This window comes from Nycticebus coucang, chromosome 2 (assembly GCF_027406575.1).
Source record: "Nycticebus coucang isolate mNycCou1 chromosome 2, mNycCou1.pri, whole genome shotgun sequence".
Taxonomy (NCBI): domain Eukaryota; kingdom Metazoa; phylum Chordata; class Mammalia; order Primates; family Lorisidae; genus Nycticebus; species Nycticebus coucang.
In genome coordinates, this window is record NC_069781.1 from 89,789,585 (window position 1) to 89,861,323 (window position 71,739).

Consider the following 71,739-nt stretch of genomic DNA (forward strand, 5'->3'; position numbering starts at 1 on the left):
CCTCACGCTACCCCAAACTCCGGTGCCACCTGTGAGACATAGAAGTAGTAGAGCTGGTCAATTGAGGCAGCAATGTAAACCTAGGCAATGGAAACAATTCAGCCACATTTTCTGGGACAGAGGACCAAACAGATGTGTGGACCCTTCTCCCAACCCATTCCATGAATCTGTATAAATCCCTGGGGTTAGAACTCTGGGAAGAATGAAAGGGAATTCCCTTACTTCACCATACAGCAGCTGCTAGGGGTCTAAACTGAGTTATTATATAAAGTTGGTAGATATGTGACACTTTTTTCATGCCCAAGTTTATGGGCTGAGTCATACTCTGTAGTCAATTTCATAATTTTCTTTCTTTTGTGGGGGCAGAGTCTCACTCTGTTGCCCTGGGTAGAGTGCAGTGGCATAACTCACAGCAATCTCAAACACTTGGGCTTAAGCAACTCTCTTACCTCAGCTTCTGAAGTAGCTCAGACTATAGGCACCCACCCCAAGGCCTGGCTAGTTTTTCTGTTTTCAGTAGAGACTGGTCTTGCTCTTGCTTAGGCTGGTCTCAAACTCCTGAGCTCTAGTGATCCACCTGCCTCCCCTCCCAGAGGACTAGGATTAACAGGCATGAGCCACTGCACCCGGCCCCAATTTTACAATTTTCTTAAGGACAGTGCTGAAGAAGGCAGTGACCTTGTTCATTTTGGCTTTTTCTATAAACTTTGCCCTCCAACTACCAAACCCAAAGCTGGACCTCTGCTCCCAGCCCCATGCGCCCACATACTCAAGACCAAAAGCAAACAAAAGCCAAAACCCTGTGAGATTACAAGCTTGCTCAAACTGGGGTAGTGCACCGTGAATATTCAATTTTACTCAAAGACATGAAAAAATATTTTATTATTAAAAGAAACTAGGTCAAATTATAGAGTAGAATGCAAAATTTACATTTAAAAGACATGATGAAATTCCAGAGTTGAAGAAAACTTTCTTGCAGAGAAAGGGGCCTCCCTATTTCAGAATCCATGTGGGTCTCCACCGGAGTTCTTTTGAGAACAACTGTGTGGAAAAGTTTGAGCAGCTCTGGCATTGCGCCGGGCTTGGCTGCAAGCCACCTTCTTCTGGCGTAGGCTGCAGGTAGCTATGGTACCGCGTTTCTGTTAGTATCTCCTCACGTTTCTAAACGCACAGCTTGTCAGTGTGGGCGCAACCTGAGAGCTGCAGCTAGGTTCCAGCTCACTTGTTTCACAAAGGAGGAAATGGAGAACCAGCGACTTTAGAGGACTTGCTGAGGGGGCATTCAGGCCCCCCAGGCCAGTGCTCCTCCTTGCGTCCTTGGCCACCTCTATTCTTTCATCCTGTGCAAGTGCAGAGAACCTTATCTACCCCTCACCCTCAAGTCCATGCTTCACCCCGGGCTTCCATTCGGGAAAAGTTTGGAGAATTAATGTCTGCTGGTTCGGGAACAAATGCATCGGGGCTGTAGAGGAGAGGTGGGTGGATGGCTCCGTTCGGCCAAGAGAGGTAAAGGTTCAGTATCTGAGGGCCGGAACCTGCCTGATGGAGGGCTCAAAAGCGCGAACTTAAGTTGGCCGAGGCAGGCTCTTCCCGCGGCCCAAGATGCCCAGGAGGGCGCCTAGCCGAGCAGGCAGGATGTTGCAATCTCCGCACGCCTTGCATTGATCGAAAAGGGGGCTGGAACAGTAAACGCAAGGAGGAGTAACTGCTGCCCGACTCAGCTCCAGAGCGCGACCAATGAGGATACGAGCTCCTTCACTCCACCCAATCAGCGCAGGGCCTGCGACGGCACGGGCCAATGGGACGTCGCCTCGGCTCTGGAACAAGGCAGGGGTCGCTACAGACTCGCACTGCAGTGGCCCAGAAACACTCGCAGTTACCGGGTTCACTACTGCTTGCCTCACTCGGCGCCTCTGCAGCTGCACCATGGCCGCCCCGAGTCACGTTGTCAACTTCGGGCCGGGGCCCGCCAAGCTGCCGCGCTCGGTAAGTCCCCGCGAGCGCGCGCGGGCAGTGCAGTCCGGGGGTAGCACGCGCGCGCGTGGGTTCGCATCTCCGCCCACCCTCCGGGCACTGGATCTCCACTTCCCGCCGCGGGGCTCCCGCACGCTTTGCCGTAGTGAGCGCGCCGCGTAAGTAGCTCTCGCGAGGGGGCATGTGGAAGAATGCAGCTGGTGAAGGAAGCTGGGCGAGGCGTACCTGTGCAGCTGCCCTAGCCCCGACTGCCGGTGCTAGGCGTGCACGTCTCGGCCCGCCGGAGCTGCGCACCTGTAGACCCCGGGCTGTGCCTTGTCCACCGCGGGGCTGGGCCGCGGACGGAGGCGCGGCGGAAAAGAACGCTCGCATCTGTGCGTTCGCGTTGCGCAGCCGGGCTGTGAGGATTGGACAAGGTGCGATTGATGACTGGAAATGAATGGATGGTAGCTGTTGCATACCGCAGTGGATCATGTTAACTGAGGGGGTTGCAAGCTGAAGGCCCGCGTGCCGCCTCCCCCGCTCCCCGCCTCAACCCCCCCCATGTTTAGTTTACTCAGCACTTACAACCCTGAGTAAAAACGTAAATTTGAAAGCCTTTCTTTAGCCTTTCTTCCTTGTCCCCCAGTGAACTTACTTTTCTTTTAATCCTCCCTCCCCCCACCCTTTTTTAAACCTGCTTATCTCCTAAAGGCATTCAAGTATTCACACTGTGGTAGGCGTTGGGCTGCTTAACTCGGTTCTGTCCACTTTTTTCTGCAGCAAAGGAATGGTTGTATTCTCCCCGGAATACGATAAGACTTTGCAAGCGCAAGGGCAACTCACTCCTGGCCTTCCCAGCCCCCTACCGGGCCCAGGCTCCTCCCCTTCACCCCCCAACACCCACCCTTCCGAGCCTCACCCGCTGGGGAGAAAGCGAGGTCTCTTAAGTGCCTTGACAGGCTGCTGCCGCCCCTGGTAGTTTTATTTTTCTAACCAGGATGAAGCTGATAAGTTGTAACAGCATGGGGCAAAGCCAAGTATTTTACAATTATCAATTGTTGAACAGGGCAGAAATTTCCCTGGGATAGAATTTCCTTTGTATTGTGGTAAGAACAGACAATCTTACATTTTAGAGGGAAAGGCTAACTTGCCTGTCTAGGGGCAAGCACTCACAGTAGCTGAGAAAAAACAGGGATTATTTTTTCTCAGTTTTTACAGTTCATATTAGGTGAGATTTTTTGCTCCAATTGTGGAAACGTTTCCTGTAGCCACCTTCTCCCCTCCCCACCATGTTTTGGAGTCTTCCAAATATTTGTTCCCTGTGTATTTTGTTACTAATTTGTAACAATTGTCATCATTAGTACAATTATTTCTTTTTCTTTTCCTGGGAGGATTTTTGCCCTCAGATGCTCTGTAATAGGTGGTGGTAGTGGGGTAGGGGGAGACAGGTAGATGTTGCTTCTTACATGTCTTCTTGATTTAGTTGAATTGTAAAAATTAGAGAAGTTTTGAAACTTTTTTGACACTATAATGTAGCCTATTACTTGTGACATACACTATTTTGTATTCTCTTCTCTAGTTTTTCTATTTCATTATAAAAATTGTGATCCATGAAAGTGATTGCATTCTGTAGTTTGGAAAAAAATCCCACTGGATTTGGGGGGGGGGGCGATGTGTTTTTTAAAGAAGTCTCTAAAACTCCTTGTAATGATTTTGATTATAAACTTCTGTACATTTCCAGGAATACTGTCCATAGGAAAAATACAGTCTTAGGACAAGTTCAAAGATGATTCCCTCACAGATGTTACTGTTTCCTGAAGGATTCACCAAGTTTTATTTAATTAGCCAGTAATAATAAGCATCCAGTATTTTGAAAAAGAATGACATCAGATATAATAATTAAATACAAGAACTATCCTAGAAAAAGTGCTGTATACCTCATTGCTGGATATCACCATGGTCACCTTTGAAGTACTCCTCTTGGGAAGCTATGCACTGATGCCAGTGCCTAGTCTACCCTTCAAAACAATTTTGGAACTCTTTCGGAAGTGACCATCAGATCTGTCATCATGCGGCTCATAAAAACATGAACAACAATAATGAACACCACTCAGTAAGACACCACCACATGTCCAGGCGAACACAGCTTTGAGACTGATATACCTAGGTTATGAAACCTTACTGATTTGTTTGTACAGTGCTGCCAAAGTAAGCAAGTTTGTGAATTTTAATCATCAGACCTGATACAATGACGGCTCTGATGGTCATTCCAGAAAATGAGTTCCAAAATTGCTTTGAAGAGTGGACTGGGTGCTGCACAGGTGCATAGCTTCCCAAGGGGAGGACTGTGAAGGTGACTGTAGTGATATTCAGCAATGAGAGGTATGTAGCAATTTTTCTAGGATGACTTTATGAACTTAATTGTTAGCTTGTACATTTGTGAACCAAATTGTCTAGATCCTTTTTTTTTTTTTTTTCCAGACAAGTTGCAATCCGGTTTAGCTTATTCCTATGTTTTAGCGATATCCTCCTTAGATGGCATCTTTTAAAACAACGATCTCATGTTTGTAGACCTCATCTGGGGGTCTGCTTTTACTGAGGGTCTTTTTTGCACTTACTTTGTGTTCATTTTCGAAGCTTTTCTTTTCCTCATTTTTTATTATGGAAAATTTCACATATACAAAGAGAATATAGTGAACCTCCAAGGACTCATCTCTATCAACGTTTTGCCAAACCTGTTGTAGCACACTGGCACAGATCTTAAGTTACAGTGAGCTCTTCTTCCTATCTACCCTGCCTGTCTCAGTCTAGCATTTTAGACCAAAAGAGATAGGAAAATTGAATTATCTGTGTAATTTGGTATAACTTCTTTTGTTGTTGTTCCCAGAACCCAGAACTTTATGCACTTTGTACTTGATTTAGCTTTAGGAGAGTGGTGGATGAAATTTGTGAAGGGACATTTTCTATTTTTATGCTCAATTTGTATGTAAGTTGCATCATCACAGGCTTTGTGGGAAAAGGGGGAGGAAGGGGACTGGCTGTGGACAGGGACAGATGGGGACCTTACTGATTTGTGAGTAACCTCCCCTCCGGTTTGTATGTACAGAGGGAAAGCTGTCACAGAATATTGAAATCAGCTTTTTAAATTTTTTTCCTAGGTGTTGTTAGAGATACAAAAAGAGTTATTGGACTACAAAGGAGTTGGCATTAGTGTTCTTGGTAAGATTTATTTTTGAATTCCGTGATTGTCCAGTTTTCAAAGGGAACTAACTTAAATGCATCAAGCTTAGAATTTTTACAGGGCCTTCCTGTAGTCCTTTGTAGATAAATTTTTAACCTTTGAAAACTTGAGTTGCATGTTTGATAGACATAGTTTTGAAAACAGTGTAAGACACCTCTGCCTACCCTGTCATAACTAGTTTTTGCTAACCATAGGATCTGTGATCAGAAGGTGTATATTTGCATAACAGTGCTCCCAGACTTTGACAATATTGCTTTACTTTCAATTTATGTTTTTAACAAATTTAAATATAACCCTATTGGGCTCGGCACCGGTAGCTCAGCGAGTAGGGTGCCAGCCACATACACCGAGGCTGGCGGGTTTGAGCCCTACCCAGGCCTGCTAAAGAATAACGACAAATGCAACTAAAAAAAAAACAAAAAAACCAAACAAACAGCCAGGCTTTGTGGTGGGTGCCTGTAGTCCCGGCTACTTGGGAGGCTGAGGCAAGAGAATCGCTTAAGCCCAAGAGTTGGAGGTTGTTATGAGCTGTGACTCCACGGCACTCTGCCAAGGGTGACATAGTGAAACTCTGTCTCAAAAAAAAAAAAAAATCCCTATTAAAGTTTAAAAAGTACAGAAGCCTTGGGTGGCACCTGTGGCTCAAAGGAGTAGGATGCTGGCCCCATATGCTGGAGGTGGCGGGTTCAAATCCAGCCCTGGCCAAAACTGCAAAAAAAAAAAGTATAGAAGCCTTTTCTGAAGAGCTTGCACATTAATAATTTCATTATTAAGCATCTTTCCCCAATATTATAGAGGAAGAGGACCTTTGTGTTCTAAAATATACTTTCTTTTATTTAGGATTTTTTTTTTTGGGGGGGGTAGTTCCAAATTCTGCATGGTATTAAGAAACCATAGGATGAATTGTATTGCTTATTTCTGTTAAATTTTGTTCCTGTGGATTTGGGACATATACTTTGATTTCTGTGATGTAACATCACAGCATGGAATTTTGTGCTCTTGTCGTAGAGGGTAACCATTGCACATGGATTCCTTTTGGTGAGAGAGGGATGGTAAGAAGAGTTACAGAGAACATCAAAGAACAATGAGTTAATAAACAGCTTGTTTAGTTAGGTGCCCCTGGAAAAGTCAGTCATGCCATGACTATAAGGCTTGAATGTTTGCAGTAGAAAATCAATCTAGATTATTCCCTAAACTAGTACCTTGGCCCCCAATTTGCAGAATAACTACAATTGGCCTCTATGATTTACTTGTAAATTTTATAATTATTTTCATCCATTTGGTTTTGAACTGAAACTTTAATTGTTGTTGTTTATCTCTCCTACCACAGAAATGAGCCACAGATCTTCCGATTTCGCCAAGATCATTAACAACACAGAGAATCTTGTGCGGGAATTGTTGTAAGTTTACAAAAGACAAAATTATGTTACTTTTGTTTGATAGTCCCTAAACCTAGGAGTCTGTTACATTATTTTCTATTCCAATTCTTTCAAGATTTTCCCAAATTCCCTGTTAGTACATAGTGCTTTCTATTTGTTTCTTGCCTTGTGGTATTGTTTTTGTTTTTATTTTATTTCTAAAGATTTGAAACCATTGTATCTAGGAAAGACTTTTCAGCACTGTGGAAGTTAGACTGGCTGGAAAGGATTTAAATGAGAAAAAAATAGTCATCTTTTTCAGCAGAATTGAATGTGAACTAGTTCAGAGGTCCTTAAAGTATGGGTCTCAGAACACCTGTCAGAGGCGCCTGTGGGGGGCATATTTAAAAATTCCAGTGCTGGGTTCTACCCAGACCTGCTGAATCAGAATCTCTGGAGAAAGTTTATTGTTAACAGGCTCTTTGGGTAATTTTATGTCTTCTAAGCTTCAGTACCTGCTGCATAGTTAAAACGAAGCTTCATAAGTTACCTGCACTGCCTTTCCTACCCAGAGGCCACCTTATTCTTAAATTGATTGCTATTTAAAGGAGAGGTTTTATATAGTATATAAATGTACTCACCTATACCCATGAACATAGTAAGCTTGAAAACAAACCACTTTCTTGCTGCTCTCAAAAATGCACATTCATGTTAGAAAGTTTAGGAAAAAACTGACACTCACAAACTGCAATTATCTATAGCTCCACCAGTCAGGGATAATCATTAACATGTTAGTGTCCATTCTTGCATTATTTTGTTAGCAAAGTTTGAATTGTACTGACTTTTATGTAACTTTCCTTTTCAAATTGCCTTGATAACGTGATTTGGAGGGGGCAGGCTCAGTGATAATTCTGTGGAGAGGAGAAGCCTGCTGCATTGTGAATGTTCGGAACTGGGAGTCACCTGCTTGGCTTCCCATGCCTCCCTTCCAGGGAGGAGTGATTTGGAACCTCAGCCTGGGAGAGGTGGAATTTGACACATGCCTGTGAGCCTTTTCTGATTGGAGTGCTACTTCAATTTATGAGCCTGTCCTTTCCCAGCCTTGTTCCTACCTTGTACCCAGGCCTCTGTTTAGTTTCCTTCCATTCACTTCTTGTCCTTGTTAACTGCCCTGCATCTAAGTACCATAAATCTGGAATTCTGCCTCAAAGTACTAGTCTCCCCAGCTGCTAAGAGCCTCATGATTAGAATCCCCGAGACCTGCCTGGCTGCTTCACTATCCTATTGAGCAGAGAATGTAGACCAGGCATCTTTCAGATAAGATATTTAGGTACCTACCACATGTTCCCCAAGATCCTTCCATTGCCCTCCTCTTTATTGTTTTACCTTTGTGTCTGGGAGCTCTGTTCTCCTGGTCAGGTGGTCTGCCTTGTGCATCCCTGTTCCCAAAGTCTGACCTCACCCAAAGAATCAGGTCTAGTTTCTGTGGCCTGTCCGTCTACCCCCTGTGGCCATTCTAATCATCATCTTAATTTTCCATCCTAGAGTCAAAGAATTTTGCTCTTTATCTTGATGTGTGTTGGTATGTGATTTCATGACTAGGCCTAAAACATTACCAAAAATCCCTGCCCAATGGCCATTTGTCAATAGCATGGAGCTTAACGCATAAATACTCCCAGGATTTTTGGTTTCAAGGGACAGGATTCCAACTCTTGGGCTTGACGGGAGTGTATTATCTTACCTAACAGAAAAGTTCTAGAGGAATTAGGAGATCAGATGATACCAGGAATGTCTTTTTTCCCCTATTTCCTGGCTTTGCTTTCTTCTGTGTTTGTTTCACGAGAAGGTCACCAGTGGTTGCAGGATTAGCTTCTAAATGTTTTCTTTCCCTCAGTAGAAACAGCTCTTTTTGCCCAGATGTTTGGGCAAAGGTCTCAGCATCAAATCCCATTCGCCAGCTTGGGGCAGGTGCTCACCCCCTTGAGCTGGGCTTGGCCACAATTGAACCACCGAGAAGGGCAGAGGGGTGATGTCCTATGAGAACATCAGGGGGTTGTCACTAGGCAAAAGAGGGACAGCTGGTCAAACAGTAACAGGCTTCTAACATAGTCCCTAGTGAATAGTTGTCCAAGGAATGAATAGATAAATGATTGAATTAGAGAAGCCAAAGTAGTAGTGGAACTTTATTGTATTTCTTGTCATAAATCCACCCTGGATAAAGCACTTGGCAGAGCATTGCTCCTTCGCAGTCTTTGACAATGTGTATTTACTGTCACCTGTGCTTCTGCTTAGAGCTGTCGCAGGCAACTACAAGGTGATTTTTGTACAAGGAGGTGGGTCCGGCCAGTTCAGTGCGGTTCCATTAAACCTGATTGGTCTGAAGGCAGGAAGGTGTGCTGACTATGTGGTGACAGGAGCTTGGTCAGCCAAGGCTGCAGAAGAAGCCAAGAAGTTTGGGACTGTGAATATCGTCCACCCTAAACTTGGGAGTTATACCAGTAAGTTCTGGGAGCTGAGCTGGAGAGGGAAATGTTGGCTGGTGGGTTATCCCTGCTCAGGGCAGTCAGTAGTTTTCAATTAACTTCCCTTGTCAATTGTTAATCCATTCCATTTAGATTTGGTAGCTGTACTAGTTAAGACTCCCCTGTTTCCCAGAAAATAAGACAGTGTCTTATTTTAAGGTGTGCTCCCAAAGATGCGCTAGGTCTTATTTTCAGGGGACGTCTTATCTTTCCTGTAAGTAGGTCTTATTTTCGGAGGATGTCTTATTTTCGGGGAATCAGGGTACTAACCAGATTCCGCAAAAAGAGTTATCTGTAGGTTCACTTAGCTGCAAAGCCCAGGGCTGGTTTGGCTTTAGGTGTTTAATCAGGGGTGTCTCCTTGTCTCTCCCATGGTGGCTCTACAGTCAGGGAAGCTGCTCCCCCTCTTTCTTGGAAGGTGGGTGCAGCTGCTCCCAACCTTATATCCTCCCAAGTTGCATTGCCTTTGCGGAGCATTCCCCAGAACAGTCTCCTGTCTCCTGTGCCATAATCTGAATCAGTCACTTTGGCCGTGTGTGAGTCATCTGCTGCCTCTGGGCTGTGGGTTTAATTGGCTTCACAGGAACCACATGAGCTGAGATGGGTGAGGACGGGGGTCCCAAGAAGAAAGGACTAACCCAGCTGTTCTCAACCTGTGGGTCACACCCACAGGAACTGTATTAAAGGGCTGTGGCATTAGGAAGGTTGAGAACCACTGGACTAACCCATCAGTGCATGCGGGACAGAGCGATGCTGAAAACCCCCAAACATCCCTCATGCTTTTAAAAAAAATTATTTTATTTTGAGACAAGGTTTCACTGTTGCCCAGGCTGGAGTGCAGTGGTTATTTACAGGCATAATCATAGTGCACTACAGCCTCCAAGTCTTGGGTTCAAGCGATCCTCCTGCCTCAGCCTACTCAGTAGTGGGGACTTACCAATGTGTGCCACCACACCCAGCTTCCCATGTCATTTTTGAAGATTATTTGCACCTGGTAACAGTCAAAGGGTGGGGTTGATCATCCTTTCACAATGTTGGTGGTGGTGATGGTGAGGATTAGTAGGGTGGGTGCTTTTACTCTTAAAGTGCTTTGGAGTCTTTTCACTGCTGGGGGAGGTGTCAGTCTCCTGGCCAACTGTCATCTACATAAAAAAGAGAAGTGTAAAATTGTGAAGCCTCAAACTTGTCTTCTTTGGTAGAAATTCCAGATCCAAACACCTGGAACCTCAACCCAGATGCCTCCTATGTCTATTATTGTGCAAATGAGACGGTGCATGGGGTAGAATTTGACTTTATACCTGACGTCAAGGGAGCAGTGCTGGTTTGCGACATGTCCTCAAATTTCCTGTCCAAGCCAGTGGATGTTTCCAAGGTAGAGTATGAAAGAGGGTGAGTAGGGGGGACCCAGTGATTCTGTTTCTTTAGAGGTGTATTTATTCAAGAACAGGAAGGACCATGAGTGTCTTGGGCCGGCAGAGCCCTGAGCCAGAGCAGCTGTGGGTGAGCAGGCTGAGGAAATGCTTTTAAGTCCCAGTATTCCCAGCCTCAGAATAATGACTACTTCCCAGAGTCACACTCAAGTCCTGGGGAAACTACCCGCCTTTGAGAGTGGCACATAGAAACATTTTTGGCCAACACATTGAGAGTGACATGTTCTCTTCAAGGGCAACGACAGGTTATCCAAACTTGAGGGACCTACACGGAGCCCCTTTATGTCGTAAACACCTTAATTCCAAAAGTGTCAGCAGGGCCCACAGAGTTACGAGTGGCTCACCAAGGTGGGATTCTGGGGCCAGTGCAACCAGGTGCATATATTGGGGCAGGAATGTCTGTGAAGAATTTATAAACAGTAGTTGAACCATCTCATTAGTCTGCCTTTTCATTTTTTATTTTTGAGACAGTGTTAAGCGGTTGCCCTGGGTAGAGTGCTATGGCATCATAGCTCACAGCAACCTCCAACTCTTGGGCTAAAGCCATCCTCTTGCGTCATTTTTTTTTCTATTTTTAGTAGAGATGGGGTCTTGTTTTTGCTCTGGCTGGTCTGGAACTCGTGAGCTCAAGCAATCTACGCCCCTTGGCCTCCTAGAGTGCTAGGATTATAAACGTGAGCCACCACACCCAGCCTAGTCTGCCTTTTTAATTGTGGTAAAAAATGCTTAACATGAAGTTTACCAATTTAAACCTTTTTTTGTCTTTTTTTTTTTTTTTAATTTGAGACAGGGTCTTGCTCTGTTACCCTGGGCTGAAGTGCAGTGGTGTTATCACCGCTCACTGCAGCCTCAAGCTCCTAGCTTCAAGTGATCCTCCTGCCTCAGCCTCCCGGGTAGCTGTGACTACAGGCATCAGCCACCATGCCTAGCTAACTTTCCTATTTTTTTTGTAGAGATATGGTCTGTCTGTGTTGCTCAGGTTGAACTACTGGCTTCAAGCTATCCTCCCACCTCAGCCTCCCAAAGTGCTCGGATTAAAGGTGCAAGCCAGTTTGCCTGGCCCATGTTGAACCATTTTTATGGGCACAGGTCAGTGGCATCACCACCATCCATACCCAGACGTTTTTCATTTTCACAAACTGAAATCCATTAAACGATAACTCCTTATGCTTGTACTTCCCTTGGCCCCTTGCAACCACAGTTCTCCTTCCTACCTCTATGAATTTGGCTACTCTAGGTACCCATGTAAGTGGAACTATACAATGTTTGTTGTTTTGGGACTGGTTTGTTTCACTTAGTGTAATGTCTTCAAGGTTCATCTATGCCGGTGGTTCTCAACCTTCCTAATGCCGTGGCCCTTTAATATAATTCTCATGGGTCACGACCCACAGGTTGAGAACTGCTAATCTATGCTGTCCTGTGTGTCAGAATTTCCTTTTGAAGGCTGGATAATATTTCATTGTTTGGATATACCACGTTTTGCTTCTAGTCTGCTTTTTATTATCAGCCAGGCATTACAAGTCTCAGTGATGTCCTTTGTGAAATGCTTACCTCCCTCCACCCCCGCCAGTGCCACCATTGCTTTTCCTAAAGGTTTCATAGAGAGCCATGGGAGAGGGTTTTATATCTTGCCCAACAAAATTTTCTGGAGTACCTCTAAACATCTGTTATTTGCTAAAATTTCTTCTCCCTCAGGTAGCTTGTCTCCTCTCTTCTCTTTGTCACAGAAGTCTTTTTCTCAGCACCTTCTGTCCCTTCTGTCTAAATTTGTTTCATTTATTGGTTGTCAAGGAGAGTCAGGCCCCATTGGAAAGACTGGTTTGGGTGTAGAAAGGAGGCACAGAGAGTGAGTGTGAGTATGTGTAAGGCCTTGGCCGTGATGAGCTTGGGCTGGCTCCTCCCAGCTCAGGGTCAGGCAGAGATTGTCTTGAGACCTTGGACCTCTGAGTATGGATTTGCTATCCCAGGTAATGATTCCGTTACAGCATGGATTGCTCCCTAAACAGAAGTAGGGTCAGTTGCTTGTAAAAATTGTGCTTTGGATAGAGGTTGGGAAGTTTGCATATGTTTATGAAAAAATGACCAAATGCTTCTAAAACAGCACATCTTTCTCTTTTTAAGTTTGGTGTGATTTTTGCTGGTGCCCAGAAGAATGTTGGCTCTGCTGGGGTCACCGTGGTGATCGTCCGTGATGACCTGCTGGGGTGTGCCCTCAGAGAGTGCCCCTCAGTCCTGGAGTACAAGACGCAGGCCGCAAACAACTCCTTGTACAATACACCTTCCTGTTTCAGGTAACTCTGGGACACAGCATTGAGGGGGTTTACTATTGCCCATCAAAGCAGAGGTGGCATTTTTTTTTTTTTTTAGAGACAGAGTCTCACTTTGTCACCCTTAGTAGAGTGCCGTGGCATCACAGTTCACAGCAATCTCCAACTCCTGGGCTTAGGTGAGTCTCTTGCCTCAGCCTCCTGAGTAGCTGGGACTACAAGCGTCCACCACAACGCCTGCCTATTTTTTTGTTGCAGTTTGGCCGGGACCAGGTTTGAACCCGCCACCCTCAGTATATGGGGTCGGTGCCCTACTCACTGAGCCACAGGCGCCTGGCATTTTAGAGTAGAGCGTGCTTCCATGATGCCTGACCCAACAGCCCCAGATGTCCTATTGGGATTCTCTGTCCTGCTTGTCTCTCTCTCTTGACCCTCTGTCCAATGCCTGATCAGTTTTTCTTCCTGCCCTTGTGAGGGGGTGGCGGTGGCGTTTTTTGTTTGATCTTGGTAATCCAGGCCTTGGTGGTTCACCATTAACCCAAAAGCCCTGTGTAAATGAGCTGTGGCCTCCATCTCAAACTGCTGAGGTAGCTTTGGAGAAGAGCTTTTGATGGTCTGGCCTCTTTCCTTTCTTTCCCTGCTGGGCCTGTATGAAGCTGGCCAGCTGGCTGCTTGACAACCTGCTTACTGGCTGGGAAACGCCTGTCTGTTTTTTAACCCAGTCTGCAGAGGTCCTGTCAGCCTGGTGTTCTCTTAGATGAGATAGGGGCTGCATTGCAGCGGGTCAGGGAGAGCAAGGTGGCCCTGCCACACAGTGTGACCAGGAACAATAATAGGACCCTCTTCACTGAGTTGCTGTGGAACTTAAATGAGTTGATTAATAGGCAGATAAAGACACACATTTCTTATTTTTGTGCTTTTAAAAAATTTTAATTTTTTAATCAATTTTTGTTATTGTTTTAAGAAACAGGCTATAGTGCAGAGGCATAATCATAGCTCAGTGCAACATCAAACTCCTGGGCTCAAGCAATCCTGCTTCCACCTCCTGAGTAGCTGGAACTACAGATATGTGCCTTCATGCCTGGCTAATTTTTCTGTTTTTTATTTTCAATTTTTATAGAGGTGGGGTCTTACCGTGTTTCCTAGGCTGGTCTTGAACTTTGGCCTTAGTTGATCCTCCTGCCTTAGCCACACAAAGCTGGGATTGTAGGAGTCAGCCACCATGCCCAGCCTATTTTTGCACTTGGTACCTGGCATTTGGTGATTTGTACATGTTAGTTGCTACATTATTATTATGGTGGGTTGTTAGTTCCTGCAGCAGGAATGGACACGAGGGAAGAACCGGAGTTTATGGATTTATCTTTCCAGGGCAGATAAGATGTAAAACTGTGGTACTTCATGTATGTAACCTTTTAAGCCTCCCAGTCACCCGAGGAGTAGGTACTGTTAATTATTTCAGGAAGGGGCATAGTGGGATGTGAACCCAGGCAGCCTGACTATAGATCCCGGACATGTGCGCCCTGCATTGGACACAAGCAAAAGGGTAAGCGTGGATCTGCATGAGTGAAGGGTTCTGCATTAGGATAGACGCAGTTGCAGTCCAGCTCGTCCACTCAACGGGATTCTTCTGTGATGGGTGGTATTTCTCTTAAGGAAGTGCATAAAAGGAGGGGGCGAGTGCAGGAGGTGGTTCCATCTGGGCAGGACCTTGTCAGTGCCACTCCCCTGTGTGGTCACGTGATATAGAGCAGCTTCTCACTTTGAGTTCCCTGCTTTCCTTGGGGAATAGATCAGACATTCCAGGATGAGCTCTTCTGGTCACCTTTGAACCCCACTCTCTTTCACCCAGATTTAAAGAGTTTCTGAAATGCGTGTTGGGGTGGGGCTAAATCTTGTCTCCAACTTGTCTGTCCTACCTCTGGAGTTCTGGGCAATGAGTAAACACCAGTGGTCACTCTCCAGTCATAAGAAACGGCAGGCTAAATGGTGAGCATCTGGGTGGGGACCTCAAGTGCCAGGCTCCTAGAGAAGGGCCATGGCTCCACGATGGCAGGAGGAGGGAGAAGCAGCCCTCCTTACCTGTTAGAGGGTGGGGCCAGGGCCTGCCCAGCAGTGAGGTGGGTGTTTCAGGGATGCTGAAGCTGCCACTGGCTTCAGCAGTGAGGAGGTGGGAGGAGATGGAGAAAGAGTGCTGTCTCGGAAGAACTGTCCCATGGCCTGTAGGCCTGTAAGCTGTGGTCAGGGCCCAGCCCGGCAGAGCCTGTGTCACACCCTCTAAGCGTTACCTTTAAGAAATGTAATGAACTGGCTCGGCACCAGTGGAGAGGGCGCCAGCCACATACATTGGGGCTGGTGGGTTTGAACCTGGCCAGGGCCTGCTAAACAACAATGACAACAACAACAACAAAAAATAGCCAGGCGTTAATGGTGGGTGCCTGTAGTCCCAGCTACTTAGGAGGCTGAGGCAAGAGAATTGCTTAAGCCCAAGAATTTGAGGTTGCTGTGAACTGTGACGCCACAGCACTCTACCAAGAGTGACATACTTTCTGTCTCAAAAAAAAGAGAAAGAAATGTAATGAACACCTTAACACTCTGCTTGTTAATATTGGGGTAAAAACCCCTTAGTGGTGACAGTGAGAAAGCAGGCCAGTTGGTCTAATGGGAGATGAAAATGTCTGGAGACACAAAGAAAGTTATCTCCTAGAAGAGTGACCTTCTTTTTTATTTATTTATTTATTTATTTTTTATTGTTGGGGATTCATTGAGGGTACAATAAGCCAGGTTACACTGATTGCAATTGTTAGGTAAGGTCCCTCTTGCAATCATGTCTTGCCCCCATAAAGTGCGGCCTTGGTGTGTGTCACACTTTATAGAAGAGTGACCTTCTTATACAGGCCCTTCCTTACCAGCCCCTGGGTGGGCCTTGGCCTGGCCTTGACCATTGGCTCAGCTGGTCCACTGGGAGTGTGGGCACGGGATAGGAAAAGGGCAGGAACTTTTTTTTCAGACCATTCCTGGCTGAGCCAGAAACAGCACAGAAGAGGGGCAAAGTTTCTTTCCCAGAAAAATAAAAATAGCAATAATTAAGACCAGCTCAGGGCCATTCAGGACTGATAATATTCTTAGAATCGTGTAAGTGGAGAAGATGAAGGATACTGGATTAAGTGCATTCTCACCAAGATACCCCTTGCAAGTTGCTTTGCTTTCTTTTACCTCAAAAGAACAGGGGGGAAAAAGTTTGGTATAATTCTGTATGATTAAGAAATAACCTTAAATCTGTGATGTTAAAGTTAGAAAATCACAGCCCGCCCAGTGAGAATAATCTCTAAATGGAGACAAAGATTTGTGCAAAATAACCTCCCAGTCCTTGAACGTTAAGGCTCACAAGACCCCCAGAACACTCCAGAACTTGGTAGTGTATAGTTAAGTCTTTGAAAAGGTCCCAAGTTTGAAAAGATACTGTTTTTTTTTTTTTTTTTTTTTTCAGAACCTAATGACCACAGTCCTGGGAACTTTGGTTTAACTGAGCTGGATAAAATAGCCTTCAAATAGCTTCTCTGCAGCCCTGAGCAATGCTCTGGGCTGGAATAAAGGGCCCACTGTCTTTCTCTTTAACCCTTCAGGAGAACATACTAACCTCAGTTAGTGGATAAAGAAAGAGAGGCTTACATTTTTCTTCTGACCCCACAAAAGGGTTTTTACATACCATGACTAACTCACCCACAAGCACACATTTGTTTTAGCAACAGTATGAGGTTATAGAACTAACGTAAATACAAAACATTAACTCAGGCCACCTTTGTTGAGAATGGGAGCAGCAGACTAAGGCCATGGGCCTGTTCCCAAGGATTCTCTGGCCTAGACTACTTCCCCCTGGATGGGATGGGGGAAGCCTGGGGTCCTGGAATCGTGTGTGCATGTGGGCACGTGTGTAGTGGACTCAACTTTGGGAGCTTGGTGGTTACTTGTATTTCTGAGAGAGTGGTGCCATAACATCGCCTGTGGTAGCTCATCTGCGGAGCCAGGATCTTTAGAATAGCCAGAAAATTTTCTGGGGCACTTTCTAGAGTGCTTTTATAAGGGCACACAGGGAATATTTTGTATTGCTTTAAAAATTTTTATAAAAGTGACATATTCTCTTAGTGAAGAATTCCAAGTGAGCAGAGTCCCTGGGGTAACCACTGCTAACTGTTTGCTGTGCATCCTGACAACCCGTAACTGGGCTTGTGCCAGTAGACAGAGCTGTGTGTGTAGTATTCCCGAGGTGATGGACTCTGCATAGTAAGTGACTGCACTGGAATTGGGAGCCTGTATCCTAACCCCAGAGCCACACTGCCTCTGCCACGGGGAGGCTCTGAGCTGGGGCTGTGGGTAGAAAAGGCTTCCAGCCTTCCAAAACTATAGAGTCAAAACAGGCACACAGCAGTCTAATGTAAAGGAGGTGAGTGGTAAGGTCTGTGTAGGTAGTGGGCACGAGGGGCTCTGGGAGCTCAGGAGGTGAAGTGCTCACTCTGGTGCCCTGTGGTGGGGAGAGGGAAGTGCGTCCCGGGTGGCATGAAGAGTTTGGCTGGAAAAGTAACATCTGGTGAGAACTGTAACTAAGCCTCTTTTCCTGAGCAGTCCTCGGGGATCTAGAATTGGGTTGAGCCTAGTTCTTCCTGATAATGCTCTTGTTCACATGTACCCTGCTTTCATCTTGTCTATTCTAATGATGTCTTTAAGTCTTTTTTTTTTTTAAAGAGACAGAGTCTTTTTTTTTTTTGCAGTTTTTGGCCAGGGTCAGGTTTGAACCCGCCACCTCCAATATATGGGGCCTGTGTCCTACTTCTTGAGCCACGGGTGCTGCCCAAGAGACAGAGTCTTACTCTGTCACCCTGGGTAGAGTGCCATGTCATCATAGCTCATAGCAACCTCAAACTCTTGAGCTTAAATGATCCTCCTGCCTCAGCCTCCCAAGTAGCTGGGACTATAGGTATATGCCAAGATGCCTGGCTAGTTAATCTGTTTCTGGCAGAGATGGGTCTGGCCCTTACTCAGACTGATCTCAAACTCCTGAGCTCAAGCAATCCATCTACCTTGGCCTCTCAGAGTGCTAGAATTATAGGCGTGAGCCACTGTGCTGGGCAAGTCTGTTTTAATACAACCTAAACAATTTGCTTGAATATCTTTGGACCTTTACAAAGCTGAACTAAATGGATTTTTTTTTTTTTTTAATCTTCATTTTAGCATCTATGTCATGGGTGTGGTCCTGGAGTGGATTAAGAATAATGGAGGTGCCTCAGCCATGGAGAAGCTTAGTTCCATCAAATCTCAAATGATCTATGAGATTATTGATAATTCTCAAGGATTCTATGTGTAAGTTGATGGATTTTGTTTCACATTTAGTATCTTGTGAGTTTAAAACTGTACTGTGTATTTTTTAAAAATGGACACATCATTTTTCTTTGACCTTGAAGTTCTGGCATGCCTGGGTGGTCCTTAGCCCCATGAGCAGGGGATGAGTTGCTCCCTTCTGCACCCCACCTTGGCACGTCCTGGCTTTGAGACCTGTGTCCCAGTGGGTGGTGACATTTCTCACACTAAAGACATTACCCTGGGGAACATTCTCAGTTCACCCTCTAGGGTAGGTCTCCTGTGTGTCTCTTGGGAGAAAATATATGTACTTTCTGGAAGGTCTCAACTGAAGGGCTGTTGTTAGAGACCTTGGGTATAAACACCTGCTCCTGGCCCCCTTCTCCACATTATTTCCCTTGTTAAGAAAGTTTATGGCTTCCTTCTAATAGGACAAATGTTCCCATTCCAAACCTGCAGTCTCTGAACGGAATTGGCAGTGGCCTGGTTGACGCTTGTAAATATTTTCATGACCAAATGACTAATGAACATGTCTTGACCACTGGACCCATATCTGGGAGGGCTACAGAAAATGTGTGGGTCTTGTGTTTGTTTCCTAGGGCTGCCATAACAAAGTACTGTAGACGTGGTGGCTTAAAACAACAGAAGCTTGAAAGCAAGGTGTCAGCATGGTTTTGCTCCCTCCAGTGTCTCAGGAATCCCTTCCTTGCTTCTGGCTTCTGCCAGCTCCAGGTGGTCCTTGGCTTGTGGCTCCATCACCCAGTGTCCACCTGTCTTCACATGGTCTTTCCTTTCGTCTTGTAGAATGACAGATCTTTGGATTTAGGGTCCACCCAGGTAATTCAGGATGATTACATCTCAAAATCCTTAAAACACCTTTTTGTTCTAAATAGGTCCTAGTCACAGATTTGGGGGGTTAGGACACGGGCATTCCTTTTCAGGGGCCACCCACAACAATGGTCCCTTCAATGCCAGAGGTAAAGCCAGGGCTACAGAAGTGTAAGAGATCATCATCTTCATTTGCTTTCCTTTTCCCTCAAGGTGGGTATAACTTTACGTTGTGTGCATGTATGTGGGCATATGTATACATGTAAATACACACATACATAAACACTTGTTTAACACGCTGGGACATTATTCCCTGCCCCCATAACCCCTATTTTAGGGTTCAATTTGTTGTAACTAAAATACCTGCCTTACAGTAACTGGGGAATTTGTACTGTCTTTGAGAATTCAGGGTCCACACGAGACAAACAAAATGATGCCTCACTCCTAAGTTAGAATTCTGGTTTTTAGCCAAGACTTGCTAACAGATGTCCATAACCACCCATGGGCAGGGCATGATGGTGCCCCCTCTACCCCTAAATGCTTGCTTCCTGCGCCTGTGAGTCCTTGGTGTGTGATGGCCCTCCAGCCACAAGCCCTGGGGGAGTCAGGTTTGGCTGGGCTCCCTGGCCTTTGGGCTGCTCTCCCAGGTGCCATCTGGAGGAAGGGTGCACAACTGTATGTTACCGCCTGCTCTGTGGTTCTGTGCAACAGGAAGCAAATACAGGCTAGGGTTGGGGGCTGGTCCTGCAGAGCTTCCACTCTCTACCCTGATATGTTGTGGGGGAGGCTCCTAAGCACCTGCTCCAGGCTGGCCCTGTGCTAGGCTCCTGGGACACCCAGAAGAATAAGCCATCTGCCCTGGCTCCATCTGTTTCTCAAGAGATATTTACACATGAAACTGGAGGTCAGAAGGAATGGTGATACCTCCAGGGAAAATCCAGGGAATTAGAAAGCAGAAGGAGCTCTGGGAATCTCCTGAGGTCCCCACCCCCACCCCTGGGCCTTTAACTCCCAACATCCAACCTGGTCGCCCCTTCCCTGCTGACAGCCTGCAGAGCTCACACTGCAACCAGGTCACCTCCTGGAGAAGCTGATCACCCTTTGCACCCACGGGGGCCTCACTCACTTGTGAATAGCCTTGACCCAGGACTTGTAACCTCTGTAGTATAAAGCTCTCTGGGAACTTCCATCACCTCCTCGGCTGCCTGCCTAGAAAATGTCATGCAGGGCTCGTGATGTCCTGTGGGACCTCGTTACTCTTTCCTCTATTTACAGTTGGAAGAGTCACTAGCTGTTCCTGAATGTACTTGGGTTTTCAGGAAATTCTTCACTTTGGAAGAATGGAGATAGTTCATTTCACTATGGAAATAGTTCAGCAACAGGGCCCCAAAGGGGAAGCAGGCAATTTAAAAGAGGAGTGACCTAGAATTAGAATTTGCATGTTATCACTGCCTTTAGGCCTTTCTCTTGTTTTCTCACTTCTCTCCCACCCTCCATGCCCCACTCATAGGCTGCTCCTTCCCTGAGTACAGTCTGGGCAGTTTGCTGGGGATTGCACCTGCTAGTGACTTGGCAGGGAACTCTGAGACTAGATAAGACAGGCATTGAAGCCCTAAGTTTATTCCACAGCCTGACCACTCACACAGTGCTGGCTGACCCCAGGTTGAGTCCCCATGGACAATTGCCACTTATTGGCATGTGACTGTGGGCAAATGACCTATTCTAAGCCTCAGTTTCCTCATCTGTACAATGGATATAATAATGGCACATGCTTCTTAATGACTGTCACAAGGATTAAGTGGAAATGCATGTGAATAAAGAGTATGTAATACAGGAATTGAGAGCATAGGCTCTCGTACTGGTTAATTTGTATGAAGTGCTATAAACAGTTCTTGGCACAAACGGAGCCTTCCTTGGGTATTAGCTCTTATAATTTGTAGTTATTATTATGAACAGCAATTAAAATGTTCCTGACACAGAATACTTAATATATAGTAGTAGATATTAATTTTATTCTTATAAGAATGTCCAAGTGACAGATTCCATATCTGGATCTGAGGGCACCTTTGTCACCTAGTCCCGGGATTAGACATCTGGTTCTGCACCCACCTGGGCCTCAGTCAGTTGGCCCCTTCTGCTCCCTCACGCCTTAGAGGAAAGAGGGAGGCATGTGATGGGTCTGATTATGACCCTGAAGTGAAATGAAGCAGCCAGGGCCCCAGGCCTTTCCACATACGCATACGTCTTGTCATCACATCACATTCCTGTGAAGTGGACACCCTGTGTGGCAGGCACAGCTGGGAAGTGGGATCAGCCAGGATGTGAATGTGGGGGGTGGGGGGTATCACAGGAGGCTCGTTCTGGAGCCCGTGCTGTACAACTCTAGGAGAGCAGGAGGCCTTCCTAAAGCAGCCATAAAACTCAGAAGCCATGCAGTAAAAGGTGGCATATTTAACTACATGAAAACGTGAAGCTTTTTATACAGATAGGACATTTTAAACAGAATTAAAATAAAAACATGACAGATAAGAGAAAGATATTTTTATTAAGACGTAAAAGTTACTATCCAACAAATGAAGAAGGATCATCAAATAAAAGTGGGGACGGGGGGTGAGGGTTGCTGAGGGTCTGAGCAAACAGCTAAATAGACAAAAAGATGCCTAACTTCATTCATTCTTTGGGAAATGTAACACCATGAGGTATTTTTTCCTTTGATTTGCAGACATAAAAATGATAACGTCTGGTGTTGCAAAGGGACTGCGCTTTTGGTGGGATTATAAATCTGGACAAACTTGGGGCAAAGTTTGCAGCACTCATTAAAATTTACAACTCAGATGCTCTTTGACCAAGGATTTTTATGTCAAGGCGCCTGCCCTCCCCCAGTACTCTGGGTGCAGTGGTGTACACAAAATCAGGCACAAGCACGTCCAGTGTGGGATGTAAGCGTGACAACCTGGAGACAACCCACCTGCACGTCAGGAGGGGTCCAATGAAAGAATTGAGAATCGTTGGCGGTACAGAATCATGTGTACACAGAGAAGAATGGAACAGGTCTCTGAGCAGACCTAGGAAGAGGTCTGTTACTGGTGTGTTAATCAGGTCAAGAGGAGAAAGAGCAATTGTAGAAAAGACTTAGCTACTATTAAAACCCCACAACGGTTCTGTGTACACACACACAGACATGTATGTACCCACACGTCTTGTGTATATAAAGTGAGCTTGAAGCACTCACACCAGACTTAACCGTAGCCGCCTCTAAGGGAAGAGGATGATAGATCTTCATATTTTTCCTCTAGATTTTTGTAATTCTGTACAAATTTAATGTTTTATTAACAAAACCAAGCAGTAAGAGCCCTGTGATTATATTTGGTGGGCTTCTCTTTCCATGCGCTCTTATTCTTCATTTCCTTTGTTTCTGGCACATCCTTTCGGGGGGACAGATTATGACATGAATGTCTCATCATTAGTCACCTAATTCCTATGGCTTACTCGCCTGCCCTTCCGACCCTCGCCACCTTCCTGAGGTGAATGTCTCTGAAGCCGTACTTTTCCTCGCATTCCTCTCCTGATATCTTGGGAGGTCCTGGTGCTTCTCAGAGGAGGATCTCTGGAACACCATTCCCTGCAGCAGGAGGGGTTTCCAGCCACCTGTGTTCCAGGAAATCTGCGTTCCTGTCTGACCTCCAGTGGTTCATTATTTACACCAGCACGAGAGGCTGCAGAAAGTCAGGAGTAAAGAAACCTCCCAGCCTTGTTACTGCAGGGCTTCCTAATTTTCTCTGGCTGTGTGATCACTTTTCCAGTGATGCTTATTGGCACCTTCCACGTCAGCTCCCCATTTAGACTTTGGGAAGCACCGCCTTTGCTCTGGCTCCCACGCAGACTGTCTCCTTAAATCTCTGTAGTCCTAGCATTACCCATCTGGTTTTGCACCCACCTGGGCCTCGGTCAGTTGGCCCCATCTGCACCCTCACACCGGGATCTTGCTGCCTCTGAGATTTAGTGTTCACCTCAGAGGTTGCAAACTGGGAGTGTGGCCAGATTCAGTCCACAGTGACATTGGACGTGGCTCACCCAGTGTTTTTAAATGCAATTTAAGCCAATATAAAGATACTGAGAGATATTTAAAAGTCCAGCTTTGTTATTTAATAATCTGTTTCGTCTCTGAAAATGGGTAATAGAGACTTTGATAAGGAGGACCATATGTTTCAAGAAAAAGGGAGCTCCTCCTTCCCTGTGAAAGTAAGGAATAGTTCTCTGTATGTAACAGAGGGAGCTGGTGTGGAGCCTTCCTGTTCTCCTGATTTATGTGAGTGTTGAGGGGCCCTTCTCACCTTGAAAGTTCTCTGTAAGAACAGGTGTCTCAGCCTCCCAGTTTCTTCACCCCACAATCTCTCCTTTGTGTGCCACAGTTAGGTTTCTAAAACAGCCCCCATTTGCTGGTGTAGACCTGACAGCTCCTCTCTCAAGGGTCCAGCCTGGTCAGCAGCAGAGCACATCCACAGGGCCCTCTACAGCCCCGTCCATCTTCTCAGCTATTCTGGCTGGAGAAGCCAGCACCCCTGTTAAGGCAGCAAACTTGCGGGGGCCTCTGCACCTCTGCAGGTGCAGTTCTCTGCCGGATGGCCTTCCTTATTCTCATCCATCCTAAGTACTCACATTACTGCCTCTGAAACCTGTCAACCTTCTCCCACAGAATCACTCACCTGACTCTGCCTTTGCAGCCCTTTGCTGTTAGGACCCTTCTCCTGTGGAGTTGTGATTCCCTATAGAGTCAATCGCTCACTGAATTAGGAGCAGTTAATTCTCCTTATGCTTGTTCTCTCTCCTTTTTTCCTCAGCCCAGTTCTAGAGACATATTATTGTGAGTTACTGTGCACATATCTGTGGCGTGGTGGTATAATCTTTCCTATCTAGGTTTTATGACAGTATTGCTTCACGGTATCTTCTGTCTTCATGATGGGATGAGTAAACTAAGGGGGAGTGAATTGTCAATGCAGATTCTTAATTTTTTCTCTTTGGTAAATGTAATTTTTGTTGCTCTGCCTCTGTGGTTGGACCCTCACGTTGGGAGCCTGAGACAGCAGAATAGCAAAGAGGGTCGCAGTTGAACGTTTAAGTATCAGCCATGAAAACAACCACCTGGTGGAAAAGGAGGGTCTGGAATTCAGACTCAGTTTATTCCAGATGGTTGGTCCCCTGTTTGCCTCTTTTCTGCCGGAAGGTGTGAGGTGTGTGTTTGACTCCCATTAACTCGAGCAGGAATTATGGATGTGCCTTCAAGGGACTTCTCACACTGCTTTTATTTGCAGTTTAACTTAAATGAATCCCATTTGTAAAGTGTAAGAATAAAATAGGATGTAGTTGAGAAAAGGGGAAGAGAGAGGGTTTTTACATGTGCTTTTTAAAAATTCCAGAGTATCAGGGCGGTGCCTGTGGCTCAAAGGAGTAGGGCGCTGGCCCCATATGCCGGAGGTGGCGGGTTCAAACCCAGCCCGGCCAAAAACCACAAAAATAAATACTAACCCTTTCTTAGAGAAAAATTCAGTCATCATCCTTTTTTTTTTTTTTTTTTTTCTTTGTGTCAGTCTCACTGTCACCTTGGGTAGAGTACTACGGCATCACAGCTCACAGCAATCTCAAACTCCTGGGCTCAGGCCATCCTCTTGCCTCAGCCTCCTCAGCAGCTGGGACTTCAGGTGCCCACCACAAGGCCTGGCTAGTTTCTCTATTTTTAGTAGAGACAGGGTCTCACTCTTGCTCAGGCTGGTCTCAAATCCCTGAACTCAGGTGATCCACCCACCTTAGCCTCCTAGAGGGCTGGGATTACAGGTGTTAGCCACTGTGCCTGGCCCGTCACCCACTTTTGAGAGTCTGTATGTGCCTTATGCAAGGTTTTGGAAATTAAAAAAAGAACAAACCCTGAATTTATTGCACTTAATAGGTATTTATATGACATTTAAAATGTACCCCATACTGCTTTAAATTTTATCAGTTTTCTATTTCTTTATCATAGACTATCCCAAAACTTGGGCGGCGCCTGTGGCTCAGTGAGTAGGGCGCCGGCCCCATATACCGAGCGTGGTGGGTTCAAACCCAGCCCTGGCCAAACTGCAACAATAAAAAAATAGCCGGGCGTTGTGGCGGGCGCCTGTAGTCCCAGCTGCTCGGGAGGCTGAGGCAAGACAATCACATAAGCACAAGAGGTTGCTGTGAGCCGTGTGATGCCAGGGCACTCTACTGAGGGCAGTAAAGTGAGACTCTGTCTCTACAAAAAAAAAAAAAAAAAAAAAAAGAATATCCCAAAACTTAATGACTTAACCACCATTTTCTTTGCTCATGATTCTCTGGGTAGCGGGTTATGCTGAACTCAGCTATGTGGTTCTTCTGCTGATCTCAGGATCCCTTATTCAACTGAAGTCAGCTGATGGCTCATTTGAAGCCATATGGTCTAAAATGGTTTCACGTGTCTGGCAGTTGGTGCTGGCTCTTAGCTGGGACAATTAGCCCACTAGCTCAGACTTGTGCTAGTAATATTTTGTGGCAGCAATATTTTAAGGGAACAAAAAGAATAGCTGAACGGCCTCTTGAGGTCACTGTGTAGAAGTTACAATCACTTTTGTTCTAGTCTCTTGGCTAAAGCAAGTCACAAGGCCAGCCCAGATTTAAAAGTAAAAGAACTAGACTCTACCTCTTTTAAAAACCTTAAATGGGCCACAAAAATTCTCTGTAATAGTGACTTACTTAATTCTCACAAGAATTTCAGTAAGTTCCATTATTATTTCCACTGTGCAGATGAGGAAGATGAGGCACAGCAGGAGGTTAAGTAACTTGCTCAAGGTCACACAGGTTGGCGTGTGGTGCTAAGTCCTGAAAGTTGCTGCCTCTTATTTTTGTCTTACAGCTGCAATTAAGAACAACTTATTTCTTTGTGGTGGGCGCCTATAGTCTGAGCTACTGGGGAGGCTGAGGCAAGAGAATCGCCTAAGCCCAGGAGTTGGAGATTGCTGTGAGCTGTGATGCCACGGCACTCTTCCGAGGGTGATAAAGTGAGACTTTGTCTCTTTAAAAAAAAAAAAGAACAACTTGATACTCTGCAACTTTGCATAGAAAGAGTCATTTACATTTGCTGTGTGGCTGCAGGGCTTGGAAGCTTCCTATATGTGTACCACTGAGCTGTCTCAACTAGTCTGAGATAAAAGTATTATTATTTTAAATATTCAGAGGAGGAAACTGAGGCTTAATGAAATAAAGTATAAGTTGTAGAAGAGGATGCTAGGCTACTGTTCCATGTGCAAGAGTCTGGTCTTTCTGGCAAATTATAGATGTTCTAGTTTTTTTTTTTTTTTTTTAAATCTGCCTGTCTGCATCTAGAAAATGTTTTTTAATAAATTGGTTAATTTGTTAATGACAACCTGTACATTTCTGAAAAGTAGCTAAAATAATAAAAATGTTTTTCAGATGTCCAGTGGAACCCCCATATAGAAGCAAGATGAACATTCCATTCCGCATTGGCAGTGCCAAAGGAGATGACGCTTTAGAAAAAAGATTTCTTGATAAAGCTCTTGAACTCAATATGATCTCCTTGAAAGGGCATAGGTGAGTGTACCTCCAATCCACAAGCTCGTCAGAGAATCGGCTTAGGTTTTCATATGTGGAAAGAAACAAATCTAGGAGCCTGTTTAACTTGGAGTAGCAGTTATGTAACTTGTTGGGCAAAGCCTCCTGTGACAGGCGTGCCTCTTCCTCTTGTAATGGAACCCTTCACAAGATTCCCCAACTGAGGGTACAGTGGAGCCGCGTCTGCCATGGGAGTGTAGTCAGAATTACCTCTGAAAACCTAAAGTGCTCATATGGCACAGAGGTTACCAGCCCATCTCTGATAAGGCTGGTGTCACCCCATTCTCATGTTAGAACATCACTGTTTTGTTTTTTTTTTTTTTTTTTTTTTTTTTTTGCAGAGACAGAGTCTCACTTTATGGCCCTCTGTAGAGTGCCATGGCCTCACACAGCTCACAGCAACCTCCAACTCCTGGGCTTAAGCGATTCTCTTGCCTCAGCCTCCGGAGTAGCTGGGACTACAGGCGCCCGCCACAACGCCCGGCTATTTTTTGGTTGCAGTTTGGCCGGGGCCGGGTTTGAACCCACCACGCTCGGTATATGGGGCCGGCGCCCTACTGACTGAGCCACAGGCGCCACCCTAGAACATCACTGTTACTCCAGCTGAACATCGGACTAGTTAATCTTGCATTATCTATGAAAAATAAATGTCCTCACACCTGAGAATAGCGCAGTGAGATGCTTACCGCACCAACATACTGTGCATGGCAGGCTCATGAATGGTGTGGTGAGCAAAGCTGCCATCTTCATCCCACTAGTCTTTTCTTCCCCCGATCTTGTTTGTTTATTTTATTTTTTATTTTTTTGCCAAGTGTCTATAGGTTGAATGGATCTAAGTTAAATGTTAGCATGGTGAGTCTTCACTGCATTAAGGAGAATTTTCTAGTGGCTGAGATGTGGGAAGCTCTTTTCCACTTGTCAAGGATTTTCAGCTGGGAAATTGGACACGATGGTCTCGGACACTATAATTCTTAAGAGCTGGTGACTAGAAAAAGAGTCATTTTGGTGCTAAATTAGATGTTTTTGTTTTTAATGGTTGGATCTTTGTTCATTCTAGGTCTGTGGGAGGCATCCGGGCCTCTTTGTATAACGCTGTCACAATTGAAGATGTTCAGAAGCTGGCTGCCTTCATGAAAAATTTTCTGGAAATGCATCATCTATGAACACATCCTATCCGGTCTATACTCTTGCCCTTGAATGACATATAAAATTTAGAGTATCTTGGGAATGGCTACAAAAAAGTTAACAAATACAGTATTTTTCTCAAGTGAACATGCTTATTCTAGATTCCTTTTTTTCAAAGAACAACAGCAGAACATCCACAGCTCTGCAGAGCTGGTGGGACCTAATGGCCACTTTAATTATGACTTGAACTGGAAGCATTTTTAAAAATTGCTTTTCTAGTGAATTGCAGCTTATTTTGTCTCTGTTGCTGCTTTTTCTAGCTAGATCTCAGAATTTAAAGGTACCTGTGGACTTAATGCAAGTTGCAATTAATTATTTTTGGAATTGTGGAAACAGACAGCATGGAGGGTGGGTGGGGCCCTCTAGGTGCTAAATCTAGACAGCAGCGGGGTCTTCTGGGTTCTGCAGCTGTTGATTAAGGTCAACACTGATCATTCAGTGAGTGTTTGGGAGTACCAGACAAAAGGGCAAACTGTAGATCTTTATACTGTTATTCACGTAAAGAGAGAAAAGTGACATCTGATAGGGTGTCCCAAATGTCACCATACATACATATGTGCATAGGGAAAATGGGAAATTATAGCTAAATGTAACCTTTATTCACAAAATATTCATTAGGAAATTTTACAAAATATTTCTTTGCATGTTGATATATAAATGTAAAAGGATTAAAAATATGAGTTTTTAAATTTTTCCTATATATGGCAGCCCGTGGGACACCCTGTCGGATTATATAACAAGGTCTGTTTTTAATGCCATGTACTTTATATCTCTATGTGTTTATATTTCTAATAATACATTTCTCAGCGATACATGCATGAGTCTTGTAGAATTTAAGTCCTTAACTTTGTGCATTGTAACATCCCATTAGCAAGTCCTTTTTTTAAAGCTGTTCCATGGACAAGATCTAGAAGTTCTTGAGTCATTTTTATTCTTCTTTCAATAGGTAGAAGAGAAGGTTGGTTTATGGCTTATTCTTGTTTGTTTAAGTACGCTGTTAAACTAAAAATCTCTGTTAAACTTCCCTATCTTTTGTTAGCTTGACTGTTTTCTTTGTAGTATTTGACCAGAGTGATACTTTGAGTTCTAGATCTTTGCTGAAATGTATTTTCCCCTCTTGTTTATCAGTTGTCAGTATTTTATGTTGAATATCTGAAGAAGATTAAAGTCTTAAAACATCTAAGCCCACGTTAATGAATTTTTCTACAAATTATTTTTTTTAAACTCTATGATTGGGAAACTTGAGTCTAAAAATAGTATCTAACAAGGGTAATTTAGTTCAACCCCAGGTGTAAGTCTTGTACATTCATTTTTTAAAGGTGATTCAGCGCAGCGTGGTAGATTTCCATTTGCTCTTGGAATGTACTTTATCAGCAAGCCACCTTCCATCACAGTTCAAGGTATAAAGTTATGTGAACTCTGTCCCACTTATCTCAGAAACACCAGCAGGACAGTTCTGAGCTATCTTCCCGGTGGGTTTGTATAATGAGGACTCCACTGTTTTCTTTTCCTATCTCTGCACTGATTAGTTGGGTCCCCTGGTCAGGTCTCCGCCTCCCAGGCTTTATTCTCTTATCTGTAAGTGGAGGGTTGAAATAATTCCCTCACTTGTCTCAGGGATGTTAAGAGATTCTTTTTTAATTTTTTTAAACTTTAAGCTCATGTCATCAGAAAAAGATATTTAAAAATTTAAAACAAGGGCTTGATGTAGGATGTGAATAATAACCACAACCCTTAAATAGCAGAAGCCACATCTGATAATGCTCAGCATCAGCCTCCCCTCCCTCCTTACCCCTTCCTATGTGGTTGCATGTCCCTGTCTGCACCAGACCCCTGCTTCTGGAATCTCTGCTTATTTCCATTCCCATTGCTGCAGCAATCCTGCTGTGTCAGTCCTCCGTGGATTATTTGAGCAGCCTCATCTCTGCCCCATCCCCTTTCCTACCACAGCCAATGGACTTACCCTCATGCTCCTTGCTGATGCATTAAAAGCCCAGTACTGTTAGCCCTGCAGCCAGAGCTTTGTAGCATCTGGCCTGGCCTCTCCTCTCCTATGTTTATGGGTCTTGGAATGTGGTGTGCATTTGCCAATTCTACCATGTCAGCCTGGAGTTCCTGCCCCAGTCAGGAAGACCAGCCTTCATGACTCCTGCCAACCTCTTCATGACCTTGAGAGTGTCGTTTGCATTAGGACAGTGTTCCTTTTCTTTGTTCTCACCAGGGCAACCCTTCATCCCATCACGACATTTCCATTTTGCCCCTTACTGTGCTGAGGTGGCTGTGTGTCTGCCTTCCCCATACTGCAGCGTGGAAGGAACCAGGGTTCCCCACCTCCAGCACCTGGACTCCCGCCTTGCCCGGGTGAGGTGCCGAATAATTGCTTACTGAATGAAAAGGCTTAACATGGGTCCTATTGGTCTTCCCTATTATTGTAAACTAGGCTTAGCATCAAGGGGGGTGAGAATAATCTCTCACATACATGGATTTTTCTTTTTAATATTTTTAGAAGCTTATTATACAGTACAATTTCACTTTCTACTAATAGTCAAGTGCAATTCTATCTTTGGGGAAATTTAAAGTCTTGAAAGTTCCCCTAAACCATCTTCATAAACCTGAAAGTGTTTGGAAAATAGTTAACAACTGCATAGAAAAAAGGGGTCATCACCATTGGCCACATGGGGAGGTTCTGAAACCCAGATTGCTGGAAAATACTCATCAGAGCAGAAAACTTGACCTTTGTATGTCTCAAAGGAAATAAATTTATGCCAATCTGCTGACAATGCGGAGAAGTGGAGGGGAGATGAAGGATGCTGGCTTCTAGGTCAGCGGGCTGGGGAGCCAGACCAGCTGGTCTTCCTGCAGGTTAAAAGCAAGGTAGATAAACAGGTGTCTCTGGGGCCTTGCAGAGGCTGCCTTATGTTCCTTTGGGCCCACTAAATTCTTCACTAACTTCGAAACTTTATTTTTCTCTTCTGCAATTCTTCACCACACAAACATTTCTAATGCAATCCAACTGAGAAAAAACAAATTTGTTCCCATGTTCCTTATGTTTACCTCCACACTTTGCTTTGTCTCCAACAATACAATTCTGTTCTTCGTCTGCGCAAGAAACATGATTGTATCCTGTCCCTAACTTCTCAGTCGCCTGCTAGTCTCTGTTTATTGAAATACCTAATGCTGTCTCATCACAATTTAGCTGATGCTGGAAGGTTTGGTATGCTCTTAGGTGAACTATGTTAGGTAACAAATAATTAGTTCCTCCTTCCCCACCTTTAAAGCTGAAGGAACCTCTAAGACCCATAAAAATGAATAAGACACTTTGATATATTAGATGTCCAATTCTGCCAAAGGCATTACCCATTCTGGCCTTGTATCACTCCGTGATTAATGTTTGTTATATCATGTTCTTTGGAAGGAAAATAAAATGAAGAAGAATTTTTCCACATTTGATGGGAATGAACATAATTAAAAAGTGAAATGGTACTGAGTCTGCTAAGAAATCAATCACTTTAATTGGAATGAAGATTCCTAGCCTCTGTCGGTAATTGGGCTCTTGGTAATTTAGAATCAGAATCCATGACATTTTGTGATAAATTGGCTCCTTTTGGGCTAAAGAAGGTAAGAAGTTCTAATTACCCCTGGATTATTCCAGAGTGGATGGAAAGTCTTGATCTAAGAGATATACTGAGAGAAAAAGAAAAGCTAGCAATGAGCAAAAGTTTATTGAATTGAAGAAGCTAAAGAATAAAATTGTTCATTTGACATGACAGAAATAAGAACTTGTGATATTTGAAATACTAGAGATGTAAATTGAATTTTCTAAGAAAATAAGGAACTGGGCATATTAGAAGAAGTTTTCATATGTTGAGTTAGGTTATGAGGAAGACCTGCTTTGAGTGTGCACGAAAATACTGACAACCTGGGATCCTGTTTGGGGAAAAGTATGACTTTGTTCTTTGTTCAAACATACAAGTAGTCTACATTAAGTTTAAGGAAATGTAAAACGTTTTAGTCAAGTTAAAAAATAACAATATGGGCAGGGCTCTGATGAATAAATCCCTTGGCCCTCTCTGGCTGGGTATCCTAACCTTTGTTTCTATGCATATTGCCAAAGAGCACCAGAGGAATAGGTTGAATTTTAGGTTGGTGCACTGGATTGTAAACTTGCTTTGAATTGTGTGTATTTTATATGTTCATATCTATGTATATCTATATATTACATATCAAAATAGATGTAATTTCAAACTTAACAGAAAATGTTTAAGGTTGGTACAAGGGTGGCAGCGCCTATAGCTCAGTGGGTAGGGCGCCAGCCACCACAGGGATGGTGGGTTTGAACCCAGCCCCGGCCTGCTAAAAACAAAAAAACAGCCAGGCATTGTGGTGGACGCCTGTAGTCCCAGCTACATGGGAGGCTGAGGCAAGAGAATCACTTAAGCCCAAGAGTTGGAGGTTGCTGTGAGCTGTGATGCAACAGCACTCTACAGAGGGCAACAGACTGAGACTCTGTCTAAAAAAAAAGGATTGGTAGAAGGGACTCCTGTATAAGCTTTACCCAGATTGACTAGTTATTGACATTTAGCTTTGTTGGCTGTGGCATTTACTCTTTTCATTATATATAGTTTATTTTCCTGCACTGTTTAAGTTGGCTGTATTGTGTCCCTTTATCTCTAGTATTTACTTCCTAGGAATAAGGACAGTCACTTGTATAATCACTGCACACTTATCTAAATCAGAAATTTAACACTGATACATTTAACTATACACTGATACATTTAATCTATAGTCCACATTCAAAATCTGCCAGTTATGTCGGTAACATCTTTTGCAGCTATATTTTTCATCATCTAGCCCACAATCGTGTATTGCACTTAGCTGTCACACCTCTTAGTCAAAATATTAATTAGTTCTTCAGCCTCTTTATTCTTCATGTTATCAGTTTAATGAGAAGGACAGGCCAGTTGTATAGAATGTCCCTCAATTTAGGTTTGTCCAAATTTGTTTCCTCATAATTGTTTTGGGTTATGCATTTCTGGCGGGGGTACAGTAGAAGTGATATGGTGTTTTCTCAGCACATACCAGCAGGAGGCAATTAATGTCAATTTGTTTTATTGGTGATAGTATCTCTCGTATCTTGGTTAAGGTGGTGTTTAGGAGGTTTCTCCACCGTCATGTTATTACTTGTCTCTTTGTAATTAATAAGTAAATATGGGGAGGTATTTTGAGACTCTGTAAGTATCTTGATCGATCATTCCATACAAAGGATAATTAATACAGTTGGAATTATTGGATGGGGACGACGAGTGATTTATTCCTTATTTTCCACTAGTATTTTTACAGCCCATCCCTCCTCCCCTCAAAAAGCAAAACTCTTTAAAATATATAAGCAAAGGTGTGCAAAAGAGTACATTGGGAAGTCAAAACCCAGTAGTTGGAGGATATATTTTCCAGAGCTCTGAGAATAACAGACATATTTTGTGAATATAAATAGTATGGGCAAATGGGCTTTTTGGTGAACGAGGAAAGGAAGGAAAGAATTCCCTGATCAAAATATGGGGAATTCAATTTATAGAGTTTTCCTTCTTTGTCCAGTCAAGTTTGTTTATCTGTCAATATTTTTTAAGGGTGCAGCCCTTTGGCAAACACACACCTTTTTTAGCAGATCATGAACCATGCAGCACGAATATACTTTGAAAGATGCCATATAACAACCTAAAGTAAAAGTTGCCTCTGATGACTGTAGCTCAGCAGAACGGTCCCTGAGAGAATAATAAAATCTTGGCCTCCATCTAGCCAGGCAAAAAACCAAAGGCATCTTAAATGCCTGGGAAATGAAACTTGAAGTTGAAATGTAAGAAGTTACAGGTCACTGGGGATGGGAGAAGATTATCTTTCCCTGCAAATAAAAGATAGCTAGAGGTTGAATCATTCCTTCTACTCCCTCCCCGTTTAAAAACATAGCCTCTTGAGGTTGAAAGTCCAGAGTTGAAGTAGAAATCTTTAGGAGTTGGGCAGCGCCTATAGCTCAGTGGGTAGGGCGCCAGCCCCACATACCAAGGGTGGCAGGTTTGAACTCCTCCCCAGCCAAACTGCAACAAAAAAATAGCTGGGCGTTCTGGTGGGAGGCTGAGCCAAGAGAATTGCCTGAGCCCAGGAGTTTGGAGGTTGCTGTGAGCTGTGATGCCATGGCACTCTACTCAGGGCAATAAAGTGAGACCCTGTCTCTAAAAAGAAAGAAAGAAAGAAATCTCTAGGAATTACTGGGAAATGACAGGTGAGCTGGTTAATAACTCCAGGCAGCAAACATTCTGCTATAAAATACACGGGGGAAAATACTTTTGAAGTTCTGATGCATTTAAAGCTAGGGCAATATTAAACATTTTCTAAAGAAATACATTCACATGAAGGCTCTGGCTGTTATCTCCTCCATTAAGCCATTCCCAGTTCTCTCAGCCTCACACTATTCAAGGGATGCAGTAGTTACTTAGTATCTTTTATGAGCAAGGTTCTTGTGGATACAGGGGCAAGCAAACCAATCAAGGTTTTGTATTCACTAAGATTTTGGTGGCCATAATAGAAACCTTGATCCAAACTGGCTAAAGCATAAAAGAAATTTATCGGTTGTTGTGACCTGCTCTGGCAGTAGTTAATCCATTCCCACACAGTGAGAACCCACTCACTCTTGAGAGACTGCATTCATCCCTTGCGAGGGTGGATCCATTATGACATAAATGCTTCTTGGAGGTCTCACCACTTCTCAACACCCTTAAATTGGCAATTACATTTCAACATGAGTTTGAGCAGTGACATCTATAGCACTGGCTGGCTCAGGTCTGGTTTGCTCCAGAGGGTCCACCTATCAAGGGTTCTGCAACCCTGACCTCCTTCACATCTTGCCCTCTTTCATTTCAAACAGGGCAGCCACACTTCCTGAGATTGTCTCTTTAAGTTAGGTTGCCCAGGTGACCAAAATTGGTTTGTATCTCAGCTTTCCCAGGGAGAGCTTCAAGGCTTGCTCTAATTGGGCCATTTTAGGTCAGAGTCTCACCCCTGAACCAATGAGGAAGGGGCTATGCTACTTCGAGGGAGTAAGTCTTGGGTTTTCTTGGAGCTGGGCAGGGATCTAAGCCCACCTAAACCATAGGGAAGCCTAGATAGTTTGCTATACAAGTTCTGCCTTCTGTTGCTCTTATGGAGCCCATAGCCTAGTTGGGGAGGCAGCCAATAAACAAATACATGAAGTAAAGGCACACACAGCCGTGAGACTCCTATGTCAGAGGGGCACGGTTCAGAGTGGGAGGTATCAGGTGGCGTTTGAGCTAGGATCTTCATGGTAGGGCAGGCGTTAATTATTTTAAAAAAGGATTAAGGAGAAACAAAAGTAATCTGGACATCTTCGAAGGGACATTTTTCACTTGACTTTTTTCTTTTCTTTATTTTTTTATTGTTGGAGATTGATTGAGGGTACAAGAAACCAGGTTACACTGATTGCATTTGTTAGGTAGAGTCCCTCTTACAATCGTGTCTTGCTACTGTTGCTTTTCTGCAGGCGCCCTCATGTGGCCACCTGCGAGAACTGCATCCATTCCAGGGTACCATTATTGGTTGTATCACACACCAACTCCCCTAAAAGAAAGTCAAATGAAAAAAGTCAAATGATAGGGAGGGGGGTGGGATCTTGGTGTGTACCACACCTTTTGGGGGCAAGACACGATTGTAAAAAATATAAATTTATGGGCGGCGCCTGGGGCTCAGTCGGTAGGGCGCCGGCCCCATGTGCCGAGGGTGGCCGGTTCAAACTTGGCCCCGGCCAAACTGCAACCAAAAAATAGCCGGGCGTTGTGGCGGGCGCCTGTAGTCCCAGCTACTCGGGAGGCTGGGGCAAGAGAATTGCTTGAGCCCAGGAGTTGGAGGTTGCTGTGAGCTGTGTGAGGCCACGGCTCTCTACCTAGGGCCATAAAGTGAGACAATGTCTCTACAAAAAAAAAAAAAAAAAAATATATATATATATATATATGTATATAAATTTATAAATGTATACATTTATATTTTATAAAATATAAATAGCTGCTAGGCTACACACTTATACAGCATGCTACTGTACTGAATATTGTGGGCAATCGTAAGACAATGGTATTTGAGTATGTAAACAGTGAAAAAGATTATGCATTGTGCTACATTGTCACCCATGGCTACAACACCACCAGGTGGTAGGAATTTTTCAGCTCCACTATGCTCCTATGGGACCACCATAGTATATGCCATCAGTCAAAACGTGTTATGTGGCATATGACTGTCCTTGCTGGATTACATCACTTCTTCCCACTTTCTACAGACCACCAAGCCTTAAGTATGTGATCATCGATAAATCTTGACTAACATACAGGCGAGAATATTGATAGCCATGGAAAATTAATTTATATTCATGATTGATAAGAAGATTTTGTCCCAGAGCCGATCAGCAAATGCTTCCCTTGATCACCTCTCCCTGCTCCCCGAGGTTAGGTGTTGATTTTGCTACTAGAGGCTTCTTAAGAGTTGAATCAACATTTGCTTGAGGTCTTCAGGGTGAGGGGATCTCAACCTGGAGATAAATGTTGATTCTATGGTACAGTAGAATGAATTCATCTAATGTTTGTTACATTTCAGACGAGTGGGCACATTAAAAATTCATGAGGTAAAGGATTGACATGTGGATTCCTGTCTTTCCTTGAAGGGGTAGGTAATTTGGGCCTGTACTGCAAGGCTGCTTCTTTGGACAGAGTGTGGTATAATTTGTCTTTCCTTTATTCTGCTTGCTTCTCTCCCATCTGTTATCTACCTGACCCTTAGGTACTGGATCTGCAAATAGCAAGATTGATGCTTTCTACAGAAAACTGTCCCAAGGTTAAAAAGAGTAAGACACATTATCATCCCTGGTGCCAGCCTTCTTGCCATTTCTGCCATTTTAACCTCTGCAGCGGGAGGGCAAATAGACAGTACAGCTGTGTGAAGGACTCCCACAACTGTGAACCAGTGAGTGATCCCACAAACTTGTTAGTCCATTAGCTTCATGCAAGTTTAAAGCATTGCATAATCATTGCTGGTGACATTCTCTTGTCATTTCCTCTGTCACAGCCCAAAGCCTGGTGAGAACTAACCCTCTCCAGCTTGAATGAGTAATTATCATTACCCTCCTGTTTGGTCTCTGAAGCATCTCTCCTGCTTAGGTCTGAAGTTCAGTCCTATAAGACTTCAAGCAAAAACTCCCATCAACAGTCGCTCACATGGCTCGTAAGTCTCTTACACATATACTTATTCATTTGGCAAACTGGGGAATGACACTGGCAAGATCATTATTCTTAAGGGATTGGAACCTAGTGGGAAACTAAAATGTGAACCTGCAATTGCAGTACTCAGGGACAAATGCCCATCAGATGGGCTTGCCAGGTTAAGATACAGGAAGCCCAGCAAACTCCTGTGCTTTAACTGTAAAACTGTTACTGTTTAACTGTCCACTAGGGGGAGTATCAGGTGCAAGGGCATCTGAGGAGGGCTGGGGATGTTGTCCTGGAAGAACTGACACCTGGGTCAACATGAATAGGAGTGTGTCAGAAGAGGGAGGAGGACAGGGGACTAGGAGAGTGTTCCATGCTGGAAGAGAACAGCACTTTTGAAGGCCCAGACACAAGAGCTGTCCCAGGACATTCGAGGGAATGAAGTGGAGGGAGGCTGAAGCACAGGGCATGATGGAATGTGTCTGAGAGGGGCGGCTGCAAGGCTATAAGGTTCTGCAATGGCATCTGGACTCAGCCCTGAGCGAAATGGAAAGCCATTGCAGGAGTATAAGCAGCAGAGCGCTGGAAGGTAAGCTTTTGAGAGCACTTCGAGCTGGAGTTTTCTCAAACTGATTAGAGGGTCACCTGGAGACAGGAGGACAGAGGATGCCCCCCATTACAGTAATAATGGCGCTTGATGGTGGAGGCTGGGAGGGAGAGAAAGGGAAGAGCTATTCGGCAGATAGATGAGAAGTGGGAAATGAGGGAGAGAGGAAGGTCAAGTGTGAATTACGTGAGTGGAGGTCCAGTCACTGGGGTAGGGAACACAGGAAGAAGTGGGCATCATAGGTCATTTTCCCATTTGATTCAGATGCACTCCCTGGATTTCCTCTGCTCTGCTTGGTGTCACAGGGGCTGACCCTCCAAACTCCACCTCTTGCAACTCTTCTCTAGGTGAGTTGGGCCAGTGGAATCATTGGCAAGAGTCTGGAGGGCAGCAGGGAGAGTGGAGCCAGGGCTCCTCCCTCTCTGCTCAGCTGTCCCGCAGCTGTGGCGGGGCTGGTGGCCACATTGCCTCTGTAGTCCCTGCCTCTGCCGGGCAGCTCCCTCCCCCAGCCCCATGGGTCATGGTCACACCACCTCCTCTGCCCCTGCAGCCATGTGGTGGCTGTGGCTTCTGGCTTTTACAACTCTCAGTGCTGTCTTACCCTCCTGTGTGGCCTTTTGCTTTTCATCACCAGAGGAAATGTGCCTTATAGAATGACCTCTCATGGGCTCTTCTGTCTGGACAATCCGGGCAAGTGGAGTTTGAGGTGCCTGCATGAGACCTTTAAGGGAGTTGTTTCCCAGGGAGTCACAGGTAAGGGCCTCAGCTGCAGGGAGCGGTTGTAGATGAGACAGATCTTGATGGTAAATGAGGTGAGGAGTGGATGAGAGAGAGGCAGCAGAGAAGAGCAGAGGATGTAACGCAGAGCCCGAGGAACGCCGAAAGGCAAGAGCAGCCCAGACAGTGGCTGAGACGGCACCGTGAGAGGGAGAGGACTCCCGGGAGGACAGTGGCATGGAGACCAAGGAGAGAGATTTTCAAGCTAGTGGCATTGCCTAAGACGGTCAACTCTGCTTGGGGTCACATAAGATACCGACTGAGGAGTATTTCTTTTGATTTATCAACAAAGAAGTCGTTGGAGCTTCCAGGCCTCTCACCGTGAGGCACAGGCCGGCCTGCAGCAGGCTGGCAGGGAGAAGGTGGGGCCACAGCTGATGGGTCCTCTGCAGGTTGCCCTTCACTACTTGGCTCCACACCCTCTTCTCCCTCATCACATCTGGGTCATATGTTATGGGGAACTTAGGTTCTTTTTTAAAATTTGATTTATTCTTTTTTTTTTTTTTTGTAGAGACAGAGTCTTACTTTATGGCCCTCGGTAGAGTGCTATGGCCTCAACAGCTCACAGCAACCTCCAACTCCTGGGCTTAAGCAATTCTCTTGCCTCAGCCTCCCAAGTAGCTGGGACTACAGGCACCTGCCACAACGCCCAGCTATTTTTTGGTTGCAGTTTGGCCGGGGCCGGGTTTGAACCCGCCACCCTCGGTATATGGGTCCGGCACCTTACCGACTGAGCCACAGGCGCCGCCCCTGATTTATTCTTTTATTTTTTAATTTTTGAGACAGGGTCTCACTTTGTCTCTCTGAGTAGAGTGCCATGGTGTCATCATAGCTCACAGCAACCTCAAACTCCTGGGCCCAAGCTGTCCTCTTGCCTCAGCTTCCCAAGTAGCTGGGACTACAGCACCGGTCATAGTGCCTGGCTAGTTTTTTCTATTGCTAATAGTGACGGGGTTTCACTCTTGCTCAGGTTGGTTTTGAACTCCTGAGCTTCTACAATCCACCGCCTTGGCCTTCCAGAATGCTAGGATTAAAGGTGTGAGCCACAGTGCCTGGCCTAATTTTATTTTTTTACCTTGACAGATAATAATTGTATGTATTTATGGGGAAGGCAAGTGCTGTTTTAATACATGTAATGTATAATGATCAGATCGGGGTAATCAGCGCATCCATCAGCTCAGATTTTATCTTTTTTTCTTTTTTTGTGCTGGGAATGTTCAATATCCTTCTTATAGCTGTTTGAAACTCTATACTGTTAACTTTGTTAACTATGGTCATCTTACAGTGGTACAGAGCACTAGAACTTATTCCTACTATGGAGCTGTAATTTTGTATACTGTAACAAATCTCTCCTATCTCCCCCTTTCTCCCATGGGAAGGATATCTTCTTGAATTAGTGCATCAGACCAAAAACCCCATCAGTTATTTTTTTTTTTAAATCCCCTAGACATATGCCATATAGACGGAAAACACATAGTGGATACAATGTTTCTTAAAAAGTGAAAGTAGCCAGTATTTCCTCTAGAATGGAGACAGACTGACTTTGCTTTGAGAACTGGTTGAAGGGCTCGCTTGCCCTTAGGAACAATGTCACTTGTGAGAGGAGGCAGAGCTTCACCTCTACCCTCTTAGGGTCTTGGCTGGAGCTGAGGATTCAATAATAAAAGATAGATTAACAGGAGAAAGGCGTTTCAGTTTTATGTGACATGGGAGCCCTTCTTAATGGAGACTCAAAGAAATGGCCAGACCCAAATGCATTTAAATTAGGTTGAACAAAGAGCAACAACTGTTGAAAGTGACTAGATTATGTGGGGAGGCTGAAGGAAGATTTTTAACAAAGTCTGTGCTGAATTCTCTGGGCTGGGACTCCCCATCGAAGTGTTTCTTTCCTCTTGCTTCATCTTTTACCTGGGCATTTTCATCTCCTGTTTTCAGGGAAACAAAGGGGAGATCAGAATGTCCCTCTTGAATTTGTTTTTGTTTTTGTTTTTTGGAGACAGAGTCTCAAGCTGTCGCCCTGGGTAGAGTGCCGTGGCATCACAGCTCACAGCAACCTCAAACTCTTGGGCTTAAGTGATTCCGTGCCTCAGCTTCCCAAGTAGCTGGAACTACAGGCGCCTGCCACAACGCCTGGCTAGTTTTTGGTTGTGGTTGTCATTGTTGTTTAGCAGGCCCGGGCTGGATTTGAACCCGCCAGCTCCAGTGTATGTGGCTAGCACCCTAGCCGCTGAACTGCAGGCACTAAGCCTATTTGTTGTTTTTGAAATACCTTTGCCTCAAAATAATTCTTATGCCAAGGTGCCATATTTTGGGATGGATGTTCTGCCACTTTTCACTTGAGAAATATGAAAGTGAGATGCTTCTGCAGTGAGAGGCACCTGAGGACTGAGATTCCCCAAGAGATCAGCAGATTTAAACCTTTTGGCACTGGGCTTGGGGCTCTCTGAGTGGAATGAATGGTTGGTAAAATCACTGACTTGGCTTAAATAATCACTTTTTACATCTCTTTTTTATTGAAAGAAAATTGGAATTATAAAATATATAAATTAAGTATCCACATTATGGGGCTCAACTATATCCTTGCGGTCGCCCTTCCCTTTTTCTTTTCCTACCTCTACCCTCTCTGGGTCTTCAGAGTTCAACCCCATGTCATCAGGCTGTGTCTCCCGGTGAGTCCTCCTCTTCCTCCTCCTCCTCCCCCTCCTCTGGGTGTTGTTGACAAATTGCATCCCCCACCACACACACAGCTGGTGTTCTCACCCCTCTGCAGTGGCTGGAAGGCCCAGGGAGGTGAATTCTCTTTGAGTCTGTGTCTTTCGACTCCTGTGAACAGGTGGAAGTGACGAGGCAAGCTGAGTAAGCCAACGCTGGCTCACGTTATACTGTTGGGTGTCAAGGTGCTGGGAATAAATAGTAGCTCTGTTGTGCCCCAGCGGTTCTGAGACGTGTGTGCCCGGATCCACCCATCGTTACACACGCAGCCTTCCCTGCCTCTGTTCTCTCTTTTGACTCCACTCAGGTTTCTGCTCTCCTTGTTCCTTGGAGAGGCCAGTACCAGCCCAGGGAGTGTCCCCAAATGCTTCCTGCCCCAAGCCCTAGTTAGACTGCAGAGCCACCTCCTTGAGTTGCCCCGTCAATCATTCCCTGCCCTCAATTACCTTGCTGGTATCTCTTCTTGTTGATAATCTCAATGCTTTGTTTTCTTTCAAGTATGTACAACTCGTATAATGCATTTGTTATCAAAATTATACAAAGAACCAAACATAAATTTTCCATTATACCCTAGAAGCACTAGTTTGTGTTACATTGTTTTTTCACTGTTCTTATTCCTTGGATTTTTTTTTCCAATAGAAGTCTATTTTCCTTTAGATGATCATCTACTAATATAGAAAATATGTGAATGTGGATATACTAATGTATTTTACTCTCCATTTCAATTTGCATTGTTTACTCTGCAATATTCATTGCGGTGAAATTTTCAATATGTTTCTTTAGATCTTAGGCCAGGTGTGGTGGCTCACACCTGTAATCCTAGCACTCTGGGAGGCCGAAGTGGGCAGATTGCTTGAGCTCAGGAGTTCAAGACCAGCCTGAGCAAGAATGATACCCCTTCTGTAAAACTAGCAGGGCATTGCGGCAGGAGCTTGTAGTCCCAGCTACTGGGGAGGTTGAGGCAACAGGATCGCTTGCGCCCAAGACTGAGGTTGCTGTGAGCTACCATGCTATGGCACTCTACTGAGGGTGACAAAGTAGACCCTGTCTCAAAAAAGTAAAAAAAAGAAAAATAATATCTTGGCCATGCATGGTGGTTCACACTTGTAAACTCAGCACTTTGGTAATCACATACCCTTAATTCTTCCTCAAGAATTAAGAATCACTTTTAAATCTCTTTTTTATTGAAAGAAAATTTGAATTATATAAAATATATAAATTAAGTATCAGGTATCTTCCTCAAGAATTAAGTCAAGCTGATTCCTGCTGGAATTGCTATTGCATCTGGGTGGGGAAATAGATGCCACCTCTTGAAGGAAGAAGCTGTAAAGTCATCTTGCCAAGTCGGGAAATCTAGGAGACTAGCTGGAGCCATGTTTGCAATTTTGGAAGATAACTGGTGCCTTACTCAAGGAGGTCATCAAAAGCCTACTTTTCAGACATATATCTCCATCTCTGGTTTGGGGGTCCCTAGTGATGAGTGAGTAGTCCTATTATGGGCATTCCATTCCTAACTTATCCATTATTTATGAGGTTGCCTGTATGTATGTGCAATTATATTTCTGTGTATATTTTGAGAAATGAATTATATAGGCCTCTTTTCTTTCTCACCCCCTAGAGCTGTTACAGAGGCAGTAAAAACATCCAAATTTGTGAGAAATTGCAATAATCAAGAGTTACCTGGATGGAATGCTATTAGGATGGCAATTCACGCTAGATACCTTTCATCTCAGACACTCAGGGTCTGTTAGCAGATTAAAAGTACTAAAAGACACCGATCTAGAGAATTTTCATTATCTTGTGCTCTGAAAACTCAGAATTTCATGGTTTGAATGGGCCTGAAAATACATTTTTATTACTAGGGGCATAGAAGCCTCTAGCAGTGTTCTTAATAAAGCAAGGTGAGTTATAAGCAATCATCTCATGAAGGGTAAATGTACTGTACTCCATTTTAAGAAAAATACAATATAAAAGTCTTACCATGGAAGAAAATCTTTATATGACCTTTTAAGAAAGCTTCAAGAAAAATAAAGACGTGACACTATATTAAATTTAAAGCCGGTGACTTATAAGCAAAGAAAAGCAAAGGCAGTCTGATGAAGGCTGTTGCGTTGTTCTGGCATTTTTTATGTCTCACCCATTTCTCTGGCCTTTTTAGATCATAAGCTTTTAGGGCGCATAGAACAACTCCGTCTTGATATAGTACTGAGCAAATGCACCAAGAAGTTCTCAATAAATAGGCATTAAATTCTAAGTCCAGAAGGGACCTTGAGACGCCCTCTGTTCACTCCCTACTATTTCTGGTGGTACTGTGTTTTAACTAGCCCAGAAAAACATCTTTTTTTTCCTTTAAATCTCCAAATTCAGAGATGCTATAATATTAACTTTTTACCTTTGTCTTGGGTTTTTTAAAATGTCAATTTTTTAAAACATGTAAAAAACACAACAAGATTTTATCATCTTAAAAAATAAGATTTATCATCTTAACTATTTTTTTTTTTTTTTTTTGTAGAGACAGAGTCTTACTTTACTGCCCTCGGTAGAGTGCTGTGGTGTCACACGGCTCACAGCAACCTCCAGCTCTTGGGCTTACGTGATTCTCTTGCCTCAGCCTCCCGAGCAGCTGGGACTACAGGCGCCCGCCACAACGCCCGGCTATTTTTTTGGTTGCAGTTTGGCCGGGGCTGGGTTTGAACCCGCCACCCTCGGTATATGGGGCCGGCGCCCTACTCACTGAGCCACAGGCGCCACCTGCATCTTAACTATTTTTAAGTGGCTAGTAGAATATCATTACCAGTATGCACATGGTTGTACAATAGGTCTCTGGAACTTTTTCATCTTGCTAAGCTGAAACTTTATACCCATTGTAAAATTATTGCTCTTTCCTCCTCTTCTCCTTGGCCTCCAGCCCCTGGCAACCAACATTCTACTTTGTATTTTGAAGAGTTTGAATACTTTAGATAGTCATCTAAGTGGAATCAGGCAGTATTTGCCTTTCTGTAACTGGCTTATTTCACTTAGCATAATGTCCTCAAGGTTCATCTTGTTTTAGCATGGGACAGAATTCCTCTCCCTTTCAAGGAGCTATAATCCATCATATATATAGAAAATGTTTCACCTGTTTGCCCACTGATGGGACATTTAAGTTCCTTCCACCTCTTGGCTATTCTGATGATGCTGATATAAATTATCTCTTCAAAATCCTCATTTCGGCTGGGCGCAGTGGCTCACGCCTATAATCCTAGCACTCTGGGAGGCCAAGGCGGGTCGATTGCTTGAGTTTACAGAGTTTGAGACCAACTCTGAGCAAGAGCAAAACACCGTTTCTTTATTTATTTTTTATTTTTTTGCTTTATTTTATTTTATTATTGATAGAATAATTTCTTCCAAAAAAGGTCCAGATATATAAATGCCTTATGACATAAAAACATTACAGGTCAATGGGGAAATATAATATCACTCAAGATTCCCAGTCTTAAGATTTGGGGTATTGACTAACGTAAAAAACCACTGATATCAAAGAGATTCATAGTCTCAAAAGTAAAGAAGCTCCTTAAGAAATCTAAAGTAAAACAAAATTCCCAAGTAACTGTTTATTTGAAGTTATTAAGTGGCAATCAATGAAACTGAACCGGATGTTTACGCAAACGGGCGGCACCTGTGGCTCAAAGGGGTAGGGCGCCGGCCCCATGTGCTGGAAGTGGTGGGTTCGAATCCAGCCCCAGCCAAAAAAAAAAAAATAAATAAAAAAACACCGTCTCTTTAGAAGAGAAACTAGAAATAGAAAAACTAGTGTGGTGTCGTGGCAGGTACCTGTAGTCTCAGCTACTCAGGAGGCTGAGGCAAGAGGACTGTTTGAGCCCAAGAGACTGAGGTTGCTGTGAGCTGTGATGATGTCATGGCACTCTACCCAGGGCTACAGAGTGAGACTGGACTCTGTCTCAAAACAAAACAGAGATCAGTGTAACCTGGCTTATTGTACCCTCAATGAATCCCCAACAATAAAAAAACAAAAAACAAAAAACAGAACAACCCCTCCTTTCAATTATATTGGATATACACACAGAAGTGAAATTGGTGGATCACATGGTAATTCCATTTTTAATTTTTTGAGAAATTACTATACTATTTTCCACAGCAGCTGCACTGTTTTCTGTTCCCCCAGTGGACAAGGGTTCCATTGTTCCCGCATTATCTCCACCACTCGTCATTTCCTGGTCGTTTTGGTAGTGGCGATCCTAATGGGTGTGCAGTGACATCTCATCAGAGTTTACATTTGCATTTCCTGATGACCAGTGATGCTGAGCACTTTTTCATATGCTTGTTGCTGATTTGTGTATCTTCTTTGGAGAAAATGTCTGTTGAAGTTATTTGCCCATTTTTAAATTGGGTTATTTGTTTTTTAGTTGTTGAGTTGCAGTTCTTTAAATATCTTGGGGATTAACCCAGATACTTTTCATATTATACAGCTTGCAATATTTTCTCCCATTCTGTTGGTTGCCTTTTCACTCTGTTGGCTGTTTTCTTTGATGAGCAGAAGTTTTTAATTTTGATGGAATCTCGTTTATCTATTTTTACCTTTGTTACCTGTCCTTTGGTGTTATGTTCAAAAAATCATGCCAAAACAAATTCAGGGTCATCAAGCTTTTCCCCTGTTGTTTTCTTTTCCTAGAAGTTATATAGTTTTCAAGTCTTATGTTTTGTTCTTTTTGATGTAATTTTTAATGAGTTTGTTTTCTTAATTTCCCTTTTTAGCTTATTTATTGTTACTGTGTAGAAATGCAACTAATTTTTGTGTGTTGATGCTGCATCCTGCAACTTCACTGAATTCGTTTATTGTAGGCAATAAATAGAGTTGGCATATATACATGCATAGGGAAAATGGGCAATTGTAGCTAAATGTACCTTTATTTACAAAACATTCATACAAAATTTTACAAAATATTTCTCTATGTGTTGATAAATGAAAATATAAGTTTCTTAATGTTTCCTATTTATGATGACATTTGGGATACCTTGTAGGAATTTTCTTTTTAAAAAAAATCTTGGGGTGGTGCCTGTGGCTCAAAGGAGTAGGGTGCTGGCCCCATATGCTGGAGATGGTGGGTTCAAACCGAGCCCCAGCCAAACACTGCAAAAAAAATAAAATAAAAATAAATAAATAAAAAGTGAAAAAATCTTAGGGTTTTCTACTTATAAAATTATGTTATCTGAGAACAGAGATACTTTAACTTTTCCATGTTGGTTATGATGCTTTTTCTTTCTTTTTCTTGCCTAATTGCTCTGGCTAGGACTTTCAGTACTGTGTTAATCGGAAAAGCCTGCTTGCCTTGTTCCTTGTCTCAGAGGAAAAGCTTTCAGTTTTTCACTATTAAGATGTTTTTGATATTGTGGCCCTGGGGTTAGCTGCATAGTGGCGCAAACTCTGCTTGGAGACAGACCCTGGCCAGATGAGCTACAGCATGGGCTGTGTGGTGTGTGCCTAAGGGCCTTTCTGATGGGCTCTGGGCTTGTATGAAGCCTCAGTGTCATGTTCTTTTATGGAAACTTTGGTTTATTTGTCTACTCTGGGCCTCAGTATTATTGCAGTTCAGGCAACAAGTAAATGAATTAGTGTCCTACCAAAGCAACTGAGGCAAAGTCAATGCTAAATGAACCTTTTGCCTCCTTTTAACTAGTTGCAGAAAAGAATAGCACCCTAGGAATGAGATTTTTGAACTCCAGCTCTATGTTTTTCACTTTAACATGCATATGAATTTCCTGCAGATCTTGTTAAAATGCAGGTTCTGAGGCTGTAGATCTAGAGCAGGGGATTTTTGTTTGTTTGTTTGCTTTTAATTTGAGACAGAGTCTCACTATGTTGCCCTCGGTAGAGTGTCCTGGCATCACAGCTCACAGCAACCTCAAACTCTTGGGCTTAAGCGATTCTCTTGTCTCAGCCTCCCAAGTAGCTGGGACTACAGGCTCCCGCCACAACGCCCGGCTATTTTTTGGTTGTAGTTGTCATAGTTGTCATAGGCCTGGGCTGGGTTCGAACCTGCTAGCTCCGGTGTATGTGGCTGGTGCCCTAGCTGCTGAGCTACAGATGCCGAGCCAGAGCAGGGGATTTTTCTTTTCTTTTTCTTTTTTCTTTATTTCTTTTCTTTTCTTTTCTTTTTTTTTGAGATAGAGTCTCACTCTGTCACCCTGGGCTAGAGTGCCATGGTGTCAGCCTAGCTCTTTGCAACCTCAAACTCTTGGGCTCAAGCAATCCTCCTGTCCTAGCCTCCTGAATAGCTGGGACTATAGGCACTCCCGTACAATGCCTGGCTAGTTTTTTTCTATTTTTAGTAGAGATGGGGTTTCACACTTGTTCAGGCTGGTCTCCAACTCCTGAGTTGAAGAGCACCTCCTTCCTTGGCTTCCCAGGGTTTTAGAAGTATAGGCGTGAACCCCTGTGGCCAGGAGTTTGCATTTCTAACAAGCTCCCAGGTGTTGGTGATGCTGCTGGGTCCCGGGCCATACTTTGAATCATAGTCTCCGGCTCCTCTCTTTCTAACTACCTCCTGGAAGAGCAACACACCCACCCCCAGAAAGAGAAAATGTGAACACTGTAAGCTACTTCCTTCATGGGCAGTGGCCCGTGATGCCCAGTCAAGGTGAGCAGCAGAGACCTACAGGCCTTGCTCCAGCTCCATCCAGGCTGCTGGAATTAGAAGGGGATGGCCTGGATTTTAAAACTCCTACTCCCTGGGCGGTGCCTGTGGCTCAGTGGGTAGGGCACCAGCCCCATATACTGACGGTGGCAGGTTCAAACCTGGCCATGGCCAAACTGCAACAAAAAAATAGCCGAGCATTGTGGGGGGCGCCTGTAGTCCCAGCTACTTGGGAGATTGAGGCAAGAGAATTGGCTAAGCCCGGGAGTTGGAGGTTGTTGTGAGCTGTGATGCCACAGCACTCTACCGAGGATGATAAAGTGAGACTCTGTTTCTACAAAAGAACAAAACAAAACAAAAAACTCCTACTCCCTAGGTATGTGATCTGAGTAAATTATTTGATCTTTCTGTGTCTATTTCTTCATCATGGGGCTAAAAATAGTCCTTGAGGTTGTGATGGGGATTTAGTGAGATAATAGATGCATATGTCCACGGCAGCACCAGAACAAGGAAGCACTCAGTGTATGTTACTTGGGTTTTTATTTATTTTTTATTTTTTATTTTTTTTGTGGTTTTTGGCCAGGGCTGGGTTTGAACCCACCACCTCCGGCATATGGGACCGGCGCCCTACTCACTGAGCCACAGGCGCCGCCCATGGGTTTTTATTTTTATTAGGAGATGGGTATTATTAGAAGACAAGCTGTAAAAAGGACTAAATACAGTGAAACCTCTGTAAGTTGACCACCCAAGACACTGTAACAAACTGGCCGACTGTACTGATACGTACATGTGGTGCATGTCCAGTCAGTGAAAATTAGGTTAACTTAAGGGGGTAGTCAGTGTAGGGAGGTGGCCAGCTACGGAGTTTCTACTATAGTCCAAAACAAAAGCTCCTACAAAAGCGTCAGTCTCCGTTCCTCCTGCAGCTAGACAAATAAGAAAGAATGGGAGGGTAAATAACTCTGGGCTTCTCTAGTCTCCAGCAAGGTCAAAGAATCGCTTCCAGGGTTGGTAGGTCAGTCCCTGCCACATCAGGCCTTTCCTTTTATTCCATCCTCTCTTCCTCTGTGGGTGGACTTCCCTTTTATTGCAAGAAGCGAGAAGGACTGTGCGTTAGAACTAAACCTATGCTTACTTGGAAAGTGCATGAGTTTTTAAATTGAAAAAACTCCTGACCAAGAGGGAGGAGTTGATTCAGGATGGGCTTTAATTGGCTATTAGAGGACTTGCTGGGTGGTGGAAATAGCTCGGCCTTTAGCTCCAGGCTGTGCTGGCACCCACGGCAGGCATTAATAGCCCATTAACACACACCCTGTCACTGCTTTATTCCCTAATTAATACTGCCTGCTTTAGGGATAGCAGAACACAGCTATAAAATTGTTTTATCTATTGCTTTAGCAATGAGGGAGAAAAAATGTTATTACCATTTCATGCCTGTCCCACATGTATGGCAGGACTAGAAAATCAGAAGGATCAGCATGGGTTTTATTTTCTTAAGGTTAAACCCACACCCAACCTCAGGCTTAATTAGGGGAACTTGAATTTTGTTGGTGTTCTCAGCTCCTAGGTTCCAATAAGCATCTTAGAAGTTTGTGAAAAAGAAAGGAATGATCAAAGGTAGGTGGATTAGCCTCATTCTACCATCAGGCTGTGAGAAGAGAAAGAAGGCAAGGAGGACTGCCATGTGCAGTTGGGTAGGTTGTGCACTGTACAAGGGAGGCCTCCTCTAATGCAACTCAATTCACATCATAAAGACCATTTGTGTATCTTAGTAGGACAACTTTCTGACAGATGGAAATAAGTGTCTTTAAAAAAAATTTTAACTTAATATGAAGGTACAAATTTTTAGGTTACACTGTTCTCTCTTCCAAGGTAAAGTTCAAGTTGTAGTGGAAATAAGTGTCTTAAAAGTAGTATTTTTTTCTGTATCTCTTGTAAGATAGAAAAGTGCTTCTCAACAGAAGTATGTGTAATTTTGTCCCCCAGGGGATATCTGGCAATGTCTGGAGACATTTTTGGTTGTCACAGTAGGCACTGTGCTACTGGCATCTAGTGGGTAGAGGCCAGAGGGGGCTGCTAAACATCTCAGAGTGCACATGGCAACTTCTGACAACAAAGAACTGTGCAGTTCAAATGACACTTGTGCTGAGGTTGAGAGGCCCTGGGCCTGAAGATGAAGGCAAGCCCCTCAGTCTGGCATCTTTTCTCTGCTCTTCCTGGAGAAGTGACTGCTAGAGAGAATGAGCCATTTCTGACATTATGCCCCAGTAGCCCATAGCGTACCCTAAGTGCCCACAGGGGCCAAAATCCCCAGAGGAACATAAGGCCACCTGACAGCAGACCCATGTTCCTGGCAGGGCTGCGAATCCAGGTGGCAGCCTCCTGCCCACACTTCCTGCCTCTGGGCCTTGGTGAACCAGGCTAAGTGTTTCTCCCTTTCATCTTATGGTCTGCGAGGTGAACTAGCTTTCCTTGTCTCTCCCAAACTTCCCGACTTGCGATTCCTTCACTGACAGGGATGGAGCACAGTGCCCTCATTTTGACTTCCACGCTGCCTCTGAGACTAGTTTGGAAGGTTTTGTGGAAGATCTATTGGATGACACAGGTAGTCATTTTGAGACAGGACAGAGAATTCTCAGGCTGGGGATAGGCTTCCAACCCCAGTTTTCCCGCATGCTGGATGTATGATCTTGGGCAAGTCACTGAACCTTTCTGCACTTCAGTTTTCTCATCTGTAAACTAGTGACCCCTTCATAGGGTGATAGTGAGGAATGAGTTAAATCAGGGCTGTGTTCATAGCAGCTTTTGGCAGGTAGCAAACACCATGTGGGTATCAGCTATTCTAGGCCGCCTCCTACATTTGTTTTTTGGGTACTTTCATTAGTTATCTAGGGCTGCCATAACAAAATGCCAGAGATGTTAAGCTGTTTGGCTTAAACAGAACAAATTTATCTCCTGGCTCTGGAGGCTGGCGGGTGTGATTTCCTGAGGCCTCTCTCCTCGGCTTGCAGATGGCCGCCTTCTGGCTGTGTGAAGACATTGTCATCTCTCTGTGTGTGTCTGTCTCAGGTGTCTCTTTGGATGTCCGAATGCCTTCTTCTTCTTTACATACAGTCACATTCTGAGGTCCTGGGAGTTAGGTCTTCAATATATGAATTTTGGCAGGGGGCCAGGGAGTGGGGGGAAAGCAAATTCAGCCCATAACAAACCACTACTCCACTTTCTACTCCACTCCAGTCCCTGGATCACACAGCAGGAAAGTGTGAGACACCGAGAGAGATCTTAGGGTCTGGTGGAAGGCAAAAGATGAACAAATGAGTAACTCTATTTTAACCCTTCTATGATTAAGGCACTATCTGGTGTCTGTGGTTCTCAAAGTGTGGTCCTTGGACCAGCAGCAGCTGCCTCGCCTGGAAACTTACTGAAACATGTTCATTTTGGGGCTAGATCCCTGTCCCACTGAATATAAAGTTCTGGGGCTGCAGAAGGACCCGATCATGCTCTATGAAGCAGTCTAGGCTATTCTGATGCTTGCTGAAGTTTGAGACTCATTGCTGGAGAGGATATAAAAATGGGTCAGACCTGGTCTGCCAGATCCCCAGCACCTGGACTTGGGGATCAGACACTTGTGGATTCCTGTTCCAAGCCAGAGAGACTGGAGTTCGAATCCCTGCTCTAGTTAGGTGTCAATCTAAATAACAGAGATAGGCTTTCTAAAACAAAATGTCTCTTTGGGAAGAGGACATTGCAATGAGAAACTGTGTGCCATAGTAAACTATGTCAGGATTCGGGGAGGTCAAGGACTACAAGGGTTATGTTGTGGTATTTGCAGTCTTACGATAGTTCTTGTTACCAGGCATTAGTGCATGAGAACCCTGCCTTCATGGCCTTCCCCAGCTCCGTTACTCAGGATTTCCCTCCCTCCCTTACTTTCTCTTTCTCTCTTTCTTTCTTAATGATTCCATTTTAATTCTGACAACTTTCATGCTGGCTTGCTCTATTAGCTTAGACACTTACACTGAACATCTCTTCCTGTGTATAGATAGGATAATAGTCCCTGCCTGGAAGAGTTGTGGACAATTTTAAAAGATAACTCACATAAATCACTTAGTGCAGAGCTTGGCACAAGGTCTGAACCTGATTGCGGAGCTGTCCTAATGGGCTGGTGATGTGATAGATGGACAGAGGCCAGCAGCAGGAGATTCGAATTGCTTTAGAGTAGGCAGAGAAAAGAATGGACACAGGTTGACTGATTTGCAAGTGCAGGAGGCTTAGCCAAACTCCCCATCAGAAAGGGCTTCAAGTCCCATGGCAACTTCCAGGTGGGGATAACACTGTCCTATCAGGGAGAAGATGCTTGCAAGTCCTTGAGATACTCCCAATCCCCACTTAAAAAATATCTTCCTGGGCGGCGCCTGTGGCTCAGTTGGTAAGGCGCCGGCCCCATATACCGAGGGTGACGGGTTCAAACCCGGCCCCGGCCAAACTGCAACCAAAAAATAGCCGGGTGTTGTGGCGGGCGCCTGTAGTCCCAGCTACTTGGGAGGCTGAGGCAAGAGAATCGCTTAAGCCCAGGAGTTGGAGGTTGCTGTGAGCTGTGTGAGGCCACGGCACTCTACCGAGGGCCATAAAGTGAGACTCTGTCTCTACAAAAAAAAAAAAAAAAAATCTTCCTGTCCCCTCCCAACTACTGTGGAGTCTTTAGCTGCTTACCTGGTATCAGCTCCCTGGGCTGACATAACAAAATACTTGAAATTGGGCAGCTTAAACAAGAGATATTTACCTCTCACAGTTGGTAAGATTTTATTTCTCCTGTGGCCTCTCTCCTTGACTTGCAGATGACCATCTTCTCTCTGTGTCATCATGTGGCTTTCCCCTGTGCACCTCTGGGCTGTCTTCCTCTTTTTATAAGGACACCAGTCATGTGGGATTAAGGCCCACTCTAAAGGCCTCATTTTAATTTAAGTACCTCTTTAAAGGTTCTATCTTCAAATACAGTCACATTCTGAGGTGTTGAGGGTTAAGGCTTCAACATATGCATTTTTTGAGGGGGAGGAAAAATTTAATCTATAACATCTGGCAAGGACTTGGGAACAATGCCAGCATAGTCCTTAATTGTTTAAGTGTCATACCAAGTGAAATGAAAGTCAGACTCTCAGGTATAAAACTCGTCCCTTCTCCTTCCCCTGTAGGTTCAAGGTAAACGTCTGGCCCAGTCTGACACCTGCCTTAATTATGTCCTTGTGTCAGTAAACAGTAGATGCTTCCCTTGTGTCAGTAAACAGTAGGCGCTTCCCTTCCCTCGCCTTCCTTTGCTAGCACTTTGGGGATATGTTCAAGCCACACTTTTAGAGTGATCACCTAGCTTAGATTTTTTTTCCAGATACTCATGGTTTCAATCCTTTTTGTCTGACTGTCCACTTAAGAATCACAACCAAATGTGGTTTAGAAATTATGGCCACTGTGCCTACCTTAAGATGGCAACTTGGGATAGGCATGGTGGCTCACGCCCATAATCCTAGCATTCTGAGGAGGATTACTTGAGGTCAGGAGTTTAAGACCAGCCTGAGTAAGACTGAAACCTTGGATCTACAAAAAAGGGAAAAATTAGCCAGGCGTGGTGGTGTGTACCTGTAGTCCCAGCTACTCAGAAAGCTAGGGAAGGAGGATCACTTGGGCCCAGGAGTTTGAGGCTACAGTGAGCCATGATGATGCTACTGCACTCTAGCTAGAGTGAGACTCTGTCTCAAAAAAAAAAAAAAAAAGGAAATTGGAGGGTTAGGAGGTGGTAGGTGACAGGAGGCAGTGCCACAGCCAGGAGGAGGAGCAGAATGCAGACCGGTAGAACCAGGCCCACGTGACCATAGTTTACTGTAGCAGCAAGTACCAGCCTCTAGTTTACTGACAAATCTATTCCACAAAGAGCAGGCTAGTAGGAACATTCAATCCAAATTTCCCCAGCTGTAAACAGAAATTGTAAGACTACTTGTTGTGTTCAAAGACCATTTCAAGAAGTAATGCTAACATCAATAAAGACCTTTAAAAATGAACTAAACTAACTTGAAAAGTATTAACTTTTCTTCTCAACCACTCTTCATAGTTTCTGAACAGTGGCTCTATTTGTACTGAATCGTGGAGTGTCTCTGAATCCTGGAAGTATGAAATGATCCTTTTCATACCTGCAAAATATTCGTGCGCAATGTGTGCAAATGATCACGGCCCAGGTCTGGGGCGCGTCTGGGAGCCACTGCTGAAGAGGATGAAATGGACTCACATTACAGCATCCTCGAGGGTCTTTGGCAAAAGCCTATAGATTACTCTGCTGAAGGCATTTGTTAATTGGACAGCGGACCCTGAGTGGCAGATGCAATGTGCTTGGCAGCTGGGAAAAGCCCCTCTGAAGAGCAACAGATGCAGGCACGCCAGTCTTGATGGTGAAGGCCGATTAGAATGTGGCTTGTATTTTGGACAATAAACTGTATTTATGGTAGTCTCCTGGTCATTAACTATCGCTGCTGTTGGAGAAAACTGAGGCTATTATCTTCTTCAGTTAGAACTTGAGGGAAGAGTGAACATTTCTTTTATAAGCAGAAGGGAAGGTTCTGCTCAATAAAGATCAATTAAACATCTCTGTTAAAAGGCTGCTTGGGAGCTGGTGCCAATCGAAATTCCACTGTGCTAAGCCGCTTTCTGTCATTCCCTCCAGCCCTCCCCACCTTTCATGCTCTGGGGAAAATTTTTTAAGAGGACACTGGCTATTGTAAGCACTGTCAGGTGACAGAGGCTCTCACATCCATGGCTGAATGATCTTTGATGTTGAGTGACTTTTCATGCATTCAGCAGTGGCAAATCAAACACATCTTCACATTCAGCAGCGCATTGGCCATCTTCGTGAAGGAGTAAAGAAGAGTATAGTAATAGGTCCCCCCAAACTGCTTAGTGCTCAGAGCTATTAATTCCTAGGATTCAGGGAGAGTTTCAGAGCCTCTGGGTGGTTCATGGCATAAAGAGCATAGTTCAAAGTCCTCTGTCATCTCTGCCAACATTTTTCACTTGAAAACTCATTCTAGCCCTTTGTCAATTGCAACTTTTGTTCAGAATTAACTGCCCTGTTTTCTGAGCTCTGGTATGATCTTCCTACACTTCAATTATAATGCTTGACTAGGAGTTAATTTTTCAAGTATCTGTCTGTTATCCAAGATGTAAACTCCTTATCTTTTCATCCCCTCTTACCCATTCATCCCTGCTATCTGGTTTGAGGCTTTACACAGAACAGGCGTGTTGTAATAAGCTTGCAAGTTGGTCTTGGATAAACCTCGTCTTGGTATCTTGATGATCACATTCCTAAGAAGGGGGCTTGCACACTGGCTGGAGTTACTGAGCATCCAGGTGGAATGAATGAATATGGCTTTGGGTGGGGGACACATCAATCTACATTTAAAAAGCCAGAAATTGTTGGATTTAATCATCCCCACTAGTAATTCAGACATCAAAATTCTAGCCTCTCTATATTAGTTTTCTATGGCTGCTTACAAAATCACCACAGACTTAGCAGTTTACCATGACTTGAGTTCTAGAGTTTCTAGAGGTCAGAAGGCTGGGCAGGGCGAGCCTGGATGCTCTGATCTGGGCTGGGTCTCACGGGGCTGATGTCAAGGCATTGGCCAGGGCTCTGGTTCTCATGGGGGATTTGGGGACCTTTTCCAAGTTCACTAGTTGTTGGCAGAACACATTTCTTTATGTTTGTAGGACTAGAGCCCCTTTTCTCTCTGCCTATCAACTGGGGTACTCTCATGGTCTCTTTCATCCCTAAACCAGCAGTAGAATCTTAGCCCTACATCAAATCCTCCCTCCACTGTGATTCTCTCTGACTCATCTGTCTCTGCCTCTAGCTCAAGTTTAAAGCACTCAATTGATTAGAACACGCCCATGGGGTAATTTCCCTACCCTAAGGTCAACTGCTTTGGGACCTTAATTACATCTGCAAAATCCCTTCAGAGTAGCACTTAAATCAGTGTGATTGAATAACTGGAAGGAGGTGTGTACCCCAGGCCATGCCCATCTTGGAAGCTCTCCCGATGTGATGAGTTTCAAGCTTTGCTCATCTGTCTGTGCCCAGCTCACCGGTCTCCTCCCCTTACATCATGCAGTGGTGTAGACAGAGGAGGTCACAGACCTCAGTCTGACATTAAAAGCGCTGCTCTGGAGAGGTAGGGAAGATCCAACCTTGTCTTTATTGCTTTATTCCTTGATGAGTGCTGTTTTATGGCATTTAGAAGATGCTCGTAGAGATCAATGGCCTCATTGAGACAGCTTTCATGAGGCAACAAATGATGAGCATTAATGTCTTTTTTATTAATGGTATTATGAACGGTCTAAGATAGGGGTCGGCAAACTCCAGCTAGCTTCTTGATTTTGCAAACAAGGCACTGGACCATGGCCATGCCCACTCATTTGCAGATCATCTCTGGCCACTTTTCTGCTGTATGGTGCAGAATGGAATAGTTGGATGGAGATTTCTTGGCTCACGATGTTGAGTTACTGTTTGGCTCTCTAACCTGCTGCCCCCCATCTAAGACCTGATGATGATAATCATCTGGATCATTTGTTTAAAAGATGATTTCTGGGCTCCATCCAGACTGACTGTCAGAATCTCCAGGGTAGGGGGTTTGGGAAGCTGTGCTGAACAAGCTTTCCAGGTGATTCTCATTATCATAGAGGTATTGGTCTCGGGTGTGCCTTCCTGCCAGGTGGAGGAAGAGCCTTTAGAAGAGGTATAGCCATCAGGAGAACAGATTTTGAATTTCTACCATCTGGGTTGGCATCTCAGCACTGCCTCTCCAGAGCTCATCATCTCTGCTAAGTTACTTTTAACCCTCGGTTTCTTTACTTGAGAAATTGGGAAAATGGTAACTCATTGTCAACATGTATGTAGGTGGAGGGTACATAATACCAGGTGAGTGCCCAAGAGTGGTGGCCCCTGTTAGAAACAGCAGCACAGAGTACACATCCGATGGTCCTACCAGGGAAGCAGCTCACAGCAGACAAGGTGAGCCCAGCAGGGCTTTGCAACAATGGTGCACAGGCATCTTCTTCAGGAAGAAAAACTTTCTGTAAAGCAATCTCATTACAGAGTGCATTCAGGACAGCATAAAGACCTTTAGATTTTCAAAATTCCCTGCAGACCGCTGAATATTGCAAGAGGTCATAATTGATTAGGGTATAACTGAGTTTGCAAAGGAATATTTAATATTATGATTGAGAACCTGGGTACTTAGCAGGAAACCTTCCCTCCCATTTCTAAGGTTAATGCTTTTAGAAGTCATTGCCTGATGAGATCATGCAAATTCAGCCATCTGTATAGCTGCTGAAAGAAAGTTTTTTAGACAAATTGCTGTGCCTTTGCCACATAAATCCTCATAAGATAAAGGACTCCAATAATATTTCGAGTTACCAGGGAATTTCATATTTTACTAAAAGGGGGAAAAAAATCAATCTTAAATCTCTTAGTCCAATGACCAAAGAATCACTCCATTGATTTTGTTCAGCTATTTAGGTGGGTGTGCAATTTATCCTGATCCAATCTTATCTGATTTAAAGTTTACTTTTTCTGGGAAGTATTAATTTAAGTGTTATATGGATAGCACTGTAACACCGGATCCTCTTTAAAGCCACTTTACACAACTTATGTAAACATCCTGGGGTAAAGTTTCCTGTTAGCGTTTTTTCTCAAATTTAGAGTCTGTATTTGCTGTGGGTTATTCCTCTTCTGAACAGAAGAGGGAAGCAAAGGCTTGGCTAAGTCGTGTTCCTGAGCCCCGGGCCAGAGGAAAAGGGATCGCACTCTTGTTACAGAATCAGGTAAACAAAAACAAGATAGATTCTGCCAGGTGTAATTTAGACTTGCAATTTTTTTTAAACCCAAACCCACTAAAAATCCCCAAAACGAAACTAGTGGAAATCAAGTGTGTTTTGCCAATTTAATTTTTTACTTTCAGTTTTTAAAAAAGTACCGATGGAGAACATTCTCCTAAGTATCACAAGATTGGAAAAACAAGCATCACATGTACTCAATACCAATTTGAAACTAGGAAATTAATCACAGACCCAAGTGAGAGAAAATTTCAATTAAATTCAAGAAGGGGAGAAGGGGTTCAGTAGCTTTCCATGCGGATATATGCCACTCTCTCTGGGTCTTAGTGATGCAGGACAAGGCAGCACCACGACCTGCTGCCTTAGCCCTGGTGGTGTTGACAGCTCCTGCAAATGGAGGAACAAGCTTGCTGGAAGGGCCAGACACCTGTGGGAGAGATGCTGGCGCCTTGCTGTCTCCTCCACTGCACTTCTAACTGGTGGATTTCCTGTCGGTTTCCAAGGCCTGAGAGTTTATTGGACAGCTGGCTGTAACTGACAGGACCCATGCCCTAGCAGAACAACGCCCCCCCTGCCACTATATAAACCCCTGAGCAGAGAGCCCGAAGAGGGAGCAGGAGAGCTTGTTACCCTCCTAGGTTCTCTCTGCCAGGTTTGGTTTTTGTAGTCGTAATTTTTGGTTTCTGTAAATAAATCCTGACTTACCACTGATCCTGTGCTCTGTTGATTTATTCTTCAAATCACCGAGACCAAGAACCTGAAATTCTGGTATCATTAGGACAGACACACCTGAGAGAAAATTTCAGTTAAATTCAAGAAGGGGAGAGGGGGTTCAGTAGCTTTCCACGTGGATATATGCCACGTTCTCTGGGTGTAGGACACAGCTACAACTCTGACTTTAAGCTTCTATGTGTAAATTATATAACCTAATGGTTTGTACACTCATATTAATCTGTAATAAGTTTTTTCCCAAAAATGCACTCATTGGCTTGGCGCCCATAGCACAGTGGTTACGGGGCCAGCCACATGCACTGAGGCTGGTGGGTTTGAGCCCGGCCTGGGCCAGCTAACCAACAATGACAACTGCAACAAAAAAATAGGGTGTTGTGGCAGGTGCCTGTAGTTCCAGCTATTTAGGAGGCTGAGGCAAGAGAATCGCTTAAGCCTAAGAGTTTGAGGTTGCTGTGAGCTGTGATGCTGCGACACTCTACTGAGGGCGATGTAGTGAGACTCTGTCTCAAAAATAAAAAATAAAAATGCACCCATTGAAAGCTGGAAAAACAAATCTGCTACTAATCAGGCAAAACCCTAAGGGTGTGTGCCTCCTTAAGTTTATCTCACCCAACCTACCTAGTCCTGGTCCTGAATATAAGTAACAGGTGTTAAAATAAAAATGCAATAGGTATTCATTGTAACCAAGTTCACCAGTGTCTAATTTAATTTGCAAAAATACCCACTGGGTCAATTACTTAGGTCTCCTTCCTTGCATTTTTCATGCATTTGCAACTTTAGGCTTCTTCCTCTCACCTCATAGGCAGCCAGAAACATGCAAAAGAAACATGCAAAAGATCCTCAGACCGCACTGGGTGTTCTAGATCATTAAGGGTTTCTAGATCACTTGTGGGTTCTGTGAAAGGGTCACATGGTACATAACACAGCAAAACATACTTAAACCCTGCTTTACACAGCTCTCTCCCCCCTGCTCTGTCTGTGGCATCTGCTCCAGTATTTTCATCCTCTCTCTCCTTCTAGAAGCTCCAGGTACCACTTTTCTCCCACCTCCTAGAAGCTGCCTCCTTTCATCTGCTACTTTTTCCTCTTGACTCTCCTGTCAAACGATTTGGCCAATTGAGGATTCTAACACTTGCCTCGATTTCCCACATCAGTGCCCTAATGGATCTGAGGGATGGGGAAGATAGAAGAAAGCTTGCCAGTCCTTCAGGAGATTTTGTTTTGGAGATGGACATGGGTATTTCCCCCACCATTTTTTTTTTTTTTTTTTACATGGGGCTGCGCTACACCTAATGTCCTCTGATTAGCTTGTTTCACTCAACCATATCTTACAGATCTTCTATAGCAATATTTATTAAAAGGGGCGGCCTTGCAAAAATTACAAAAATAGCAGGAAAATGCCTAAACCTACAATTTGCTAGTAACAGTTAAAGATCAATCCTTATAGATTAGATTCTCTTGCTGGGCACCCTGTGAAGTTCCCTTTTCACACACCACTGAGAAGTCCAGCAGACAAAAAGGAAATGTAAATTTGCCTTATAATTGCTAGACCTATTGGCTAAATCTGCCTTTTAGAATTTTTTCCCCATAGCTTCAAATGGTTACTCCGTGTCTTGGAAAAACAATGTGGTATGACCATCAGTCTTCAGGATCAGACACACCTGGAAAAATGTCTATCTTCAACCTTGTTGAGGAAAAACAGATACAACGTTCACCTGCACAATACCTTGTGTATTTGGCTGCAATGACCCTTATTTCTTATCCTCCTTAAATTCAGCTACACACTGAATCTCAGGAGTGCATTCTTCTTTCTTTTTCTTTGAGATGCCAAAGTGCTCCCTCTTTCTCTTTCCCCACTCTCTTCCCTTCCCTCTCTCTTTCTAAAAGATAAAATAAATTTAAACTTTTTTTTTTTTTTTTGTAGAGACAGAGTCTCACTTTATGGCCCTCGGTAGAGTGCCGTGGCCTCACACAGCTCACAGCAACCTCCAACTCCTGGGCTTAAGCGATTCTCCTGCCTCAGCCTCCCGAGTAGCTGGGACTACAGGCGCCCACCACAACGCCCGGCTATTTTTTGGTTGCAGTTTGGCTGGGGCTGGGTTTGAACCCGCCACCCAAGGTATATGGGGCCGGCGCCCTACCGACTGAGCCACAGGTGCCGCCCCAATAAATTTAAACTTTTATATCCCAACCTTGGTCTAGAGAAATTCTTTTCTCATCTCTTGCGTGAAAAGAGAATTCTTTCCACCCAGCAGATACAAGCAACTTCGTTATTTTTAATATCTGCCTATATTCTAGAATTAACTATTCCTGTACTAGTAGACGTTTATGTTGTTTCTCCTTTTTCACTCTTGCAAATAATCTGCAGTGAACATCCTTCTGTACTTTTCTTTGCGTATCTATTTTAATTGGCTAGGTCAAAGAGGATGCACATTTTGACAGCAGATTGTGGAAGGGGCGATGGTGAGAATAGGTCTGTCCCTGCGAGGATAGGGATCTGTCCCTGGTGGTTATTTTTGTTTGTCTATTTGTTTTTCCCCCGACCAACCTCTATTGGATTCATGTTCAAATACAGTTTTCATTTATAGCTTAAGGGCTGTAAGTAAAAACTGGAAGAGCTATTTTTCTAAAGGAAAAAAAATCCTCAGTAATATATTGTAGCACAAATATTACTGTTTGGGGAGTAGTAGCTGAAAAGAGCAAGGAGGAGTTTCCATGTACTGTGCCATGTAAACCATCCTGCAGATTTGGGTTGCGCGTGAAGCTGTGCAGATGCAGCGCCGCCCAGTGGCCGATTGAAGAGGATGGACTTATTTTCAGGCGCACGTGCACAACCACTGCAAATAAATGCTCCAGGGGGCAATTTACCCGAGGCTGAAGCCCTGCATGAACAGCAGAGGAAATTGGAGCCAGTGACATTTGGGTTATTGTTAAAGTGACTTCATGTGTAGCCACAGGCTGGTGCCTGGGGCAACTCAGGTTATTGTTGCTTTTGAATGTATTTGCATTTTATGTCTCACACACAGTATCTGCATATATTAGAACAAAATAGTGGCACAGTACGGGAGCAAGTTCTTCCTGGCTCTCCGGGGAAGTACTTACATGACTTCAGGGACCTCTGCCATGACTCTGTGGTCCATAAATTGGGAACCACTGAGATGGGATATTGAAAAGCTGAGTGCAAATGAAATCATTAACTCAATGTCAGGAGAGCATGCTCTTTAGAGGAATCCTGGGGTGAATTCTCAGCACACCGAAGGAACTCACGGTCACTTCTGTTTAGCATCCTGGGATGACTCCTCTATGTAACAAATCAACTTCTCAGGCAGCTTGTTATCCTTGTTTCCATGTGGAGGCCCCACCCTAGCAGGAGCCCTGTTTCCTACAGCTCGGGATCGGGACAGGTGCTATTGTCATTGCTCTCAGCAAACACAATGCTTATTTCCGCTTCCGAATCTTAGTTTCTGTTTCTCTACCCATCTGGAATGTCACCTCCAGCCCTCTAATAAACCAAAGCCTACCATATTTCCAATGTCTTTCTTAAAGTTCCCAAAAGTGCTCTCCAGCCCGCGTGGGCCCGAAGTGAACTTTCCTTCTGCAAGTGCCTCATTCTTTGACCTTTGGTGTCATACATTTGACATGTTGTCTGTTCTGGGCAGGTTTACTTGTCTTCTCAGATAGACCACAAATTCTCTGATTTCTGTGGTATTCAATGTCTTCATAGCTCCCTGAGGCAAGGGGCTTAGATGCCAGCTAGTGTAACAGTATTTACCTTGCTGCATAATGAAAAATGGTAAAGCCTAAAGCTTTTTCTGGTACATTTCAATCTTCATGTATTGGACCTGCTTCAGGCAGATTTTAAAAAATCTTTATTATGTCTCTCACTCTCTGTTATCCATGCAGCCATTCATATATATGAAGTGCTGGGTACATGACAGGCCCATTGCTATTTGACAGAAAATGGAAAAAAACCTTGGTTTTCTGGAACTGTGATAAATGGTCAGCCTGTGCTGCATGGACAGAGCCCGTATGACTCTCCAGCCTGTTTCCCCAGTTGTGATTGTCCTCTCTCTATACTCTTGTTCTTGGAATTTTCCCTCTGTGTTCTTACCTGTGCCCTATAGACCCACATTAAATGCTTATATGGAGCTGGAGAAGGATCCAGGGCAGAGCCTCTCACTCACGATGGAGATGTGCTCCTGTGAAAAACTGGCCAACCAATGTGGAAAATTGAACCAGTTGCTTATAAAAACCAAGCTACTCTGCCTGGATGAGAGATTGAAAATCCAGATGACATATAAGCTTTGATCATATAGCTCCACAGTCCCGGGTCTTCTGCACTGCCCAGAAAACATCTATGGAATGAGTGGTGTTCACACTACTGTTGGGGATGACTGTGCTTGCTCTGCTTTGGGTTGACTTTTTCTACATGAACAATGTTTTGTAGGTTAAGAGTAGTTATTTAATGCACACAGACCAATGGGCGACTGCTAACTGTTAGTTTAGGAGATGTGATATCTTTGTGGATTTATACCAATTACTTAACAGCCTGAATACCGACTCCTTCATTTTTAGCTTCATAATCAGGTAAGCCAAGTCTCACATTTATCCTAAGGATTCAGGCTTATACAAATCATCTATATTTTAGCAAGCAGTACCAACCTTCAAGTCTCCAACACATTTTAAATAATTCTCGGCATGCTATATATTTTAAGTATCATTAAAAAGCCATTTCTTTTAAAAATGTGTGCAATATATTTTATGAAACTTATAACAAGTCTATGAAAAATTGATTATTTTTTCCACAGGGATAAGTTCAAATGATTTTCATTCTGCTCACTAAATGAAAAATCTAGCATGCATTATGTCCTTTATCTTATTTACTCCCTCTCACGTGTATAACCACTGTGTTTCCAAACAAAGAGAAATGGGTTACTGTCTTTGGGTAGCCCCCAACATTTTCCTGTGTGGGCAAAGAAGTTGGTGCAGATCTAAACTAGAAAGTGTGGCTTTTCCTCTCAAATGCCTTCTTTTCCTGTCCTGTACCTCCTGCCCATCAACTCAGGTGTACTGGGTCAGAGTTTGGTACAATGAGCGAGTGGTGGGCAACCGTGGTAGCTAGGTGCTGGTGGGTTGTACGTGTGATCATCCTCTGTAGGATCCAAGGGAGATGCAAAGAGCTTCACAGGCAAAGATGACAATTGTTCTGTTCTTTAGTCAGGGGTCTATTTTAAAGTTAAAAATGTGTGCCAACACACCATTTGCTTCTTCCTTCTAGTTCTCTGGTGCTTCCTGCTATAGGCTGGATATGGTTGAGACCACCTTCCCCAGCACCCACTCCTTTTCTGTACCTTGGGATCAGAACTGTGGCTGGAGTTGTCATCAACGCTCCTCTGTGCCTGTATCTCTTCCTGGCTGTGCCTCACCAATTCTTTTATCTGAGAGTCTTGGATACTTATGAAACTCTGGGAAACAAAAGTTGCCTTCTGAGCTGGCATACTGGGTGAGCACACCACTCTTGTTTCACAAAGAGGGATGAGAGACCGTCATGGTTAATGCTGAGGGTAGGGGAGTAAGAGGGGGAAGTAGGATTTACCCAGCTGAGGGAGCAGGAAGTGGGATATCATGATGTTTGTGTGTCTGCGCCTGACTGGATAAGAAAAAGAAAAATCAGATGCGGCTGGAGTAAAAGGGGTGGGGGCGTGGGGGAGGTGGGACACTTAAACTGGGGCCACATCCTGGAAGATCTCAAGGACCATGAGGGGCCGGGGGAGGACGGTGGGAGAGCAGTCTGTGTGTGGAGGGGCTGTGGTGATTTTAGAGATAGTTTTTTGAGAGTGTGATTTGACCTGCAGCTTTTGGGATCATCCTAGAGAGGATTTAGAAGTCCTGTCTAGTGGTTTTAAAATGTATTCTGAGGAACATGCTTGGGGGATACCCTGGTGGAGGCAATGGGAGGGTCTGGGACAAGAAGCCATGAGGCTGGGATAATGGGCCTCTGAATTTGCTAAATCAGGCAGCTCCACCCCTGCCTTACTTAGTGAGCTGCCAGGTAAAATTTCTTTCTTTTCCTTGTGGTAAAAACCATACAATATAAAATTTACTATCTTAACCAGTTTTTATTGAGACAAGAGTCTTGCTCTGTTGTCTAGGCTAGAGTGCAGTGGCATCTTTACAGCTCCCAGCAACCTCAGACTGCTGGGCTCAAGTGATCCAACGGCCTTACTCTCCCTAGTAGCTGGGACTACAGGCACCTGCCACAACAACTGGATAATATTTTTATTTTTAGTAGAGACAAGGTCTTGCTCTTGCTCGGGCTGGTCTTGAACTCATGAGCTCAAGCAATCCTACCTTGGCCATCCAGGGCGCTAGGATTACAGGCATAATCCCCCTGGCCACCATCTAACTACTTTTAATCATGTAGTTCATTAAAGGATCTTCCCATTGCTGTGAGACAGATCTCCAGAACGTCTTCATATTACAAAACAAACTCAACACCCTTTGACTAACAGCTCCAATTTTACCCACGCCCTACCCCAAGAAACTCCTTTCTACTTTGTTCTTACAAATTTGACTAGCCAAGTAAGGTTTATTTTGAAAAAAAAAAAAAAAAAATCCTATAGCTGAGAAAGTTTGGAAGGCCTGTGGTCCATTGTCCCTTCCCCTCCACCATCCTGTGTTCTGTGAGGAGATGGGGGGTCTGGGAAGCCACAGTGGCCACACTGTAGAGATGTCATGTGTGCAGACACTTAACCCAGACTGCCACGTTCACATTCTGTTTCTGCTGCTAACGGTGTGAGACACTGAGTAGTTGATTTAACTCGGTGCCTCAGTTTTATCTGTTGTAGGGACATGGCACTAGTAGTCTCTGCCTTATGGCCTTGTTGTGAGGATTGAGTGAGGTAAAGCAAATGAAATGCTTGGAATAGGGCCTGGTACTTCTGAAAGTGTTTGCTATTATTGTGTGGCCTCCAAGCATACTTAGCTCCTTGTAAGGAGAACTATTCCTACGGCCGACCACCACCTCTTTGCCACTGTGTCCCTTGAGTTTCTCTCCTAGTATTGAATAGATGGCTTTGACTCAACCTGCCTTCCTCTTATACATCCCTGTTTACATCTGGGGTGCACCTTTGATGGCAAAGGATGCCCCATCAAGGCCTCAAGATGGAGAGACATCCTATGACATTAATTTAACAAATATTTATTGAATGATTTTAATGAGGAGGCACTGGTTTAGGTGCTGCTCAGAACAAATTTCAATGACACCATGTTTTTTTTTGATAATTCTCTCCCTTACCTAACTACTTGACCTTTTGAATTCTTTCCCAGAAATGGTGGATTTTCTGTAAGACCACAAAGAGCTGCTGTGATTCTGAAAGCCCCTCGGTGGCCGTCCTGACACCAAGATTCACTGTCCTCCACAGCCTGTCCCTGATGTGGGTAGTGCCTTGTGAGTTATGCCTGAAGGCATGTGGCCCCTCCATTAAAGCCCATGATCTCAGTTAGTTCAGTCAGAGATGGACTTGAGGCAGCTTCTCCCATTCTCCGACAGATGTCTTTTATATTAAAAATTCCTTTCTTCTTTGACAATCCTCATGGTCTCAATAATTGGATCTTTGTGTGATTGGCAACTAGACCTAGGCCAGACTCCCTTGCAGTTTGGACAACAGGGACACTGAATGAACAAACCAGGCCCAAGTCCCTGCTGCCCTGGAGCTTTGTGTTCTGGCAGGACAAGCCTTTGCAAAACAGACCTTTTAATAAATGGAATGTTTTTCTTGGTCTCACATACCCTGGGAAGATGAAAAGTTTGCATAAAAATGCTCACATTTGATAATGGAATGCTTTTGACTTATTGCTAGCGGAGCCTTTGAAAAATGGTTTGTAAAAGTAGATACTAAAAATGGTGCAGAAATACTGGCGCTCTCAGGTCGAGACAATTTTTCAGATACAAAGTTTCCAAATCAATTTATCACAAGTTCTTATTCAAGGGTTGTGTGTGTACAGCACAGTTCATCATATTTAGAACTTAGAGAGGACAGCAGAAGGCTTATCTTACTTGGGCTTCAATCAGATGTCAGGAGGAATGTGGGATTCCCCCCGCCTACACCTCTCCCGGGCTTCATCCTTTCCTCTTCAATATGAGCAGATGACATTCAGAGACCAGGGAAGCAGAAGCAGACGGTGGTGTGGGGACTAGTTTTGCTGAGGAAGAAAATAGGAATTGCCATTAGACTAGGACACATTGAAGCTCGTCTGTCACTGGCTGGGAACTCTCTAGGATGAAAAGACGGCTCTACAAGGCACGCTGCTTGCTCGTCCCCTGTGCTATGTGTCTTGCAGTCATTGGTACAGAGCATGGCATTTCCTCCCTCGGATGCTACGAATGCTTCATTTGTAGATACTTCCCAACACGCCAATTCCGGGTGCTGGGGCTGGGCCAGTCACTCACAGTTGGTGGTGATAGGCATCCCTGGGACCATCAGGACCTGGTAAAGGCACTAAACACTGTAAAGGAAAATAAAATCCCAGGACCACCTTCCTAACTCCTTATGCAAAAGGGAAGGTCAAGACTAGAGGCTGAGTCTCTCAATACCCACTTCCAAATGAGGTGCTGTCACAATGGGGTCAGCCAGATTCCCACAGGAAGGCAAAGGCCTCAGGCGTCTGTCTCCATGGGCTGCCCCCACAGGTCATTCATGAGGACATTCCTTGCTGCCTTGCCACAAGGGACGCACAACCTGTAATTCTGTTTTTGCAGGTGAAGACTAGCTCCTAAAACTAAAGTCTGATTCCACACTAATACGTGTTGGCTACAGGATCCAATGTACTTTCACCTGCCCAGAGACACCCACATAAGCGATGCTTCCTTCGCTCCCTGTTTCTCTTCTAGCATTCAGCATTATTTTATGCAAAATATAGATTTCCTAGGCCGCACAGAATATAACTCCTTAGTTCACCCTGCCCCCTCTTTTATTTTTCTTTCCTCTCTGTAAGCCTTTTCTTAAATACTGAAGTTCTCAAATTCCCCTTTGAAAAAAACAGATTTTTTTCCCTAGCTTGTGTTTTTCCTGGGTACAGACTGGAACTTTGGCTTAATAGACCACCCCTGACTGGCTCTTTCCCTCAGGCACTTATTTGGGGTTGTCAGCACAATCGCTGGCAGCCTGTCATTACCCCCACTGCTTTCCCACTAAGAGACTCCTATTCTGTTCAGGTAGAGGTGGAGATCCCTTGACTTTAGGGAATGGAGGTGCCTCCTCCAGCTCTAGAGCATGGCCTAGAAAGGTCAAGGCCTGCCGTAATAACCCCATTTCCTTTTGCCAGCCTTCCTTGCAGCTCTAAGTGGCCACCTTCCTTGCAGCTCTAAGTGGCCACATGGCTGATGAGTATGTTGGCAGTTTCCAGGGAACAATTTTTTATTTTTCAGATAAAAAGATAGAGCTTTATGAAGAGAAGGCTTTTCTGCCTACCCCTTCCTTCTAGTGTGGGACACTGTTGTGATGATACAACGTCTAAAGCATAGTGGCCAGTTTATAACTGAGTTTAAAGTAATAAAATAAAATTAGACAGGAGCCGTTTGGATCCCTGATAGTGGTGAGTTGCTGCTGGCTCCTGTGTTTCTTGTCATGATAAAATTAAATGTCTGTATCACCAAAATGGCTCTCTGGTGCTGGAGACTGGATGGGTTCTAACTGCCAGAGCAGTTTTATTTCTTGCCTCTGAGGTCAGATGCCCACATGACATATGGGTGTCTATAATGAGGACTGTTGTGCCACCAAGAGAGCAAGTTGTCTAAATGTCCTGACTTGCTATGATTTTGACTTGGGCTCATTAAGCTTAGGTGATTTGGAGGAGGGGAACCATTAGACAAAATCTAACCCTAGGCTGCCCACTATAGGCTCTGCTGAATTACAGGCCTATCAGACACTTCCACCCCAAAGGGTTCCATGGACGGTTATGCCTCCGACAGGTCCCTCTCAGAGGAACAGGTGCTGTGTCTGCAGATCCATCTATTCTGCCTGTCTCTGTGTTCAGAGACCCTTCTTGCTGGTTTGAACCTATGTGGCAGCCTTGCTTCTGGTGTCCCCAAGTCCCATTATTCCTTATCTGCTTTGATTCAGCCCAGAATGTTTGAAGAAGAGCAGGGAAATGAGAATGGCCAAGTGAGAGTCACTTGCAGGGACTCATAAAGAGGCACAGTCGTGTGATGCTTCTACAGCATTGCAGGAATGTGGCTGTGCTCCGAGGGACAGGGGACACCCGAGGGAAGTTCAAGCAGGCCACTGATGTAACAGACACATGTTTTCAAAGGCTCCACTTGCTTCCTGGGATAAAAACAGACCGTGGGATAGGGCAGGCAGGGGAGAGAGGCGACCTGTTAGCAGGTCTCCACCATAATCTTGGCAAGAGGTAATGGGCTGGGCCAGGGTGGTTGCAAGGAGTGAAGTGAGAACTGGTTGGATTCTGGATGTGTTTTGAGAGCAGAGCAGGGTGTCATGACAAATTAGATATAGGTATGTGAGAAAGAGTAGAATCGAGGGTGACTCCAGGCTTTTGTTTCTAACTAAGCAGCGAGAAGGATGGAGTTACCATTTCCTAAGGAGAAGAACATGGGGAAAGCAGGTCTGACAGGGTGTGGGGAACTCAGTCTTGACATATTACATTTGCGATGCCTGTTAGACACTCAAGTGTGAATGTTTCTTAATCAGTTGGATACAACCTATTATAATGTATGTCTACGGTTCAGGAAAAAGGTAGAAGCTACTGATACGCATTTGGAGGTAGTCAGCAAATATGTTGTAGTCAATGCAGTGAGACTAGGGCTGCGTGTAGGTGGAGGGGAGAGGTGTGAGAGCTGAGTCCCGGGATGCCCCCGTGTGCCCAGGCTAGGGGGTGAGTAGGAGCCCGAGAAGGAGCAGCTGGAGGTAAGATGAGTACAAAGTGCTGGAAGCTGGAGATGGTGTTTCCGGGAGGATGGAGCAATCACCTGGTTACCTGCTGCTGATTGGCCAGGTGGGATGGGGACAAAGATGTGATCATTTGGTAAGGGGAGGTCACTGATGGGATTGGCAGGGCAGTTTTGGTCCGCAGTGGCGCTGAGAGGACAAACCTTGAAAGGGATTTTGGTAAAAGTCTTGGAAGTAATTTTGCTGAAGGGAAATGCAGGGTCTCAGAAGGGAGACTATTTTGTTTTTTTTTCAACCCCAAACCCTGTGCTGGATAAAGTTAAATGGGCAAGGAAGGTTTTATTCGAAGCTGTTGCAATAGGAAAGAGACGTTAGGGCTAAGCCGAACTCAACTCTGCTGAAGCAGGGGTGGTAGGATCTTTAGGGCTAGGGTGAGCAGGAGACCACAGACAACTGGGTTTGCTAATTGGCTTTCCCCTAAGGAAAATGAGCTTCTCACATCTTCATGACAGATGATTTGCATGACTTGGAGCAAGGTACCCACCAAAGTTAGCCTCCCACAAGTCCTAGGAGATAGAGGTACTGTCTCCTTTGCTGACTGCATTTCAACGGGATTGAGAGATTCCTGGATTGTAAAAGCCAGCAAGCAGCTTCTCAAAAGATTTATGCAGCTTTGTTTACATGTACTCCAAAGGAGTAGAGAAAGAATTTTCAGTTTCAAGTTTTCTAAAGAAAATGCTCCAGGAAAAGGGAAGTGTGTGTGTGTATGTGTGTGTGTGTGTGTGTGTGTGTGTGTGTGTTGGGGGAGCTAGGGTCAGGAAGAAGCTTTCACAGAGATTAGTCAAACTGGGGTGACGTTAAGGCCATCTTGATTATTTCCAAAAGAATTACAACATCTTTGTACTTAAAATTTCTGCTGTGTACAGGATAATCATGACTCTTTCCTTCCTCCTCAGGCCCACTTTTGGCTGTACCGTGACAATTCCATAAAGCATCCTGCTGCCTTCCCCTTCCTCAGCAATTCCTTCCTCTCCAGGCTCCTGCAGGACAGGGCGCAGCTCACGTTTCAACTTCTCTGTGGGACTCTCCTTGACCTTCACCCTGGGCAGAATCGATGGCTGCCTCTTCTCAGGACCCCTAGAGTCCTTACCTCTTTTATGGTACTGCCTCAGGTTTTAGGGCCTCTGTTGATTTTTTAGTTTCTCAAGGGCAAAAGCATGCCATATTGACCACAGTGGTTCTACCTAAAGAATAATATTTGGCTCTTGGTAGTCATGCAGGGTGAGGGTACCATTATGCAATGTTGGTAAGTCAAAGAATCTGTCATTCTCTCCTCCTAAAACATACATCTCATCAGCTAGAGAAAAGGCCTAGGGTACTTATTTATAATATTTTGCATGTTATGTACTAGTGTTTTTACTGAGTAAAGATCTTACAGAAGTTTCTACTGCTGAAGAAGTATGCCTGGTATAAATGGGAGTAATTACCTATGTTTCTGCTTTAATGGCAAGAATTTGATTTTGAGTACGTAAGCCCTACTAGGAATATATTTAATAATTCTGCCACTGTAGAATGCACTTGCTGAGATCTCATGTGACTATGAGGCCTCACCTACCGTAGGACTTCTGAGTAAAGCAGTTCATAAACTATTCCTATTTTAGATCGTATGGAGATGCAGACAGGTGGAGTCAGCGCCAGTCAGCTTCTATTCTTAAGCTGTATGAGACAACAAGAGGGTGGAACTCTGCAATTACAGATTGACAAGTTGGTTTAATATCAGCCAAAAGAGGATTTCAGTGATGGAGCTGCCGGATTGATTAAGTAATACAGTATCACAGCCTCTAATGGGTCTTGGTTTAGCAGGTTTCATGTGGTATGGGGCTTTAGGGTTCAACTTTGGAGCACATAAAAAGAGCTGATACTTTTACCTGTAATTGTTCTGGGGGGCTCCCTATGATTACAGCTTTAGACCTTTGAATAGGGCTGGAAAGGGGGAAAACGGCTTTAGAATTAGCAGAAGAAAATGAACATGAAGACAAAAACCAATAAGTGGTCACGGAACTGCCAAGAGTGAAGGCAGCAACGAGACAGAATTAGTTCTTACTGACAACTTGAAATTGCCTGGAACATTATAAAAATCAATCAGCCTGTTAAAAGCAGACTCACGGGTGACCACTGGATGGTGTGATGTTTGCAATTTGTCTGGACACAAATTTAGAGAAGCCAGCAGAGATTTAGCCTAATATATAGCTTTTGGCTCGTACAAAGCTTTTGAAGAGAAGGCTTGGAATTAGCTTGAACCAGGGTTATTTTTCTCTAGCAATCTTAAAGCCAGTAGAGCTGCCTTCCGTTGATTACTCATTTCTGCAACCGAATAGCTCTTGTCGTTTTGCTGTCCTTACAATGTATTATAAAAGTAAGTTTTAGTGTTCTCTTTTTAGTCAGATATTCATTATGTTCCTCTGCTACTATTTCCC

At 44.3% G+C, this 71,739-nt stretch overlaps 1 protein-coding gene across 1 annotated transcript; it reads left to right on the forward strand.

Moving 5' to 3' along the window:
• The first annotated feature begins 1,835 nt into the window (after positions 1-1,835).
• PSAT1 (phosphoserine aminotransferase 1) lies at positions 1,836-28,962 on the forward strand. Its single transcript, XM_053575783.1, has 9 exons — positions 1,836-1,986; positions 5,115-5,175; positions 6,528-6,597; positions 8,848-9,053; positions 10,277-10,449; positions 12,629-12,798; positions 18,001-18,129; positions 26,416-26,553; positions 27,632-28,962. The coding sequence occupies exons 1-9, from the start codon at positions 1,927-1,929 to the stop codon at positions 27,735-27,737; spliced, it is 1,113 nt and encodes a 370-aa protein (XP_053431758.1). The 5' UTR covers positions 1,836-1,926; the 3' UTR covers positions 27,738-28,962.
• The last annotated feature ends 42,777 nt before the right edge of the window (positions 28,963-71,739 follow it).

Coding starts and splice junctions, on each gene's coding strand:
- PSAT1 (XM_053575783.1), top strand. CDS start 1,927: ATGGCCGCCCCGAGTCACGTTGTCAACTTCGGGCCGGGGCCCGCCAAG. Junction 9,054..10,276: donor TAAACTTGGGAGTTATACCA/GTAAGTTCTGGG, acceptor CTTCTTTGGTAG/AAATTCCAGATCCAAACACC. Junction 10,450..12,628: donor AGCCAGTGGATGTTTCCAAG/GTAGAGTATGAA, acceptor TCTCTTTTTAAG/TTTGGTGTGATTTTTGCTGG.